The following is a 58,347-nucleotide window of genomic DNA, read 5'->3' as shown; positions in this document are numbered from 1 at the left end:
CTTCGGGGAATGCAGGCCGAATGTAGTCGATTTTGTCTCACATTTAAAGAGATACTAACCACTCACCCATCTTTCTATCTCTCATACACACACACCAAGACAGAAGCATATAATTGTATGAAATTGTATTAATTCTCCACGTTCTTATTGTGCTACATGATCTGTCTGTCTGACTGTGAGTGAGAAATGAGTCCTGAAACACACAGATTGTATGCATCATTAGCAGGTAATGAAATTTAAAAGGCAAGATGGAGTGAAAATGATATCTAATAAATATCTAATATTCAATCCCTAATATGTACTTCTATCTAATCCAATTTTTCTGTGGTAACAGAGAATAGCATGTATCTCTGTTACTATTTCCAGCATCATTTGCATATTTATTCAACATTCAGGCATGCAGAGAGGTTCATGGCCAGGTTTACTGTACATTCACTGAATATTAAGCTTTTCATAATTATGCAATGCTTTCATTCTAATAAGGAGATGGTTTGTGTGTCCTTATCTTTAAATTAGATGATTAGATTTTTTTTTTTACATCTTTAATGGGAACTGTGTTGCACACTTGGGAATATGTGGGTCTGATAGTCCTGCAGGTCTGAAACAGAATAGCACAGAGCTGTGGAGATGGTGGAAAGTGATTCCATGGTGTGATGCTGCTTTGACAATTTTTAGACTGTTTGACAACTCTGCATTTTCAATGTGCCATTAGTGCCTTATTGGCTGCACTGCCAGCAGCACATGTCACACATCTGGCTGCGTTATTACTGAAGTCTTGTAGGATAAAAACTATCCCCACAATAGCTGTGCCTAGTCATTGTAGGCATACAATATTGTATATTAATTAAATGTTATAAGATGATAATTATTGTTAATATGATATTCGTATGTTGTTGATACAAACCCTTTAAAGGGAGTGGATAGATACAACCCGGTGATCATTCTGCATCCATTATTTTTAATTAGAAACAAACCGAGCTGAGCAAAATTAAAGACCGGAAGACACACCAATCAACTTTAGTACTATTTGCCAACTGTATGCAACTTTGCTTTGCTCAGTAAATTCACTCTCAATTTTACATTGCACTCATGTGTGACAGGAATCACTAACTTCCCAAGTTCTTACGGCTAATAGCAGAGTATGCTACTGTGTATGCCTTTGCATTTAATTCTCAAAGAGAAATGTATGTCTTTGTTTTGTCCTTTACAAGTACGGTAAGTTGAATAATTATTGGCCTGGCTATGTGAGACCACATAATTACCCCCAGCTAACAGCAGATTAATAGCTGGGAGAAGCTGAGCTCAGCATTATATTCCTTTCTTTGTCTCTCATCAGGCTAAGCAAGTCACAAAAGCTGGTGAGAAACTGAGACTTTTTGTCTTAGCTCAGCAACAAAGCTGAGGGATATTAAGTTGATACCCGGGGGCTGAGTGCAGGAGTGATTGTATCACTTAACAGCAGATAGTGGAGAGCTCTTTTGTTAAGGACACGGTGTAAGTGGGGTTATGCTGTATCCTTGTAAAGCAACATCATAACACAGCTTTTATCTCAAAGAAATATCTTTAATTCAAATATGATTATTATACTTTGGCCTAAGCCGGTGCATATTCTCATTTGCCCAGGTCATAGTATTTCAAAGGAGGTTAAATCGAAAGCAACTGGACTTAGTTATTTGTCTAGGAAGACGTTTCACCTCTCATCCAAGAGGCTTCATCAGTTCATGTATGCAACTGACCAGGCTGGGACTGGTCCAGTCCCAGCCTGGTCAGTTGCGTACAACTTTTTCCACAAACTGTCTTTACCCCTGTTAGTTAAAAAGAGAGAAGACTCTTTCCAAGAATGTCTTAGCCTCGGTCAAAAGTTTATCAGGGGAGCAATCAGTGAGACTGAGTGGACTGTTCACAGGCAAAGGAAAATGGCTTGAGGCAATTATAACAGTTCAAGCTGAGGTGTGACTGAGTTCGTGTATTAGCTTTTGCAGAATAAGCTGTCTCAGCTTCATGAAAAAGCACAAATTATGTGCAGTCAACACGTTGTTCTTAGTCATGTCTGTATAGTAAACATGAAGCCACAACAAGCAGCAGGTTATCTTAGCTTGACTAGATCTAAAGGTAACCTAACTGTCTAAGCTCCCCAGTGGCCATGTGCCGCGGCCCTGTTAACACTCATGAGTTGAAAGTGGAGGTGTGATCACATTGCCCTGTTAAAGGTGCCATAAAGGCTGTTAATAGGCAGGTTAGTGAATTATTAACCTTAGCAAGTCAGTGACAGGGATAACCAGAGGTCATGGCCATCGCTTACTCAAGGTCCAAAGTGGTGAAATTCAAATTATTGTAAACTGACAAGACTCAGTTTACTACAGTTCCTGGGGATTTCTGTTTCCATCACAGCTGGACTGTCTGCTCTTTACTTTTCCCTCCGGATAACCGTGATAATTATAAAGCATTTGAGAGCTCACCTGGGATGCTTCCTGCTCTTCTCCTAATGCGGTATCCATTTTTTACTTGTCACTTCAGCATTGTCTTTTATTTTGCATGGATAATTGAAAACAATGCATCTTCAGGAACAACAATGCTATTCAGCTAAGGCTTAAAACATCTATACGTATATACAGGAGTGCACATAACTGGTATGCAGGTACGCATGTGCGAAAATGCGTAACGTGAACGTCACGTGAGTCACCACTTGTCAACAATCAGCAGGTGTCCGTGAGGGAAGTGGGGGAAGGAATGCAAAAGTGTCTCACTGCAGCGTTCTCCTGGGAAAAGTTGTTCCAGCAGCGGCCTTAGCCGAGGCCAGTGCCGGTTAAGGGGGCCGAAAGCAGATAAGATTGGGGTTGTTTGGGCGAGTAGTCGCATTCCAATTTACTCGATTACCCTGTTTGTCCATGCTGGTCTCCGAATCGATCCATTTTCCTTGCAAAGCCGAAAGCTTCTCCCTGTTATCCATATTATTAGGGGTCCATAGCCACAGTCTGAGTGCCGACAGCTCTGCCCACTGCTTCAGTCATGTCGGGCAGCTTTATGGGGTTTTGGACAGCTGTCACCATTTTCTGATTTCCTCGATAAACCAGGGCAATGCCTAATCCAATCAGCAAAAGACCTGTAATCACGGTTCCGAATAGGTAGATGTCTTCAATGTCCTCCACGGAGAGACTCGCCAGGCACACGACCCGCTACCTCTCCCACGCGTCCATCGTGTAGCCAGCTGCGAACGTTCCGGCAGGGCAGGCTGGTTCCCCCGAACCCAGGTGTAGCTCTGAGCGGCGCGGTTCTAAAAATAGATCACACCGACCAATAAAGGTAACGAACCTACTCCTAAAACTATAGGGATTCTGGCAATGGGCCAATTTGCCAAAATGTTGAACTATCCCTTTAAGGCTTTAAAAACGAGCAGTAAAATCTTAAAGTCAATTCTTAAACACAGCTAACAAGTGAAGGGCAGCAAGGATTTGCGTGATGCTGTCGCTTCTCTTACAAGAGATGTGGGGTCACGCTCCATATGGGGTGAGTAACACTATCTCCTCCTCATCTGGAGTAGTGCACTACAAAAGTTATATTATATATTGTTTTTTGGTTGTTCTTCACCTAGCGACATACACCCATGTGGAATGTTTTTCCTGTACCTGCACACCTGCTCCCCCCCTGCTACCTTTCTGCACAGCTGTCCCTCACTGTCACTATGTTACCTGTTTCTATATACAGGTGTCTCACTCCACAGGGACTCGTCACATCACCTAAGCTGCCTAAGTGTTTGGGACACTTTAATTGCCCCACATGTTATTATCTTATGTGATTGCATCTTGTCTATAGCTTTCATGAGCTATGTTTCTCTGGTACTGCCCACCCATCGCTTGAAAACCTGCCATAAACCTGACTAACAGTCTCGTAAAGAACCGCTTATCTGTCTAGTCTCACAAATCTGCCTTTGGTTCCAAATGCTTCTTTCCTTAATTGTGTAAACATAACTGCATTTTAACATTAAACTGCCTTAAAAGCTCTAAAATAGGTTAAGTATACATGTGAAAATGCACTATGTTTGTCAGATTTCTGTGTTCTCATTGTGTTGTACGGTATATGTTGGAAGGCAGATTAAATCACAGAGAGTTCAACAAAGCAGCAACACAATGTTGTGCTGGAAGGTGAGGCCACCTCCTCTGTCAGTCTGCCCTAGATGCTGCATGTCATTCCCTCTCTCTTCCTGACTTTCCTGTCCATCTCTCACTGTGCTATCAGAATAAAAGGGAAAACAGGAGGCTGCTGAACCTGAGGGGCCAGGGCACCTGTAGTGACAAATCTGGATTTAGGAGTCTTCAGTAGGGTTATGCCAAAGGATGTCAAGCAGGGATCAGGCTCATAGGGAGTCCAGATATAGGCAGGAGCCAGACCACTGAAAGCTTTAAACAACAAGCAGTAAAATCTTAAAATCAATCTTAAAATCAATCCTAAAACTCACAAGAGGCCAGTGAAGGTCACGCAAGGATGAGTATAATGTGCTCGTTTTTCTTAGTGGGTACTACTACTAACAGTCTGGTGACAGCGTTTTGTATCAGCTGCATCCTTTGGGTGTTTCACCTGCTGATAGCTGAATACGGAGCATTGAAATAGCAGAATCTTGAAAACTACACTTCTGGCAATTCTGAATAAAAAGCAGCACTTGTAGGCCACTTTTCAAACATTATTGGATAAAGCACCCAGACTAGAGGCAGAATAACTAATGCTGCTTCTGCTGGCACCACAGTGGGTAACAATAATTACCTCTGATGTGGAGTTATTCAGTAGTCTGAAGTTTTTAGACAAATTTTCATTCAAAATTGTTACTTACCAGTCATAGATATTTTGGTTTTAGTGAAGCAGAACACAATACAAGATGCATCTGTGCTATTTCAGCGTTCCTGGGACAGATGGATGTCATCTGCATGTAACGATGGAAAGCAATGTCATGGCTATGTAAGACTTGCCCCGGGGATAGCACATATATATGTTAAATAAAAGGGGACCTGAAAACAACCCCTGGGGGATTCCACAAAATAGAAGCGCATGACTGAGTGGTGTGGAGAACAAAAACCAGAAGAGGAGGATTTCTTTGTTAATCAGAAAGGAAATTCTTTGGGTTGAGTATTTGATAAAACATTTTTTTTTAAAAAGAGACTTTTTAAAGCAATACATCAAACTTAAAGCAGAAGTAAGCGGAATTTTTGTGTTAATGTAAGTCTTAAATAGTTATATCTTCCGACGGCAATCACTTTTATAGAGTGTTTGGTCTGAAACACGGGTCTGTCAGTCACTCTGCTCTGCTGTAAGCCGAGGAGAAAACTTTCCTTGTATCCTACAACCTTTATCCAATGAGGAGAGAGAACGGCATAAAGGGGCGGTCCTCTCTGTGTGTGCAGCCAAGGGATGCGCGTGAATGTGGTGACGTAGGGACGAGGGCGGGGACTGCTAACTCCATCTGCTGACAGGAAGCTAGCCGACCGGATCACTTACTTCTGCTTTAATATGTATTTACCGCTTGGATTCTGCAATGGCTTATTTGGCAAGGTTAGAATAATTCATTATATGTTGCTTAGTAGTTGATATCAGACTAATAAATTTATGTAAATACTGTAAACTGTACTGAAAACACGAATATGCATTGCATCCAAATTTAAGAGTTTTATTAATGAAATTTCAAGTTCTGGAGCAGTGTTGTTATCCATGGACGATTAATGTAGCACACACATCCTAGCCTGAGAAACCTCTGTTGGCTTTATAGTGAATATGTCTCTCTGTATTGCCTGAGTGTGTTTTTCTTCTCTTACTTACAGTTTTTCCTTCTGTTCCCCTCCCCCACACGCTAACACCCTACATTACTCTGTTTTTCATATACACTCTCACGCTCTCTCACACACATACTGAAATATCTTGGCTTTGTCTTTGTGTCTTTGTTTTTTGAGACCCATTGCTCAAACCCTCAAGGCCTCTCTTTTAACCGTAGAGAAAAATAGAGGCAGAGAAAGAGCAATTGAGATGAGAGACAGTTCCATCCCGTCTTCCTCTCTGCACAGTTCCACTACGAGCCACGTTTTGTTTGATTCAAAGAATGCAGAGAGGTTTGGGTTGCAGATGTGAGATTTCGTGGAAAATAACTAGTACTCAATCTCTTCAGGACTCATCTAGTCAGGTATATGCTGTTCCTCCCTGTTTGTAGTTTATGGATCCATTTGTCAAAGCAGTGCTTCTTTTCTCCCCCCCCTTATGTCTGCACTTAAAAAGCCAATTCAAGAAAGTAAATCCTTGCATTTTACTGTTGTAATCCAGTATTCCTCATTTTTAAACAGCTATCGACTTTGTATTCTGAAATTAATTCTACACACTTTCCCTAATAAACCTGTGATTACAATGGAAGTGGGAGATTTCTTTTGTTTTGGTGATCCTTTTTATGTTGAACATACTGGAACCAAAGTACATTTTTTAATATCTCCATCTAAGGGGGTCACTCAGTGTGAAACACATGTTCAGAAGATCATTACCACCAAAGCCTCAAAGCCCTGAAACAAATAAAAATTTGCAGCAACAGAAGCCATATTGTTTTATTGAGATAATCTGCTCTGCATCGCAGAGCCAGAGGTAGAACCTCTCACCATGGCCACAGGAAATATGGGATGAAAGACAGATCCATAAAACAATAAATACCCCTCATTACAGAAGATCCCCAACCCAAAAATAAATCAATTAGAATTTATGCAGGGATAAACCAAGGGAACTGGCCATTTGCATTTAAAGCAAATACCGGACCCTATTAAATCTAAGTGTTAGGTTAAATCACACACAGACACACAAACGCATAAGCATGGACTCGGCTTGCACTCCACACACACACAAACACACATCCATATATTGTATTTATTATTGGCAATTTTACATTACAAACTGCAGGATCTGTCTTTTGTACCACATATTGAGACTACATTATCAAGGGTCCATCCCAGTCCAAGTTCAAAACAGCACAGTCACTGCCATTCACTGAGGTACTCCTCTCCTAGAATTGCTGACACACAGGACAAAGAGATTTTCCTATCTGTTCTGGCAGAATTGGGTATCACCATGGCACTGACATCAATCCTCTATCTCTCGTTGCTTGCGACAAGTGATGAGGAAAGAAAAATCCACTGGCATCCCACAGAGCTCAGCCCCGGGAGTCCTCGTTTTTCTGGTACGTCAGATCTCTTGGTGATGTAATCTTGGCACATGGTTTTCAATTCCACCTTTATATTCTTGTTGCAGATTCAGCTTCAGCACACTTCCTGTATGAGATAAAAAATAATCTCTCATAGTGATCAGGTGGGATTTTGGTCTCTCATCTCATCTCTCAACACAGACAGTTATATCTTGAAAATTCTTGGGGCCTTGCTGGTGAATCCTGATCTTGATCCACCTGTGTCTCGTCCTCATCATACTGGTGGTTTCATCCAGTAGTTTCTTCTCAAGAATTTTCCAGCACATGGCACCCTTTATCTCACCTTTAGAAGTTTGGAATCCACTGATACCATGTGAAGAAAAACAACCCTATACAATAATGCTTCCACCTCCAAATGTCTCTATAGGTATTTTAGGAACAAATGCAGAGCCTTTCCTCCTCCAAACATTTTGTATTGTTGCACAAAAGCATGATTTTTGTCAGGGCCGACCAGACTACTTACTTTCTAACTCCCCAGTCAGAAATATTGCAAGGAGCTCCTGTAATCATGACCCAGTGGTGCTACAGGAACATTTAGGGGTTGAGAAATCTGTCAATGATGAGTACCATTACTATGCTGTTCAACTACCTCCTTGCAAAGATTTTGGGAGAGCTCTTTGCCTCTAATTTAAAGGGAACTGATGAGATGTTTCTTACAGTTTTCTTGCACTTAGAGGTGGGAAATCTTATTATCCACCAACATGTCTAACCATGTTCTAAAAATCAGAGAACTGAGTAGTTGAATAAGCTGTTTCAATGCTTTTTTCCCCTTACTGTTTGTTCAATACTTTTTCCCTGTGTCATTCCACTTTGTTGCATATAACCGTATACTGTAGATTGGAGTGTTACCATTTCTTTAGCTGTGTAGTTTTACTGAGTTGATACCAAAGTCTGGTCTAAATTTCATGTGAATAGATGCACTGGAAATACGTTGAATTCAACTCCACTCACAAAACTCCCACCTGTTCAAAGAAGGCCAAAGTATTTTACATGAATTGCATTGCTAACCAAAGTCACTTCTGCTACGTAGAGATAAAGTCTTTCAGGATGCCTGCCAGGCATCACATTATTACAAGGCAAGAGAGTACACACCATTTCTAAGACAGCAGTGAAACACAAGATAAATGCAAATGGGTAACAGCTCATTAGAAGTTGTGTTCATCTTTGATGGGAGATGACTGCTGGGGTCTTTGTTCTTGGTGAAACAAGCATGAAAATCACCAAATCACAGCAGGCCCATTTATCTGCCCCCACCCCACCCATCCTCCCCCATGCTGAACCCCTCTTCTGTTTCTCATAGTATCTTCTGTCTTGTTCAATTTTCCAGTGCATGTAAAATCTTAAAACTCTTAAATATTGATACATTTTATATAAATTCAACTGAACAATTGGCTGACATCCTCTTTGAACTGACTTTTACCTTGAGCAAGTGCCTCTATAAATCCCCTCATATCATACATGAGATTATTTATCAGTCATAGGCTGTGGTTAAACCTACAGCACATGTCCTTGTATGATGCATGCCACATACTGGTTTCACTTGTGATGTGATACACACACTCGGGCTATTACTTCTTCCACTCAAGTGTAATGGTATGCACCCTGCAACCACATAGAATCTATGGCATAATTACTGAGCCTGTCGATCACTGAAATGGACTCAGAGAAGATGAAATTGACTGTGTGCCGTCAGAAAGACTACTTAATAACAGGAATGACAGCACTACAACGCAGTCTTTGAGATATTGACATTGATTGTCCCATGAGAAATATATTGCTGTTGATGATAATTATGCCCTGAGCGCCCCAGAAACGATTAGGAACAATAAAAAAAAATAGCGACAAGAAGATAAATAAACCCTCTCTCTGCATGCACGTGCCTGTTGCTAATTTCTAATTAGTTCAGTGTGTGACAAGACAGATCATGGGTGTCACTGCAGATTAATCTATAGCTGCATATGTCTGCTAAAACCACGACGTGAAAAACTAAACAAACAAACCAACAAAATCAGCTGATTTCGACTTTAATGTTGCGGTTCCTTTAAATTAATTTCACCACACTTATATTAGGCTATTCATCTTTTATTTTTTGTTTTTACGTTATGCTTTTGTGGTATATCCAGTGATATGTCACGCTGTAAGAAAGATAAGAAAAAGGAAAAATAAATAAATAATCATGTCATCCTCTGATTGGCCACGTGCAGGCACGTAAAACCACACCAGGCTCATCTCAGCAGAGAAGTGATCGGCGTTTGCTACAGGTAGCTGGGCTGTAGTGCTGCTCTCACGTCCTGCTATTTCTCCCTGAAGTAAAAATCACGCTCAACTTTTTCCTCAGCTTGTTGCCGCTCGAAGGCGTAAAGACATTAGACGACGGCGGTCCACGTGGTGCGAAGGATTCACTGTAGCGTGAGTCCGGCACTGGAGCGCGCACACATCTCAGCACCTTGGACAGCGCACGGCGCCGCAGTGGCGATGCGCGGATTCAACCGGTGGCTTTCAAGCAGAGCAGCAGCGTGAAGGGACCGCTCGACTGAATGCTTCATAAAAACTCTGTTTTCCGCATGTGGGGAAGGCTTCTTTCGTTCTGGATAACTTGGACTAGTGCTTTCCCCCCTTTTTTCCAACACAAAGCGTCTTCAGCGATTGCATCGTGTGGGTAGGCGTGCCGCTGGATGAGTGGTTGACTGAACCGTCCTGAGCAGCGTGGACTAGGTGACTGTCAGGCGGGCGGAGTAGTGCGGTGGTGCCTAAGAGACCCTCCATTTATAAGGATGCTGGTGGGAAATGCCTGGAGACAGAGATGACGAGATTTGTCAAAAGGCACTTGAACTCCTGTCAGATCTTTGTTCGAAAGGGGAAGTGCAGAATGAGAACTGCCTGGATTTTATCTACTATTTCCGAGACCTGGCCAGGCCACGCTACACGGACTCAGGTGAGGCATCTTTCACAGACTTGATTCAAGGATTGTACTGGACCGAACTGAAGTGAACGCACATGTGACTTTTTTCATTGAACATTCTGCACCTAAAACTTAATGGGTGGTCTGAGCTGTTGGCGTGAGAGCTTTCACAGCCAATGTTCATTCTGCACCATTGTCCCTCACAGTAATGTGCTCACTAATTATCCAGTTTGGGTTTCCTTCTTCTCTTGCAGAAGAAATGCACTCACAGCCACTTGTTTTCACAGAAAGCCAAATGTGATTTGCAACATTTGAAATCTATTGTGCAAGATTCAAGTGTGGTGCAAGTCTAGTTCATTCTTGACATCCGTGCACAGATGCCGGCAATGATATCCTGTAGTCACGGAATGACACATCATAAAATTGGATGCATTCTTCCACAGATGTGTGCTTGTACTGTACCTGCGCTGACAGTGACCATGGTGGCACACCTATTACAGTACACCCACTGAATCCCACTTCTATCAAAGTTTAAGATGATAATACTTAGTCTTACTTAAAACCATTTTAGGCAGCCTGAAAAATTCAAATGCATACTGAACTTTCTATACTGTGCAGAAGAGTGCAGAAAATGACATGGGCATTAAGTCAGATTAAGCTACACCAACCACCTAGCTGTAAAGCATCTTCATCTGAATGACATGCCTACATGAGTGTGTGGGCTGTGTGAGTGTTTGTGCGCAGAGATTAGAGAAAAAACGAGGGAAAACATATGAAAAAGCGAGAAAACACTGAAACTGCCCATTCCACACTCAATTCACTCTGCTTCCATTAGCCACTATTAATAATCACTATCCATCACATGAAAGCCATTCGTGAATTCCCACTTCTTCCCTCTCCAACCTTCTTCTCTTTATTTCTTCGTCATTTCCACCTATTCCCTAATCTCACAGCTCTCTGCTCTCTCCCTCATTCATCACACAGGCCGATCTTGTCTTTTCCACTGCGCTCTGTCAGTTTCAAAAGTGGAATTGCCACAGTACAGTGGTGAGGTTAGCTATCAGAATGGCATGCCTGCAAGGTTTAATTTCAGTTCTTGCTGGCATGTTGGCTATCACCCAGTATGATGGCTGCACCCATGACAGATTGACAAATGTAAAACTGAGAGAGAGAGCAGGTCCAACACCATGTGACCCAGAGTTCAGGGTGAGTGGGGTGGGATTCACTGTCTTTCTTAAGGGTATACCTCACAACCATTTATTTATGTGCTTTCCCAGATATGTTGGACATACAACATAATGTTCATTTGGCAGCTGAGCCTTTAAACTGGTTTAATTTATTCATAATAGAGATAGAGATGTATGTGTCATATATACTGTCAGAGGAAGGATGCTCATTTAAGTCATGTAACTGGAGCGCATATAAATTATAAATCATTGTGTCTCTCCCCTCATTTGATGATTAAAAATGTAGGCTAATGATATGTAACATTTAAAGGAATAGTTAGACATTTTGTGAACTGTGGCCATTACCTCCCTGAATATTAATCATAATATGAAGCCACAGCTATTTATCTTATAGTTTAACAATGAGAAACAACTCGTCTCACACTGTTAGAGGTGTGAAAACAGATTGTGGTTTTACTTGAGGTTATGTGCTGGACTATTTTTGGCAGGGCTGCCACAGTGATGCTAGTCTTATAATTGTGCATATCCCAGACTGACTGACTAGATTGTGTGGTATTTGATTTAAGCCCTTGATCCGGTAGCCTATAGGCCCAGGTCAGGCCTGGTCGTTTGCTGTGTCATCCACTTTGTCTCCCATTAGCTTTCTCATCGCTTTCTGACAATGACTCAAAAATTAATTTATAAAAAGAACATAGTCTGACTCTTCTAACTTTCTCTCTGACCAATCATTTTATAGGTAAATGTGGCCAAAATCTTAGTCTTTGTCTTTCCTTTATTTGTTTGGTGATTTTGTCAGATCAAATGACAAAAGAAAATCAGGCTTTGACCACAAGTGGTCCAGCCACATACACACATAGTTTTGACCTCATCCTGTTTTTACATTTTATGTGGTTTTCCCCACTCCTAAATCCAAAATCTGTGTTGTGAACATATCAACGCTTATATCCTTTAAAAAATCTGGATTAGACCTTGAGCCCCACACATCACTGCTAGGTTGACAGTTAAAACAGTACTGCCTTTCGAGATGGTGTTAGTAGCTGTGCTTATGCAAACTTTCACTCTCATAATGACAAGGTTTCATTGACAGGTCAAAGAGCAGCGTGTTGTTAGAACAGGAATCATCAGAGACACTGGGCTACAAAGACAAGCAGTTGTATCATTAACACTTAACATAGTTAGCATCTTAATTGCTGCTTGTTAGCTTGCCACTGGCAGCTGCTGACACAGTGTAAGTGGTTGTAGTATTATGTTGACACAGTGTGTTTTGCATGATTAAAAAAACATTCTAAGAACATGTTAACGATTTTAATTTATTTGGAGGGGTTAATATTGGTTCCTAGAGTAGAAATGGGTAGAATCCAATGAAGAGTGAAACCCAGCAGTAATAAGGGCCATGAACACCACCAATCAAATGTTATGTGCTCTGTAAATTGATCAATTTTTAAGGATCATATGAAAACAGTCTACACTTGCAGAGGTATGTTTAAGGTGAAAAGCAACACAGGTAGTTGGTAGAAGTAGGTAGAAGTTCCATATAGTATTGCCTTCTCAGCACTTACTTGCCTCCTACACTATTGCACCTTTGAAGGTCCTGTGGTCTAAATTTGGTCCAGCCTATTTGTTGTGATGCAGTCTCTGAATCCTTCCAGATGTCTATAGATTCCTCTCTGCCAGGCAGTACTTGGGAGGACTGCCAAGCCGACTGTGGGCTCAGTGTCCTCAGATGGCAAGTTCCTCAATTTCCTCCAAATTGTTCTCCCCAAATCACACTTTGGTATTCACAAATTCTCAGAGTGCAGAGAGGACAGTTTGTCTGAGTTACTATGTATGGTCTTCTGACAGCGCCACACACAGAGCCGGTCCAGTATCAGGCAGTACTGTTGGATCTGGAGGATGGGATATCTTACCTTTGGCATAATAATGAATAATGAAATATAGAATTAACTTTTCAGTTTTGTTTTGACTGAAACCTTAAATCTGCTCTGACAGACTGTACTGTCTCATTTACTTTTAACTAATGTGCCTGTGAATGGCGTAACAACATTTGTTTTACAGTTTTACAGAATTTCAGATTTCAGACAGTGTTAACTTTGCATTGGATGAGTGGCAGAGCTTGCCAGGATTGATTCGATTCAAGATGGTTCCTGGTTGCATAAGATGTTCAGTGATTTTAGATACTCTTTTAAAAAAATGTGTTTTCCTCTTGGTGAGAGATTCTGTGTCTGTCAAGTAGATCAAGCATCAGATCTCAGGAGGACAACAGTGTGCAGCTGTCAAATTCTAAATCAAAACTACTCTGGGCACTGCCAGAAAAAATCACACAACACTGAGATAATCACATCAAACTGGTTTTAGCAACTACCTGGTGTTTTGTGCACAATTTTAAAAATTAGCATACACATATGTGAAATTGGTCCTGTAATACCTGTACCTTTGTTATTTCTCTTAGCTTTTTACTGAAAAAGCTTGTCGGGTCATGAAAAATACAGAAAGAATAAAACATTATTGTTATCATCTAATGCACATTTTCTGTTCTGGAAATCACAGGGGGTTATCAAACTTTTTAGATGATATGGTGAAATGATTATGATAAGGATTATGATTATTATCTCCTTTAATCCATATTGTATTGCATTTTTTAAATCCTAAATTTTTTGGCTAACAAAGCAATAATAGATTAGTTACTTAGGAAAACTAATTCATACTGTCTCTAATAACTGATATGACACAATTTTACTCATTATTGTAATTAGAGCAATTATACAGTAGACTTATTTTTTATAAAAATCAAATCCAAAATTGATCAACTCTGACTACACACTGATAGCAGACACAAAACCTGAACTGTTGCTTTATTACAATAGGCAACTAATAGCCTGTTGCATTGACAGCACTTAAACAGGGTAAATCGTGTGATTGTCCTCACACAGTCAAAAATTGACATGATTGAGGCCGCAGCAGACTGATGCTATTAAAAACACACAGACACAGAGGAGTTAACAGAGGGTTATAGTGCAAAAAACACACTGTCTCAAACTACATAGAATCAATAACTTATATGTATGATAATAGAAAAGGGAGGTTTAGTAGATCAACAATGCATAAACCATCATTGGACAACTAGGCCTACAAAAAAAAAGAAAACAGGATGATCTTCCCCTCCTAGAATGTCTGTCCTCCTACCCTTAATTCATTTTCTCCAACAACAGTTGTTGCTGGGCAACCGTACATATTAATGCATATTAACATTATAGTAAAGCAATATTCACTTGTGTAGTGTGTTAATAGAACATTAACAAAATCACGAAACAGTCAATCAAATGTGACAATATTTGGTAGGCCAAATCTTAGTGAGGAGACTGATGAGAATTCACGTCAATCAAGTCAATCCCCAGCCAGCTCTCACATGCCCATATGCACAGTGCAAAGAATTATTGGCCATTGGGATCTTTCTTCCTGTCAATATTAATTGTGATGTGACTGCAACTCCGCTCCCCTCCTCCATAAAAACTGCACTGAATACTTCAGACAAAACAAATGTGTTTGCTAATTTGACTCAAGAATCTGCTGTCCAAAGTTATAGAAAAAAAACTCAGAGAAGAACCCCAAAGACATTTTTTTACACAAAAATACTGTAATTTGATATAGTTTTGGGTAAAGTTGAGCTTTCAAACGCATTATTGTGCAGAAAGATTACTGTAACTCTACCATTCTTATCAATGTTGCCTAGTTAAAGAAAATGGATCACATCATATAGTTCAGCAGGGACCAGTAAGGAATACCGGTAATGAGCTGGTCTGGTCCTTTAAAGTCCAGAACAATATTTATAATGCTTGTTATTATTCTACCACATTATCATTATCTGCTAATTGCAAGGCTACAAGTTGTTGCAGTATTCCCTGCAGTCATTTTAGATACATGTGAATGGTACAGTACAGTTTAAGATTAGATTTAATTAAGATGCAGTGGTAAGACACCATATCGCTCATGTGCCCACTTTGTTATGACAAAGATAACAGTTTGTCACGTTGTGAACTGAATTCATTTTGCCCTTTATCTCATTGTTTGAGTGATTAATCATCATTTAATAATTTATCTTTTTTTGCCTCATAAAACGTGTATATGTGAGAGCACAAGGACTAAGGGGGCACAGCATGTAACAGGTGAATGCCTTTAATAATTACATAATTAAAAGAGTGAGAGATAGTGCTAAAACTAATCTCACGTATACACTCAATACTTATTATAATTTGACCTTTATGTTAACCTAACCCCCACGGATGAGGTCTATCAGCTGGTGTGAGTGGTTCATGAGTAGACTATTCTGAAGAGTGTATGAAACATTAAACAATATTTTAATTTTTCACCTTTTTGCATTGCACTAATCAAAAACCCATTTCTTTGTTTCACACAATAAATCCTGTTCAGGCTGTGCCACTGAATGCATAAATCAAAACTGGCTCATGGTTGAATGTGACACAGAAACATATAATTTAATTGTAAGTAAGTCTGATATATTGTACCTTTTATGCAATGGACAAAATACATTATTAGTATTAAGTTTGTTTGTTTAAGGCCATTGCTCATAAACATGATTTGAAACTGTTGATATGTCAAACAAGCACAAAAAAAAGACACATTACGTATTTTTGGGGTCTCAGAGACCCCAGCTATAAAATATTGTTAAAATATTGTCTGTGTTTGGTGGCAACAGTAGTTTTTACGCAGCTCAACTCTTCATCAGCAGGAGGTATAATAGGGAGTTGCACCTCTCTGGGAACTCTTTGACCTCACACTACAACTAACATCACTTTTTGTATTATGCAAGCAATTTTGTTTCAATGGTGAAAGTTTACATCTCAAAACTTTCTTTCATATTGTGTGTTGACACTGTTTCAAAGTTGGGAGAAAGAGAGGGAAAAAAGTCAGGTGAAAAGAAAAAAGAAATCATTTAAAGATTTAAAGTTCACAAAACTCATGTTATTATTGCATCGAGTCAGAGACTCAGTGCTGCTGAGGTTCAGTGCATTCGGGGAAAGTCACCCACTTCTTGAGAGTAGAGATGATTCAGAAAGCCCTTGATGCCTCCCATGGTCCGCACCTTTCCTCCCTGCCCATGGTGACTTGCAAACCCTCTGCTGGTGTAAACAAACACATGGCAGGAATATTCAGTGTTGTGCTTTGAAACCATGAACTTTTAACTGAAAGTCTAAGGCCTGCTGTGCAATACTCCTGCAAAACTTTTATACTCCCACAGCCACTGCTGCTGCTCTTGCCCACAGGGGCATTAACAGAAATGTATGTTGTATTTATGAAAGTTACCACAGCAGTTTTACTGGAGAATGTCTAGTTAAACTAGTATTACAGAGGAGTTTTATAACATGATTAAAGGAGAATTACGGTCATTTTTGACCCCTAAATCGTTGTCCTGATGGTCACCCAGTGTTGGAGGGAGCAAAAAACCAGAGTTATACCATCGAGTTACAATCCTTACAAGACACCACGTAAGGATTTGAGTCATGTACCATAGATATTTGATTGTTTTTTGAGTGTTTGTTGTGGTTGAAAAAAATGCCCCCATAGGTTAGCGTTGTCGCTATCCCTAGCGCCGTCTAGCCATGGTGTAACTCCGGTTTGCCTGCATCAATTTTAGTTGCGTTTTTTGCTCCCCCCAACACTGGGTGGCCATCAGGAAAACAATTTAGAGGTCAAAAATGACCGGAATTCTCCTTTTAATAATAAGAACCTTAATGTTACCAAAGTTTACCCAGACACCTTCAGTTTGCTGCACTGTGCTTTGTACAGTATCTGTTCTGAGTCTGAGAACTTTTAAGGTAACTTCAGGATGAATATTCCTCTTTGTCCATTTATTCTCACAATAAAACTGTTTCAAACATGGATTTATCTATTGTATATTCTGCAAATACCTCTGAAATTCTTGTGAATAAAATAACAGTTAAACCTCTTGACAGGACAACAGCATGTGTATGTGAACAGGAATGTAATGCTGCTTTTGTTTTAACGCACTGTTACTCTGCTGTTATCTGCAAAGGACTGAAAATTACAGCATAGGGCACACTGCACTTGGGCGACAGATATGACGCTCCAGAGGATAATTAAATATATGTAGTTAATCCCAATTAATCTTGTTGGGGATTTTTCAATAAAGAAAAAGAGAAAATCTTTCAGAACTGCTCAGTTATATATTTTTTGCTGGGTAGTGCAAAGGAGCATGATTTGGCCTAACACATTCTTATAATGTGACCACAGCTGAATGTAAAAACAGCCAAACCAGATCACACATCACAGTTATTAATTGGGTTTTCAGACTTCTTAATATATAAAAGTAGTAGTGGTGATGGGAAACAGGGTAAAGGTAAAGCTTTGTAATAAATTAGAAAAGCAAACTGGATTCACTGCCAGATTCTGACTTCCTATGTCTCTTGTCATCTCCTCAGACATATCAGTGAGTCTGCTGTCACTAGTCGTGACTGCCTGTGGCCTGGCACTGTTTGGAGTCTCCCTCTTCGTCTCCTGGAAGCTCTGCTGGATACCATGGAGGGAGCGTGGGCTGTCCCCCACCACCAAGGAGGCCCACGGGCACCTCAACCCCACCATGAGCCCTCTGCCCTCACAGCCCGTAGCCAGACAGCCTGTTTACACAGCTGTGGACCCCCCGTCGCACAACCGCCGTGAATCCTCACAATGCTCCATCACCAGAGAGCCCACTCTGGTGGCGTCAGTCGTGTCAGTCGAGGCCCCGGTGACTCCAGTCTCACCACCACCTGTGGTCCTGGCCACGCCTGAGGCAGCTATGAAGATCAGTCACACGTCTCCAGATATCCCACTGGACGCCCAGAGTAAAAGTCGGGAAAATGGAGTTCACACTAACCCTCGTATGCAGAGACAGACCACTGAGCCACCACCATCTGGTCGCTCAATGTCTGAAATTGGGTCAGTATAAGATTTTGATTCTGCAAGAGTCTCGACACTGTGGTCAGACCAAAATATCAATGTTAAGAGATTCTGCAATCCCTTGTTAAATGTCAACATTTTAAATTGTTGCTTTCCGTAGTATCTCTGCCGGTCAACTACCACAGTATGGCATGTTTGCAGTTTGGGCAAGGTTGTGGTTTAGAGCAATGAAATTATGGTTACATTATGTTTAGAGTGAAGCAGCCAGTACGCTTTAGGTTCATGAAACAACCATTAGTTACAGGTCAAAGACAGAGCACCAGCTGTGGGTTCCTGCATTACAACTACTCGCACTCCTCACACCAGTTTTACTTTCTGCCTGGTAACGTAGAGGGGGGTCTGGCTCAAGGTGTTGGCACTGGGTCTGCTGTGAGAGTTTGTCCAGAATTGTCTAAGATGGAAATAAATGTCTGTCTGTCTTTCCTGACACACCCTCTTGATGTTGTTTTCCTCTGCCCACAGACAAGGGTCCATTCGCAGACATATGAATCTGTCTAACCCAGACTTCAATGTGGCCCAGTTCCAGAGGCAGGACTCCCTCACTGGAATGGGGCTAGGCCTTGGCCGCCTCAAACCTGAGCTCTACAAACAGCGCTCCCTTGAAGGAGATGAAGGCAATCGCAGAGGTGGAGGCTGTGGATGCCTCCACTTCATTCTTAAATTTGACTGTGACCAGGAACAGCTAATAGTTAAGATCCACAAAGCAGAGGACCTCCCAGCCAAGGACTTCTCTGGTACCTCTGACCCTTACGTTAAGATCTACCTGCTGCCTGATCGTATGACCAAGCACCAGACCAAGGTGCATCGCAAGACACTGAACCCCGTGTTCGATGAGGTCTTCCTGTTTCCTGTGGCGTACTCTGAGCTTCCCACACGTAAGCTGCACTTCAGTGTCTATGACTTCGACCGCTTTTCACGCCATGACATTATTGGCCAAGTGGTTGTGGACAACTTCCTGGACCTGGCAGATTTCCCCAGAGAGACCAGGCTCTGTCGGGACATCCAGTATGTCTCCACGGTGAGTCAATAATTTAGTTCCTAAGTGCTAAATGTGCTATGTTTAATTTAATCATGATTTTTTTTTTACCACAAAAGACAAGAGGTTCTATTAAATCTGACAAATTTGCTGCAACTTCACTGAGCGCTACAAATCCCATCCATGTTTGAGTCCTTTGTTTCAGCAGTGTCTGACAGTGGCAGTATAAAGTATGAAATCAAAATGTCTCCTTTTTAAACACACTGAGCTGTCAGCTCTGAACAAACAAGAGAAAAATTAGATAGAAGGTAGGGTGAATAGGCCTCACTTTGAAAAAGAGGATTCCTCTTGATGCTGTGTCTCTCTCTGCTGTGAGAGGGAGAGTCTTGTAGCATTGAGTGAAGTGTCTGATAAATACCAGGCAAACTACCCCACTGCAGTATGTTACAGAGCAGCCGCTATACAGATAACGTTTCGCAGGCATCTGTACTAACATATAATACCCTTTGTACACGCACTGTATTGTTATCATTGATCTTTGTAGTGCCATTTGCAACATTTTTATGAAATGTGCCCTGGAGTCAAGAAACATTGTGGGAGGAGCAATGATTTATAAAATGAAAAGCTGCATTTGTAGATACTCCTTTTATTTGACATGGCTGTTTAACGCAATCCCTTTCTTTTGTGACAAACGTAATTACCGTACACATTAGAGAGGGATGCCGGGAGACACATTTGCCATATCTAATGTTAAATTCAGTGCCTTCTCCTGGAGCCACACATTGTTTTTAAATATATGTAAATGAAATCCATGGTATGACTAGGGTCAACAGGATTTAAAGCCCTTTGCCATGTCACCTTATCGACATTGTGTGTGTGTGTGTCTGACAAAAGGATGATAGTTGTACTTCGAGTTCAGCAATACTAAAGTCATTAGTCAATTCTAAACCCTCCCTCATGTTTTTTTTTTTTTTGGGGGGGGAGGGGGGAGCTGTATGGGATACTGTGTCAAGGAATAGGTATGCAAATATTTATGGGTTTATGCTTCTAGTGATTGTTTTATTGACATGCATCTCAGTATGTGAGCATTACTATAGCTGTAATGTGCAATTGATCCCATTCTTTGTGGCATGCTTAAGTGGCATTAATAAGACTCCACACTATTGATTTCTACCAACAATTTATTTCATCGCAGGGAGGTCAGTGAAGCAAGATCAATGAGGCAGAGCGCTTTAAAGGAAAACTGTGCCGTTTTTACACCACAGATTCAATTTTCATAGCTCTGATGACATGATCACATTTTACTTCTAAAAGAAATAATTTAGATCCTAGTGGAAACATGCCAGCACAGCTAAAAATAGATCAACAACCACTGTCAGATAGTCAGTAAATGATGCATGTTTGCTGTGAACAGCCTGGATTATAATTCAACTTTTTCTTTCTTCTTCTAAACAAGTTTCACTAACATGTGAGGTTAGTTTACTACTGCCCAGTGTTCTGCCTATTTTTAGCTGCCGTCACAATGTTGAGAAATCTCATTAATATCCTTTGTGAGTACAGTCTTGCGACCAATAGAACTGAATGTCTGGAGGCATGGAAATACAACCCAGGCTGACAAATCTTTGACACATCTTTGACATTTGCTGAAATGTAAGAGCAACTACCTGGCACACTTTAGTAAAACACAGTACAGAGAGCAGCATGGGGGCTGAGCAGCTGTATGTGTGTTGTGTCTCTCTTTCTGTTGTGTATCTAATAAGCACTCTGCCTCTGTTAGTGTCCAGGCTTGTCTCCTGCAGCTTTATTCTGTGCAGCATATGCAAATGATTTGCCTGCACGGCAGCCATTTCAGTTTAATGAGCTTTGCACCTTGGTAACCTGACTTTACTGTATGTGCTTCACTGATCCACCTGTCAACCCGGGCCAAATATAACCACTGTAGTAATATGATGGGTGTAATTTACCAGGACGACAAAACTTGAAAACTTGTTAACATGGTTTCCTGCTTTGCTTTCTCATTAAGGAGAGCTGCAGCACTTAATTGTCATATTCATTTTCATGGTCATTCATCCTTTTATTCAGAATAACAGCTCCATTGTGTATGTAATTTAAGATACAGTAGAAGTCCTGTTAGACACATAAAGAAAGAAAGAAAGAAAGAAAGAAAGAAAGAAAGAAAGAAAGAAAGAAAGAAAGAAAGAAAGAAAGAAAGAAAAACCAAACCAAACCAGGAATGTGTGTGTCTGTGTTGATCTGTCTGTTTTTGAGTTGCATTAATGTCATTAATATGTTGCATAATCATACAAGTTGACCATCACAATTTTGGTTCCTTGAAGGTGCAAATGTATGCAGAGAGAAAAGTCAGAGTAGTTAGCAATATTCCTCATATAGTATAAAAGCTCAGACATGACTGGATATATTAGTGTGTTAAATGCCATTTTGATCACACTCCCACTGATGATGTATAATGTTCAGTAGGCTTGTATGCAGATGTCCACCCATCTATTAGGTAGATGGCCTTTTCTTTGAGGCTAGTGGGTGGGGATGTGGCCAATTGCAGCTGACACTGGTGGGATACACCGTGGAAAGGTCGCCAGTCTATCACTGGGCTGACACATAGAGACAAACAAGAATTCACTTCTGCATTCACCTACAGGCAGTGTAGAGTTGGCAATTAACCCAACCCTAATCACTGCACCACCGCGTCACGTTCCATTGTGCAGTTTGCTTGATTGGATTTGCGACATGGTGTGTACCAATCTTTTCTGTAGTCTAGTGTTTGCAGCAGACATCACCTTGCCAGCCAGTGGTTTAATGCACAAAGTCTTACAGTGTGCTGGAGACCATTAACAGCTTCCTACTCATGGTCTCTAAAAATACAGGTGGCCAGAAGCTTTCAGCTTCTCTCCATCTGTTTCTGTATTTCTCTCTTTCTATCTCACATACACACTCTACCTGCTTTCACCAGCTGCTATATTTGTGCAGCCTGTGAATCGTGAAAGCAAAGGGAAGTTTTGTGGATAATTTCAGCTGTTAATCAGTTGGACCACACTTACTGCACTCAAATGGGCATGTAGTTTTTTGGTCAACTAGGCCAAGCTTGTCACAGTACACAGTACAAGTCATATATATCGCCATCAAAATCCCACTTGGCATCTGTGAAGTCAACAGCTGTGTCCCATTTCCTTGGTACATACAAATTCTAAGTGGGTTTTGAGAACGAAACTGTTACAAAAATAAGTGTCATGTTTAAAAGCCTTTATATGTGAAGTGTATTCACTTCAGTGTGGTATTCATGACCTGCTGCCTTACAGTTAAAGCAGATATCAGTGGAATGTTTTTGTTAATATAAGTCCTAAATAGTCCTATTTTCCGTCAGCAATCACTTACATGAAGTATTTCAGCCTAAACACGAGTCTCTCCGTCACTCTGCTCTGCTGTAACCCGAGGAGAAAATTTTCCTTGTGGGATACAAGTGTTATCCAATGAGGAGAGAGAACGGCATGAAGGGCTGTGTGTGCAGCCAAGGGATGCGCGTGAATGTGGTGACGTAGCACGAGGACCAATTGATGCCTGACAAGGGCGGGGGCTGCTAACTCATGGTGCGTTCAAAGAAACTCGTACTTTGTGTTTTTCCTTCCTGTGAAGTCATACCAGTTCGATCTGGTACGAGTTCACGGGTCGGAAGTTACGAGTGGCCGTTATAGGGAACTTTCACAGACAACAGGATGGTAAAAACACGAGCTACGGGTTACCTGGAACGCTACCAAGTCGTAGTTGTGACTTGAAGCTGTAACTTACGGTTTCAAAAGCCTGCCTTGAACGCAGCATTAGCCGAAACGGCCGTGAAGCTGATATCTGCTTTAAGTACACATTTAAAAGAAGATGGAGCTTTATTTAAAAAAAACATTATGACTATAATTAAAAAAAAAAAAAAAAAAATTTGGTGCATACTGATTCATGTATCATTTCCAAATTCAAGTTGGCTCACTTGACTTTAACATAGCTTGGGTCATCTTTATCTACAGCATGGATGTTTATATATTCAAGTGCTCAAGAGGGAAGCACATCAACTTACTGTACTGTACCCCCAACATGGCCGATTAATAGACACATAAATTATCATACATGAGGACTGCTAATATGCAGTTTAATTGCCCTTTTATACACCAAAATCCAGCAATAACACTGCTCCCCATATAATGAGGGTGATGCCCCAGCCTCCTATTGTTCATGTCTGACTACAAGTACTGTTGTGATCCTGACCTACACTGTGTGCAGTCAGGGCAGTGGCCAGTAGATTGGCTGAGCAAGTACATGCATATTTCAGTGTGCTGCTCTCTGCAGTTAGAGTGACCATGCCAACTGCGGTGGTCACAGGGCAAAGCCTGTGTGAAGTTAATCTCAGGGATGTACGCTGGCATTTTGCATTTATCTTGAAAGCTTCAGGCTGTGTCTTTGAAATACAAATACCATTAACACTGTATTTCATGCTGACAGTGACAAAGACTTACAAAACCAACTAACCAAAAGCCATAACAATGTCTTGTCTACCTAATATGTGCCTGGCTACAACGACCAGTTCTTGCAAGACAAATACCAATATTGTGTTGATATTTTTGTGTAAACTTTAAAGTTGTGGTTGTTTTGTGATACTGGAATACCTCTGCTCTTAATCAGTGATTGCTAATTTTGCTTATCAATGTTAGCCTGTAAGGACAGAACATTACTATTGTATATGACAGGTGGTTATGGGATCGGAGATTCACAGTATTCAGAGTGTGCCATTATCACACTCTTCAGTGTTTTTATTTCGCACTACTCAGCTCTCTCTCTCTCTCACACACACACACACACACACACACACACACACACACACACACACACACACACACACACACACACACACAGACGTATGGCATTTTGTAATCAGTGCAGTAGAGCCCATTTGTCACAATCACTGTACAGATTCATTTACTTAATTGATAGAAATGACAGGATTATCATTAAGACATGATTGCCAGTGGGATTGACCATATGGGATGCGTCATTGCCAGATTTAGCTGTTTTTTTCCTCAGCAATAGAGGCAGATTGTAAATTGATGGAGGAGCGTATGCTGTTTTTATGATAATGAGAAAAGCTATTCAAAGAAAGAAATATAATTAAAATTTGTTTTATTTTGTTTTGTTTGGTATTGTTTATCATTTTGTTTTATGTTTTGACTTGTAATCCCCTGGGACCTGCTCAGGTGCTGTATGTGTCACATGTGAAATATGGGCTAGGGCCTTATCTGAGACTTGGAGTGCAGAGCAACATACGACCTGCAGGTAGTAAATGTCATTTGTTGCCAAGAGGAATTCTCGAGCTCATGAAACACAGCACTAATCTCTCTCTTCCCACCTGTATCTCGAATCTGTACAACGACCATGTACAGTACCATGAAGCATGTAAAGCCCCCAGCTTTCTTGGGAAATCACATCCTGGGATGTGAAATGCATTTTTTGAAACACATGTCATGCAAATTTGAAAGCTTTACACCATAGCCTTGTTGAATACTTGACTCTGATTGTAACAAAAGACCCACACCACGATCCAAGGCAATTTACTGTAGCTCTCAGGTGGGGAAATGTTGAACTCTTTTTCCTCTATCTTAATATCTACCAATCCCTCCCTGTCACCTTTGCTTCCTCCTACAGTCACACACTTACACACATTTACAGATAGAGATCATAAGTGGCATATCACAGAAGAGGACATTCAGGTTTTAATAATTCTGACATGTGGTAGAAAATGCATGCTTTTTAAAAGTGAAAACGAGAAAAGTGTGTGGAAGCACTAGAAGGACACACCATTTTCCTTTTTGTCCAGATCTATTTTCAGAATAAATATATATATTATGCATATGTAGGGTTTCTTTTTTTTATGAAGCTCTTTTCAATCTAATCTAACCTACCAATATATCCCAATATATTGAAGAAAATAGGTTCCATCACCTCAACCACAGTTAATTAAGCAGCCCTGTGAAATCAATTCAATACGACTGATAACTAGTTCTCAAGGTTTAGGCTCCTGCACTGATTAGACTCACTGAGTTTCTATCTACAAATGATCACACTGAAGGTTAGAGGCAGATGACACCTGGTTGAAAATTCCAGCACAAATCATCCAGAAGATCAGCAAGAGATTGTACAGTAGAAGCTGTTGTCTTCACCAGACACGTCTGTGTGCTTTCCTGCTTCTCACTTCTTTTGTGGAGTTATTTTAAGAGCAAGTGATAAGTGAGCTTCTGCTGCTCTGCAGCTGAACAGAAGTCTCTGTGTTGGCTGAAATGTGGGAGGCTTTTATTAGAGCCATGTGACAGAGGACAATATTCCTCAACAGAAACAGGTTTCATCTCTGTAACCAAATGTCAGAGGGCCACATCATTACGCTTCACTTTCACCTGCTGATGTGCAGTAATGAAAAGCAGCAATGCTAGAAATAATACCATTAATATTGTTTACAGCTGTCAAGGGTCTTTTATCGATATACAGTAAAAGCAATACATGCTTGCATGACAAAAACCATAATGTATCATGAAGATGAAGCTTATGAAAGAGTGTTTTCTGTTGTCTTACAGGATAACGTGGACCTCGGGGATCTGATGTTGTCACTCTGTTACTTGCCTACTGCAGGCAGATTGACTATTACCATGATAAAGGCTCGCAATCTCAAGGCCATGGATATCACTGGTGCATCTGGTAATTAAAAAGTGATACTATCAACACCAAGGTCCCACTGGTAATCTGGATGAAAATGAATGTCTCCTTCTGTTTCTGTCCCTCTCACTGTCATAGATCCATACGTGAAGGTTTCACTAATGTGTGATGGTCGCAGACTGAAGAAGAGGAAGACGTCGACGAAGAGGAACACTCTGAATCCAGTCTACAACGAGGCCATTGTCTTTGATGTCCCTCCAGAAAACATAGAGCAAATCAGCCTTTTGATTGCAGTGATGGACTATGACCGGTATTCATTCATTTAAGAACCACAATGTTTTGCAGCTCTTGCAAGAAATTTTTTTAATTTGTACTTACGACAGGATAAAATGGATGAAATACTCTTTAAGTTGATGAATGATTCTGTAAACTTTGTCTCAAACTCCCTTTGTAACACAAACAGTAGTACTTATTTTGTAGATGTATTGCCTCATTATTATTGGAATGCACGGTTGGTGGTGATTTCCTTCTCTCTCTCTCTTTCTCTCCTGCACCTACAGTGTAGGCCATAATGAAGTCATTGGTGTGTGTCGAGTGGGCAACGATGCAGACAACCTTGGCCGAGACCACTGGAGCGAAATGCTCACGTATCCTCGAAAACCTGTCGCCCACTGGCATCCTCTAGTTGAGGTGAGGTGACGTTATGGTGGTAATTGTGACATATTTCCATGCATGTATGGAGAATCACCAGACTTTAAAATGAAACATGGAGTTACAATGATGATTGTGACATTTTTGGTCAGCAGTGATGAACCTATGGTTGTAAGATATTGCAAAGACAAAAAGAAAAAAACAGTATGACATCTGATAGAAGCTGTTTTTAGAGGTCAGAGTTGACAAAAAGACTGAAGCAGACTGAATCATTTCCAGCAAAAAAGAAAGCGTTTTCCACCAAAAAATCCACAGGGGGGTGATGCTGTTTCTCTGAAAGTGCACATCTGAATCTGATTGTGGAAACATGTCTTCTCTTTGTAACCATGGCGATGCACACAAGTCCTCCATAGGTCGTTGTCCCTGCCTTCTGATATGACCCCTAGGAGCATAACAAACACTATATCGACTCTGAGTTTCACACAAGAAAGGAAGAGCAGTGAAAGTTCAACATTTTGTTGACCTGTTCATCCACCGTAACACCGGTGTTATCACTGTTTACACTAGGTCACCTAATGTCCTTCCCTGCTCTAATATGGGTTGAAAAAAGTTGCTTGCGCGATAACCAATGTTGTTTTTCATGGTACAATTTTGCTACACAGTACCATGGTGTAATTTTTTTTATTTTTTGACATTGTGAAAACAGTTTAACCAGTTATCTTGGTGATTTGTTGAGATGACAAATGTCTGTACATGACAGGCCTCTTTGAGCGTGCCAGTTCACTCATTCTTATTCTGTATCTCCTCTCTCATTTTTTACAGTAGATAGTGCAATGATAAACTAGTGAAGGAGACAAAGTAGACAATGCGCTGATGTGATTCAGCCTCAGGCATTTTCGGGTGTATGTGGTTCCAGATGAAAAGCAACTGAAGCTCTCTCTCTGGGCATTTTTTGTTTTTAATATTATAAGTAAAATAAATGCAATTAGCCGCATATTAGACCCCGGAAGCATATTAGATTTATTTGTGAAAACAGAGAGTGGATAAGCCGCTATAAAGCCAGACAGATCATTGAACTGAGATTCTGACAGCAGAGAAAAGGAAGTTAGGCTGAGAAGCTGAAGGATGGCATCTCTGACCTGTGCACTCAGCCTGGAAAAATGGCTTTATTGTGTGTATTTGTGTGTACATCAAAGATCTACGCCTGAAAAATACAAAGAGACAGTGGGAGTCAGCGAAAACTGAGCTTGTTATATTTCTTTTGGAGCTGCTGCAATTGGTGGTGCTTTGAAATCTTCATTGGAGCCTCACGAACCACTTCTATTATTTACTTCCTCCCTAATAATTTCAGTCAAACAAGTTCTGTCCTCACAAACCCATCATCCTCGAGCTACTTCCCAAACTAAACTCTAAAGCACTGTAGTCCTTACATGCTGATGGGTTTCAAATGCGGAGCTGTTTACATGCTTGTTTGCCAAGTAAGCCACTTTAACTGTAAAACACTTTTATCCTTTTTGCCTTCAGCTGGCAAATAAAACAGTCAAGGTACTGCTGTCTATTCCAAAAAAACAAAAAACAAAACTGTGAGAATATATAAATAAACTGACTTCACAAAACTCAAAAAATGAAATGGGAAACATTCACTGTTTGTTTTACTGCCCAATTCATAACTCTGTGGGTGGTCCGTACATTTATTTGGATGCTCCGGGATAAAAAGCTGCGATAAAAAAAATGGCTGTTTTTATTTTATATGACTTTACATCTGTTAATGTGACTGTGTGAGAGAAAATCTTTCTGCGTGCATGGTAAAATTCGCTTACACTGCTTCTACTTTATTCTTTTGCACAGTACCAGGGGACCACAGGTAGTAGCCAGGGAGGATCCTGTAATTCTCTGAAGACACCTCCTTCTCCGTAGCCTTGAGCAACAATTCACATAAGAGCAGCAGTCAACCTGCAGCCTTGGCTGTACCCTTGGAGTGTGGAGCTGCTGAGTGCTGCACACATATGGTCCTAAAAGAAGAACGCACACATCCATAAACTACTATGGAAAAGAGAGACAAACTGTCTTGAGCTCTGTTGAATTGGATTAGTTGCATGTTGAATGACCGCAAAGATGGATGTTTTCTTTTCTATAATGTCCCATAAGAGAAACAGCAGGCATATGCAGACATTTTAAGTCTGCATTATTCCTGGGTTTATACAGTAGTTACTGTTTTTTACATAGTCTTGTTACTTTGTTTTAATGAGGTGAGTCTGTATTTGCACAATGTACTTACGACCAGTTAAACTGCCATACTGTTTTATAATTTGGTGGTGAATTGGTGCATGAGGCCATGGTTCGATGGGATATCTTCTCCTTGTTTGTTTCTGTTTCTATTTTGGGAATACAGCGTGTTGTTCTGTCAGTTGATGTGAAGTGACAGTTTATTTCTAGACAAAGTATCTGTAAGTAAAACATGTTAAATGTTATCAATAAATATTATTCCGTTAAAAAATAAGAAAGAAAGAGAAAAAGGACCAGTTATCTTTGCCTGTTCCATTTTTGTGTGCAATACGATTCATTGTGCAATAATTTTTTGGTAGTTAATTGTGCGTTGTTTAACTTTATTTGATATATGAAAAAAGCCCTTTCTGAGAGAGAGCATCTGTGAAACAATAAAATATGGACAACAAGTTTTTAAAACAATGACATTATAAGAATTATAATTATGATTTATTTTGTAGCATGTCAATTCTATTACTGTTTAAGATTAGTGTATCTGAATAACAATCCACCAAAACGCAGCCAAGTGGATTTTTAAATTTGAAAGAAACACTGCTTGTGTTAGCAGATTATGAATGCCTGTGGGCACAGCTCCGAAATAAACACTTGCCAAATTAGAAACTACAATGAAGCTTAGGAAATATAAAACTAACTTGGAAGACTTGAAATACATAATACATGGAAATACATTAGCACGGCACACATTTGCAGTAGTCCCCCTTGAGGTGAGCATTTGATTTAATTTTAGACTATGCACCCAGTTGGACACAGTCCAATGTGTTGCTCACATTTTGGCAGGTTGTTGGTAAACGATAAACTGTGGGATTGAGACCCTTCAAATAACCATGGATGAAAACAGGAAGTGAGTGTTAAGTTTGACCTAATTGTTTTGCATCCAGCAGTCTGTCGGACAAACATGTTTAAATATTTTTCCTTTTGTTTTCTTCCACAAGTTCACTTCTCCCCATGCTCCTTTCTCATTTAATTTGCTTGAATGGCCTACAGCCAGCACTTGTCTCTACTGCATTTAAGCTTCTGCTGTTTTCCTTTCCTTGGTTGTTGGTGAGAGGCTAGCCCTGGCAGCAAGTTACAATAAAATTTTCTAACTGAAACAAAATATCTTTCATTTGTTATTATATGCGCACAGTATATCCCTTTGGCTATGTACAGTTTAGTGTTTGCAGTTTTTAAAAGCAGCACAATCCTCAAAACAGTCATAGGTCAGAACAGCCAGTAGGAAAAAAAAATACTGAAATCCAATTGGCATTTACATTGCCCTTCCATCAAAACATTATAGCCATATAAACAAATATGGTCTATGCTTTATATTTTGTTTGAGCTTGTGAAAGCAGGTCAAAGCCAATTTGTGTCAGAACAAGATTTCCCCCTTCCCTTATCGAATTGTATTGTTGCACTAACACAGAATTTAAAACCCTTTAAAAAGGGCAACTGTAAAATAATAAAGGCACAGTACAATATTTATAGGCTGTATGGAGAGATACCAAGGACAGAAATGTCAGAAGAGATAAACTGTAACTGGAGAGGCTCACTGAGATAGTTAGGTTCTTCCAGGTTTTTTAGACTTTCGCTTGAAGACATCAAACATCCTCATAATATGCAAGATAAGTCATAGGAAATTAAAGGAGAGGCTCACATGTGTATCACGGGCCTGTAGGTGCTTAGAAATTCATGATGGAGCCCGATGACTGACTGGTACATAATGAATGAAGTCTGATAGGAAACCTGTTTGGGAGGCCCACATTTTGGAGGTGTTTTTTGTTCTCTTTTCCTTACCTTTTTAAAGTGGACCTGCTCAGTTTTTTGAGGAAGAAACTAACCACAGCCCAATCACTGAGAAAGGAAGACATGGATGGACCTGTTCCAAATCTGGAGAAGATTAAAACTATTTATTGCATATATTCAATTTTTTTTTTTTTCTAAATTAAGATAAGAACAAAATCAGTCTTGCTTTCTTTTAACTGAAAGTTGTATAATTTCCTATTTTAAATGTATCCCTCGGGAGGGGAAGAGGAGCGGAAGCTGATAAACAGTTGGATCTGATAATGACTTGTACCTAATTGATATTCAACTCATGTGCAGACCAATTTCATCATATGCTTTATCATTTTAAACCACTATATCTATGCATGAACATCATGTGCCATATGACTTCCACATACTTAAAACATTTGTGAAGAATTGCTCTAAGTCACTTCAAAGAACCTGTAATTGGTCCAGTGGTTTTGCTACGGTTTACAAGCTGAGGCTGAAGTATTTGAAGCTTGCAGATATTTGTGATATCTGGAGGGCATTAGATGAACCTGTGATGATCTTGAAAAGTAAAAACAGATCATTAAAAACATTGAAAACAAAAGTAACTTCTGTCATTGCTTCTTTTCCTTACCAGATGTATTGTGAGTGTGCACTGCATATGTATACACTAAGTACTGCACCTTATTGACCACTGAAGGCTCCACCTGACACTTTTACACTAGATAACTTATCTGACCCTGGTTTCCATTAGAGCTGCTTCTTATGGACTATTTGATGTTGTGGGGCCAGTAATGAATAATGCAGGTTTCCGTTATAAGCATCAGGGCTGTCCTAGTGCTTTCAGTAGCAGCAACTTCTGCCATCTGGTTAATAACCATGACCTTCCCATGGCATGCCTGTGCCCTGACTATAACTCACACTGAGTGTATATCGTGATGATGTATCATCTAAAAGGGAGAAAAAGAAAGGATGGGTGTGGGTTGTCATTGCAGAGACAGAGGTGTGTGGGTAGCTTGTTAAGGTCTTGTTAGTGGGTGCTGTATATGACACATTTCTGGTAGGCTGTACCAGTGTGATCCTGCCAGACTGATGGTGAAAAGGAAGGGGAGAGCACCCTTTTCACAAATCATCTTACTTGGTGATATAATTATCTGTTTGACATTTACTCTTCAGTACAGTACATCGGCAAAGACCATTAGAACTGAAAGGTCTAGTGCCGTCTTAAGCACAGCATTTATTAGCAATTTCAGAATTAAATGTGTTTAGTCCCACTCTGATTCTCACTTTTCAAAACCTTTTTTTTTTTCCTTAGAGGGGGCTCTCACTTTGCACTGGAATGACACTGATGCATAACTCTACTTCTGTGAAGCCATCTAAAGGGGCTTAACAGGCTTAGCCACTAATCTCTGGATGTTTGTGTACTAAATAGTATGTGATCAGCAAATTAGGATAAGCCTAATCACCCCTATGGGCAGCCACAATGGCACTTCCCATCCATCAAGAGACGACACCAGCTGACTTGAGAAACTTGTTTCATAACTACAGTATGTTGTAAACAAGTCTCAATTATTTGTTACTGTCAATGTTTTCAATCTACTGTACACAATATAAGAAAAATGTACCACCTCTCTACCACCACCACTCTATAGCAATGCAGTTGTCGGTCATACAAAAATAGAGCTGTATAAATAATATCTTGTGGTATTTCAGGGGGATTATGTGCTGGACTATATCTAGGCCTGATGTATCAAGGTTAGAGTATTGAACAAATTTACATATCAAACTGAGTACTTTACAGTTCATGGTTGCCATCTCGACCTCTGTGCACAAAAATACAAACTATGACACAAGAGACATTACAATAATCACATTACAACCAGCTATTCAGCTATTCCAATGATACAGTGTTGGTTAGGTTATTCATGATTTGGAAATTCTGATCAGGGATTCACGGCTGAATAAGAACATTGATTACTGAGTGACAGACTGTGACTTTGTATTTGAATCTCATTAAGACCTGTCTTTAACATGACCGATCACTTTTACTTGATCTCAACATGGGAAATGGTTAATAATATTTTGAATTATCTACCGAGATGTGGTTGGGATTTTTTGTCTCTCATCAGTGACTCTAGGTACATATATACTTTCTTTAAAATATACAGAGACATTGCAAACAGTGAAAATGATGCCTCTAATGACTCAGCACTGTTAATGCAGACAGCTGTTTCTTTCCTTGTGCATGCAATTAGATCCATTTCGACTGGAAATACAGTATAAACTTTCAGGGATTTTGAGACAGATGTAGATGGATTCTTATATACAGTAGAACCTAATCTTCATGGATAAAATACACTTATTAAAATACATCACTTTAAAAAGAGGGTGTAGATCTGAAGAGGTAATCAGTATCAATGTTCAGTGTCTGTACTCAAAACCCTGAGCCTGAATCTACCTTAGGTGAGAACACAGGTCTAAAACTTTGATGTGCACGTCCAAACCACTGCATGCATGTCCATGCCCGGTCTACTCTGGACACAGGGCTCTTGTAGCAAACAACATTAATATTACTGTAAGATGCAACAGTCTCTCTGCATCTCTTTGTCTTGTGTTTGCTTTTAAAGTGGATACTGAACCCACGTGGTTAATGCAACTGTAGCCACTGCTGTTAATTCTTTTGTTTGCAGACTATGAAAACAGGGAGAATACATGAATAAAGCAGTGTCTTATGAGTAAAACAAATATATTACAGAATTTAATTGTCTCCCTTTATTGAATTATGCAGAATGCTTGCCTGTGAAATAGATAAGCTGTTTTGCACATACATAAGAAATAAAAATGAGATTGAGAGAGCAGAGGTTCGAGGTCACCTCATTTCAATGATATGATTAACTATTAACTGCAAATAACATCTGTAATAGAGGTGGCATCGCACCACAATTTGAGCTGTGTGATAGCGTGGCCTCTTCCACTTACTCGCTCTCATTTTGATGAGGTTTTGAGTTTCTTCTTATCCACACTTACAGTGTTTAGCATCTTAATTCAGTGTGCTGTGGTGTGCTGGTCTGATTATGCCAGTACAATTACTTGAGACTGTGGATACATACTTAAACTGGTGGATTTGGTTTACAAGGCATGTGAGAATCAATATCATACATGTAACATATATCACATATCTATGTGGAGCTAGCTTGTGATTTGATTTTAGGAGAGATGACAACCAGCTGAAAAACAATAAGCGATGAATGTTGAAAAAGAGGGGGTGCACTGTTACACATGTATGGCTCCTGAGGCAGCACATCTCATTATCCTGCATGTGTGTATGGTGATAGCCTTATAGAGTGCATATATGTGCTCTAAACGGCCATTTGCGGTCGATGTTCATGAGCTGATGTTCAGGCTCAATTCCCTGTAATGCAAATTGTAAATCTGCTTGACTGGTTGTGGCCATTAGGAAACTATATGGTGAGGTTAGGGGTACAGGGTAGGAAAAAAACACAGTTACCATTAACTCTGACACAGTATGAGAAGGTCTGTGTCAGCACAGATTGTTTTCTAAAGATATGCATAAATTAGTGCATGCTTCAATTAATCTCTGCACACCTTAATAGATTTAATGCTCAGCCATGTGTATTTTGATGTTAGAAAACTACAGTGGACTGAACCTCACATTAAAATTCCATATAATGGAGCGAAGCCTGCGAGCTAGTTCAGGCAGCCAACTCGAGCTGTGCTGCGTCACTCTCATGACATCATACACACACCCTCTCAATTTGGCGGTCTATTTAAGATGGGCGACCCATCGTCCTCTTTGCTCGTCTATGACACAGCAGCATCTCAGCTCTACCCTATTTTCTGCCCCACCACCACCCCAGCTTCCACCTGTAGGCTCCGGGTTAAGATAGTCGCTCATCACTCCCATATACTTTAATGAAATCCTATTCACAGGGAGTGATGAAGTCGGAGCCTTGACGCCAAACTCAAATGTATAATGAAGCTGCAATAAACATTTTTAATCTTGAGTTGTCTGACTGAATTGTTTTTTGTATCAAGATCAACAACACATCACAACCCCAATAAGGAAAAAATCACCAGAAAATTATGAGAATGACAAAATGACAAATTTTATGACGAATTTACGACAGATTCTAATCTTTATCTTTTAACTACAATTCACTACATACAAGTAAAAAAATGGGAACAGAAAAGCGCCTAGAACAGAAAGATTGAGAAGAGAGATGGTGGTGACGAAGAGAAAATGTCTTGATGTATGTCTTTCCCATTATCTTGTGTCTTGCAGGGATGTTGCTGAGTGTGACAGATATAAACAAGGAACAAGTGTAACCTCTCCTACTGTCTCCCCCCCCTCACTCTCTGTGCAATAATTGCTCCCTTCAGCTGGGACAGGATCTGCTCAGAGCAGTCCTTAAAGTGACCATGCCTAGGTAGCTCATCTTTTAGACGATCGATTCTCCACTCTGAAGAGACTATATTAGTCTGAACATACTCTGAGACCAAGGTCAGTGTCTCTCATCTGACTGGTGTCAGATCCACAATACACAGCACACCAGCAATTTCTGTTATTACACCTTAAGTTTAAAGTGATGAGAACAGATATCACTCTTGTTTTAGATTACAGTTTGTCCATTTGAATCTTGATGCCATAGTTTGACTGGTAAAATAAGTCACAGCTCCAAGTGAAACAAACACTGAAAGCTCAAAACACTGCCATTTATAAGGCTAATAAACACACCTGACCACACTGGCTCAGGTATCTATCTCTCACTGTCTCTTTTTTTCACATGCACTGGAGCACAACTTTTGCTTCATTGGCTGAACATAAATACATTTTAACTTCCAACTATAAAATCTGTTACCAACTATAAAGTCTGACAGTTACTGTAGGAAAAAAACAAGATAAAGAATGAGGTGTGATAAAATAGGTGTTTGAATGAAATTATATAAATTGCGGCAATGCCATCCTTTTTGTTATTTCTTTAGCCTATTATCTCATACACATACCGCTGACAAAGCTTAAATCACATAATAACTGAGGAAATGAAAAAAAAAAAGATACAGAGATAAAGAAGGCAATTTCTCACTTATTGTCTTACTATGACAGGATCAGACTTATTTCAAAGCTCACCAAGTCACACTCTTAAAGTCACACTCTTATCCTCAATCAATAGAAAACAAAGCTTTTGGCAAGGCCATGAAGCATTTGTATTCTTTCATTTATTTTAACTTTAAAGTCTGTGTATTCAGAGCAGGCTTACACAGAATCTCTGTCCAGTAATCATGATGACAAGGTGCTAATATGTTCCCAGACTACGTGATTTAAAAAAAAAAAAACTATTTCACCAATTTTTATTCTCACTTTGTCGCTGTCTCCTCTTTGGATTTGGTTAAAGCAGATATCAGTGGAATGTTTTTGTTAATATAAGTCCTAAATAGTCCTATTTTCCGTCAGCAATCACTTACATGAAGTATTTCAGCCTAAACACGAGTCTCTCCGTCACTCTGCTCTGCTGTAACCCGAGGAGAAAATTTTCCTTGTGGGATACAAGTGTTATCCAATGAGGAGAGAGAACGGCATGAAGGGCTGTGTGTGCAGCCAAGGGATGCGCGTGAATGTGGTGACGTAGCACGAGGACCAATTGATGCCTGACAAGGGCGGGGGCTGCTAACTCATGGTGCGTTCAAAGAAACGCACCATGAGTACTTTGTGTTTTTACTTTTGAGTACTTTGTGTTTTTCCTTCCTGTGAAGTCATACCAGTTCGATCTGGTACGAGTTCACGGGTCGGAAGTTACGAGTGGCCGTTATAGGGAACTTTCACAGACAACAGGATGGTAAAAACACGAGCTACGGGTTACCTGGAACGCTACCAAGTCGTAGTTGTGACTTGAAGCTGTAACTTACGGTTTCAAAAGCCTGCCTTGAACGCAGCATTAGCCGAAACGGCCGTGAAGCTGATATCTGCTTTAAGGATACTGTCCAGGATTTGTTCAGGTTCATAAACTATAAGCCAGGACTCTGACTTCATCATATTTACTTCAGGCAAGAAGACTTCAAGAGAACGTCACGATTACCAATGTTGTGTTTCTGCACAAACTGCAAATAACATTTCCTCTTGCATTTTTCTCATTTGAAATATGCTATACTCTTATTTACATACGTACATGCCAAAAAACCTAAAGTAACTATCTTTCCCAAACCTCGATAACACTTCAGGAGCATATAGTGATTTTTTCCCCTTGTTTCAGTTGTAAACTTACAGTATGACAGAAGAATCTGTATGAAGATGTCTTTTTTTTTTTCTTGACCAGTGATGCACCCTGTTGGCCATACTGTATATGACAGCAAACAAAATATGAAACGTAATTTAATCACACCAGTTTAACCAGTTAAATACATCACTCATAATGACAAACTGAACAATAAACTCCAGTATACACTATAGGCTACTCTTACTGCAGTTGTGTAGTTACAATCCAAAAGAGTGTGGATGAGCACATACAAGATGTAATAACTGATCCAGATTTTCAACACACATGAAATAAAACACAACCAGATGGGTAACACGTTAGTAGGTTTCTAAAGCAAATGTTCTTTCAGTCTCATAGGTCACATCCAAGCATATTATTATTATTATTATTATCATTAGGTCTAATGTGATTGTGTGACTAATGTAGCCCCATGATATAGAAAAACCTGTGAGTTTCACACAAACCAGTCAAATTAAATTCACAAATTATGCCAGAAGTGGGGAAATACATACAAACAATAAAGAAAACAAACAAACTATTCTAAATATGAGTTTTAGCCTCATGTGAATCACAGCTCTGACAATGGGTAAGGCTCTGGCCGCAAAATGAGAGGAGACTTTAAACCCAAAAACCACATTCAGGAGGTTATTTACTTCCAAGTCACTCAGATGTCAGGACAGCTGTTGGAGTTTGCCTGTGGAAGGATCTAAGTGCGACAAGGAAGAGGAGCAGTCTGCAACGGTCTGTCTTTCTGTCGTACGTCTCTGCCTCTCATTCCACCAGCTAACAATCTGTCCTCTACAGACCTGTGAATGAGGATCTACTAGTGCTGCTTTATTAGACAGTGTGTTGCCATGGCGTCAAATGCCAGCCACATGTTGGAGGCTGCCTTGGAGCAAATGGACGACATTATTGCTGGTAAGAGTTTCTGTTTGATTATCAGAATTTCAATACACTGCCCAGTTTGTAATTGCAGGCTTAGTTTGTAATTGCAGGCCTTCATAAAACTGGCATTCCCCACATGAGTTCCCTTTGGGAGATTATTCTATGTATATACAGCACACATGTGTACATATGGAATAAAAGTCTTTCTCAGGAGGACTGAAACTGGACAAGCTATGAACAAGAGCTAGAAAAGAAAGGAGTTTCTGTTGTACCACGAGCCCTTGTTGACGATGAGACACCACTTTGATTTCATCTGGAGAGGTTTTACTGAGATGGAAGTAAGCTTTTGATTAGATGAGAGCTCTGAACTCACTCAATTGTGATTTTTTCTGCTTTTATTACTTCTCATTACGCACACTGATTACAGAACCTTAAGTTACCTTCCAGTATCTGTACCCTCTGTATTTTCTAACAGAGGTGATACATTTTAGCCAGCAGTGTTTTTGCACAAGGTCAGAAGGGAAAGTTCTATTTATAGAGGTGAAAGCTCACCCATTAGCACACTTCACTGAGAAACTACATCACAGACAACAGCAAATAATCACACACTGCTCGTGAATGATTTACATTCGACCACAAAATATGCATCTGTCCACATGTCCACATGTCCACTTTGTGTTCTGACTGCATTACTGATCTTTTGATTTAACTCAAGACAGCATATTATAAAGGAACTCTCAGTAACTTGGACACAATGATTATAGTAACCTATGAGCTGAAACTCTAATTTGTGGATTTCAGAGACCACAGTGTACAGCACTGGGCCATTTGATGCTATTTATAACCAGTAAGCCACGCTGGAACACAATAGTGCCCTCAAGAGGTTATTTCAGGAACTTTTCTGATAATACAGCTGCCTGCCAGTCACCTTTCGGTCAGTGGTATTCTCAGTACTGATGTCCAAGAAGAAAGGATGCTAATCATGATAAATTATTTCCTATTGTTCTTTTCTCAAGGTAAAATTGGTGAAGGGCTGTTCAGTGCTCTTACACAATTAGATGGCCAGGGTTTCCAGTCCTCACAAAGTACCCAACAGCAGCCCCCTCCCCCACCCGCGGACCCTGCCCTCAAGACTCTGCAGCTGACTGAGGCCCTCAGGGCAGTGCTGGAGGACAAGGGAAGTGAGGAGGAACAGGACTCTCTCAGGAGACAGGTTTCCACGGATACAGCAAATGTTATACTAAAATGGCTGGAGAGAGACAAGGTGAGTCCTGTCTCACACAACTCTGATGGCCTTGATCAGTAAGGAATAGATGATTGACCATAACAGCATTATATAATGCTGGAAAGATCCAAAATCCAACCCATGATAAAGGATCGTCTTAGTTTACTCTTACTACTCTTACTTTACTCCTCTACAGTCTACAACTAGAGTCCATTTTTTTAACTTGCGTGATATGGTGCTCTTTGATCCCGGCCATCAACATCTGGAGGGCTTTTTCCTGTCTGGTACAAAGCAGAGAGCTGGAAGCTGGATCTTTGCACCGGTAATGAGATCCAGAGCTCCTGTTAAAGCAGAAGCAGTACAACCACTTTTTTCTGTCCTACTCTCTGTGATTTCCTTCAGTCTTAAACCCCATTAATCCTGCCCTCTGTTTTCTGCAACAATAACTTATACCACATGTCCAGGTTTCTCACCAACAATATTTACCTTCTTCTAGTCTTCCACTACTTAAATATGAGATTGTCAACTTTACACTCAGGTTCCCCCTCAGTCTGCTCCACTGTCTCCTCCTCTCACGCTGCAGCGTCTTGACTAACTTCTTGCTCGGCACCACATCTGACAAGCATGTGCTGCAGAAAGTTTCCTCTCCCCTGTGCCCCTTTACGAAGCCCCACAAAATCAGCTTGACTGAGAAGTACTTCAGACACAGCCAGGGAACAGACTAGACAGACAGAGAAAGGTACAGGAGACAGAAAGGGAGGACAGAAAAAGGTGAAAGATCACGAGGTGCAGCAACATTGCAGAGATGTAGTAAATGCTAAAGCATTTTGAGTATGCTTGAAAGAGGAAGCAGGAGAAAGAGAGAAAACGGGGGGAGGTAGAAAAAAAGTGAAGAGAAGAAAGAAAGGGAGTACAGCCAACTGGCATAGTTTAAGTTATTCAGCTCAGCTCTAAAAGTCTCAGGCGGCCCAGACTCCAAACCACACGGACTGAGTCCTCTCTGTATGCTCTACAGCTGTAATATTGTGGGTCTGTAAAACGGAGCGAGTTGGATTCGTGGAGAAAGAGAGTGCAGCACAGTTTAGAGCTACTGTTTTGTCTTGTTGTGGAATCTGGTTGCTGTTCATCCTCTTTGGTACTTTGTTGCACGGGCTAAATTGTTTTGGTATACGAGCCAGACCTGCAGCACAATGGGCCTGCAAAATGGAGTATGATATTGATTTCTACAAACATTTTGCCTGGCTCAGAAAGGTAAGACACTTTCCACTTGCATGTCTGTTTTTCGTATACTTTCATCCTGCACCATAATTGTGTGAAAAGATCTTGTTTGTTTACTTCGCTCCTGCGATGTTGTTGCTTTTACTGCATAATTACAGCGGCCATGCCGATGATTTGGGAAGCAGACTTGTTTTGTTTGTGAGTTGAGGAGGTGCGCTGCAGAGTGTGCAACACATGCACTACAAGTTACAAGTTTATGTAAGATAATAAAGAGCTACTGTAATTAATTAACATGAGTATTTGAGCTGTTATAGAGATGCTAAACTTTGTATTTCAGGGTAGATGTCAAATTAAGATTCTGTTGAAAAGGCAGTACTCTCCAACTTGACTGAACAAAGCAACAAGTTGGTGAATGTCTCTGTATTAAATATAAAATAACATAGCTCAATTTTATCAATTTAATCATTTCTGGTCTGGCCAGTGCATCAGATTACACGGTGGACTGGGGGCGACACGTGGGTGAAGTGTTGAATGCACAACAAGTCTGCCAAACTGGTCATAAGGTTAAAGTGTTAAAGGAGAAAGATAAATGGACACACATGTCAGCTGAGATCATTTCCTGCCACTTGAACCTATAGGGAATCTTTGGACAGCACATACCATCTTGCTGCCATTAAGAAATCATTAGGCCTGACTGCCTCCATTAGGGTTTCACTCTAACTGACTCTGATGCACAGAGGAAGGTTTTGCATGCACATACGTGTCAACTATTGTTATAACAATGAATGAAAATGTGTATACTGTACTAGGTATCAATTTAGAATCTACATGTGGAAAACTGTAGATTTAGAAATCTTCTCCATACCAGATGTCAAACATATCTTCATGACATTGTTTGGCAATAAACATTCTCTTTGTTAAATAGTAGAAAAGTACAGTAATGCAGTAGGTATTTGTGTATAAAGCATCTTTAAATCCAAATACACAAGTGGCTTTCCTGAAATAGTTGAGCGCACACTAAGAACTAAGTAAACATCAACTAAGCCAAGACTTGAACTAATAAAGCTTTCAAGCGAATTGGAGGAGGGATTTGTGTTGGAGACTATTTCTTCTGATCATTACAGTTTAAAGAAATGTTTGTAATAACACCTTAATTATGCAATCAAATATCTTGATTTTAAAACACATGGCTTATGTGTTTTAAAAGTCTGATGCAAAGAGGCTTAATGGTATTTGAAAATTATTTCTAACCACATGAGCTGGCTGGCGCAGGATGACGGACGCTGGGCTACACAATGTTTCCATGATTGTGGTTGAAAGCCTGGATTTCTAAGAAATTTGAGCTCATTTGGTTGCACTTTACTTCCCTTGCACACTGATGGCTCTGAAATATCCCCGACTGCACAGGCAGCCCTCAGTTCAGGCTTCATTTTTTCCCAGTAATCAGTCGGTATAAAATGTTGTGCACAACTTTTAATGCTGGATTAGGACCTGTAAAGCTCTTACAGACTGACAGAAAATGAAGTTTGAGCCTAAAGGGTAAGTTGTTTTTGTGTGTGTGTGTGTGTGTGCATGCACGTGTACTGTATGAGTCAGAGGCTGTAATCGTACCGAAGGTAACTAAATTCGACCCACTGGGCAACTGTTTTGCATTAAGAGTGCACCTACTGAACTTAATGGATGACCTTTATTCTGAAGGTAAACCTCCATTCAAACGGCAACGGTGAGTCCTACCAGGAGCGGTTATCACGTCTGGAGGAAGACAAAGAGTCATTAATTCTTCAGGTGAGATTAGTCATAGCTATAGAAAACTGTTCTTTTGTTGGGGTGAATCAGTGTTATCTCTGTGTGTCTGTGTATAAGATTTTTATGACCTTTTGGATGGTTATTGAAATGGTAAAACATTTAAGGCAAAGGACGCCTCGGCATCCATCTAAAAAAGGTGAATCAGTTCCACTAGATATGAGTCTACTCAGATAAAGGAGGACATGTGACACCTTACTGCTGGTGGGAACTGATTCCAAACAGTGCTTGTATTAAATTACAGTGTTAGAGGAAAGAGATGAGGTGAAAGGGCAAAGGTAGACTAGAGTACTGTGTTATAAATGTTGCGTAATTGTGTGCTTCATGGCATGAGTGAAGCAAGAGTTATCAAGTGGGTTTGGTGCTGTTACAACACAAGAATGTCTTGTTTTGTGTGATGTGTTTGTGTATTTGCACAGGAGTGTAGGTGTGTGCAACTCTCTGCACTGCTGAACAAGTGCTTATCTCAGACAGGTTGAGGCTAGCACCACCCAGCGCTGTAGCATGTAGGAGTGGGTGAGAGCAGGTGCCCTGTTTGTTTCCTCAGGCCTCAGATAAAACATTCCTTCAGAAAATCTGCTCCAGTTGGCTGCTTGAACCCACATGTGATTAGTCATTATGTAGACTTAATAGTTTTTCTTCAGATTTACATTGAACCTGTATTCTGCTGACACTGCTGGAGCCACTGAAGTGTTGCAAGCACCTAACAAAGTAGAAAGAAACATTCAACTCTTCTCAAAGGAAATATTTGCACTACTTGACCAGGCACAGACATAAAAATGTCAACATAAATGAGTAGCAGCGATCAAATGGAAAATAGCTGATATTAAGAAAAGGCCACTGTGAGATACTCTGGCCTTAAGAGTTTTGCTCGACCGAGGCTGTAATTATGTGAGGAAATGTGGAACTGAATGATTAAACAGTTTTATTGTTCAGTTTAGTGTAAACTTATCTCTTTTATTGTTCTGTTCCCACGCACAAATTCAACACAGGTGAGTGTGCTGACAGACCAGGTGGAAGCGCAGGGGGCGAAGATCAGCGATCTACAGAGTTCCTTGGTGGAGCATCAGCACAAACTCAACTCCACGGAGGAGATGCTACAGCAGGTACACAGCTTTACTGACCTCGCTGGTTTCAGTCTTGCATTGGCTTTTTTCCACAGCTACCAAACGCTTAATGTATTACTGGACCATATTCAGGAAACTCTGACTTTCACCAGGCTTTTGTATCAATATTTCTCTTCCAGTTAATGAGATGTGACAGGGCCCCAGACTGTCCATCTATCTTTTAAATGTGATTCTTCTGCGGATCCAATCATCTCATAAGCTCTCGTATGTAACCCAGGATGGGTTCGGCTGCCTGGGAAGAAATTCCTTGCAAAGATTCCAGTGAATCTGGCTGCACATAACCTTGGTAACCAAAATATTTAGGATGTTCAGACTCATTCCAGGATACTGTCTCAAAGTTTGTGCCTGGTTTATGCAGGGCCAGACTGGTCTGTTTGGGCAGGTGATTAAAGCACCATAAGCCACACCCCCAACCTGTAACCACTGGGTCTTAGTTCCTGCATGCTCTCACACTCAAACAAACACAGAAAAGGAGAGAGAAGATAACCAAGGGAAGGAGAGAGGGACTAACGAGGAAGGGAGGAACAACTGAAAAAGGTGGAGAGATGGGAGGGAATAGAAAGAATAGGGGTGGTGCTCCTTTAAGAGAAGTTAGAAGTGTATGTCTACAACTTTCAGCTGTTTTCTTTTGACTACAAATCAACTACGGAGCCTTTGTTGAACTGAACTACGGAAAACAAATGAAATGGATGTATGAAACTTTCATCTGCTGAGACTTCCAGACATGCGCATCCATCCATGAGGGAAATACACTTATGCTTCATTTACTACAAGCCGATACTGAAGTAAGATGAACCAGGTATTACACAGAATAAATACAACTCATTCTTATAATGCTGTGCCTGAAGTTTCCCTTCAGAGTGGACTGCTTTAGCTTTTTCTGACAAAGTTCATGAGTTCTAAGTCTTTCAGCTATCCTTTGAGTTGTGAATTAATTCTTGGTGTATACATTGGACGTGCAAAGTTGGACGTGTGCAATGTATCAAAGGGCAGGCAGGACTGGTTTCTAGAAGCCGAGGTCATAATGAGGCTTTGGATCTGAGCCGTAAATCTCTTCCTGGTGACAAAGCTCTAATATTTTCCAGAGTGCTCACAAGCCCAGATATTTTCCAAAGCTAGCGTTTTAAATGGATATATCCATACAGTATGTATCATTTCCCTGCCCCAGACTCTCACTTGTGGACTTTTAAGTGATTTACCACCTGCTTGACATCAGCCAAATTAGTAATGCATCTGCCTGCATAGCCTGACTTAACTCTCAAGGCTGACACCTAAAGAAGAGAGGTAGTCACGGAACAGTATATAGGAAACCCATAGTTTCCCTCTGTAGCAGGTTTGATTGAACGGTTCACACAGTGACAGGGAAATGCACCTGTCACAGTCATTTTTTGTTCTTTCTCTGAATGTTTTAGCATGGCTTCTGTAGCCCTCTCTCTCACACACTCTCTCTCCTCCTCTCTGCTGTGTGCTTTGAGTGAGCTGTGAAATAGGCATTATAAATAGTGGTCATGGGTTGTGTATATTTAGCCACTCAAACAGCGTTTTAAACCACTGGGTTTGTCTGAGGGGACTGTCATTACAGAACTGGTGGCTTGCTGTGCCTCACTCTTAATGTTGCCTTTGTTCAGTAAGTACTGTCTGTTGTGTGTCACTAAAGGGATAAAGTCTTTATGTATGTTTATGTTTACCTGTGTGTCTACTTGTGTTGCTTCATGCTGTTGCCGTATGTTGTTGATGACAGGAACTCGTGCATAGGACGTCACTCGAGAACCAGAAGCTGAGTCTTATGGGGGAGGTGTCCTACCTGAAACTAAAGCTGGCAGACATGGAGGGAAAACAGGTCCATGGTGTGGAGAGGCAGCACAAAGCAGAGGTAGGGCATTTAACAGACCTGAATGTGACAAGTTCTTGTGCTCATTAAGTTTTTATTTACACTATGTGGTATGGTTGTTTAGTTTGTCAGAACTAATTTGACTATGTATCACTCAGACTTGATTCACTTGCATTGAGCTATCACTGATTTCCCTATTTATATAATTTTGTCATCAAACTTCATATTCTTGTTTTAGCAGATTTATTTGTATATGAACATGGCAGGCTCACGGCCAAATTGCCATATAGTCTGTTTCATTGAGAACTGCCTGCAAGGAGGAATTAGTTTGGGCAAAATCATCAGGAAGGAACACGTCTGTTTTCCTTCAGTCTGGAAATTTGAACCTAACTCTGCCAGGAATGACGAGGGTACACACAAAAATCTGCCTTGTGTTCTGAAGGATCTAACCTTGAAGTCAGCTGCTGATTTTATGGAAGACCATAAACACTTTCTGGATGAATGTAGGGGAACATTCACCAAAATCCTGGCTCTGTTGTTCCTGGCCAAAGTCTATAGGAAAAAAAAGTCTCCAAGGGGTTTCATTTTTTTGTCAGTTTAAACTGAATCATGTATTTGCTTAAGACCAATGTGTTAGATTACCAGCAGACATCCTGGGCATTTAGTGACCATATGAACTAGAAAAAGGGAAGGCAGGGAAAGCTGCAGCTATTACTAAAGAGGATACAGTAATGTATGTAGTTTCTGTCAAAACACTGCTGGTCAAAGAGCCTTTGTGTTCACAGGTTATGAGAGTTCAGGCATAGCGGAGCTGGCATGATGGATGGTGGGCCAAATATGAGTGTGTGTAGGCTTCAGCCCAGAGAATTTAGTTCTTGCTGGTGGGTTAAGGTTGAGTAGGCTATTCTGAAAAAAATGACCCCCTCCCTACCTGAAGCCATATCCCTGAAAACATCTGACGTTTTTACAACAACAAAAACAGAAAAGTCAACTGAATGTACTTGAATTTTTAAGGAATTTAATATGTATTTCTCAGCCAGGAGAAAGTAGCTATGAGTTTCAACACTTCTCAATTATATCTTCTTTATGTATACAAACTCAACTTTCCTCTCAAAAGCTGCTTGGACTTAAGGATAATAGGAAAAATTCTCTTTCAACACTTTGCTGGCTTTCCACGTGCTTCCTTTACTACACAAACGTGTCCACACAAATGCCTGTTTGCACTCACATACACACTCTCCAAACATGTGCAAGCCTTCTTGCTGTGGAGCCTGTAAGCTCATAGTTAAATTTAGCCATGGAGGCACTTCATATCATCTGTCATATCCGCTGTACCAGACCCCGAGTGAGACTTCCTCTGTCCACAGTCCGAACATAACTTGGCTGCTGTTTACACTTTTTCTGAAGGAACATGATCACCTCTAAAAGATGGCAAACCTATTCACCTCTCTCGCTGTTTCTCAACACAAACTACCCCTTGCATGGGGGTGCATGTTATGGTAGTTAAGGTTCATATACAAAATCAAAACAATGTGTGTTTTTGGACTAGGCATGGGACGACGTAAGAATTTCATGTCACTATTTTCCTTGCCAAAATAACTAGGACTCACAATATTATCATGATAATTACCAAAATATCCTTTAAACTCTTCAACTGGCACTAGAACAACAAAAATCTCTTTGTTTTTCTTTTTTCACTGTTTTTTCCCCCCACAAAGTCCTATGTGAATATTTGCGTTGCTGCTTAGAGCAGCAGAACAGACTTGCAGTGGGATTACTGTATGCCTGTGGTGATGCACGTCAATGTTAAATATATGCAACAAGATTTTGTCATATTAGATTCTAATTAGGTTGATCTGTTTCTTATGGGCTTTCGCCAAATTAATATTACAGTTGATGTTAGAAAGAAAACTTTAGAGCTAAAAGGTGACACTAATTAGCTATTTAGCTACATAGCTAACATTACCTCGACGACATGAGCTTAATTTGGTGTCTAAATGTTATATATTGTTTGCAAAGCACAGTAATGAAACATAATAAATATGTAGATGGACATCAACACTGTATTACATTAAAAAGTAGCAAAATGTTGGTTGATTTTACTGGGACTTCAGTGAACAGAGCTGAATAGTTGCAGTAGAGATGACAGATGACAGATGGTCCATGTTTTGGAATCCATAATATTTTCACACATCCAGTTTAACTTTCTGTTCATCCCTACCTTGGTCCTGTGTGGCTATAGAGGGGCCAAGCCAAGGGTCTATATTTCTAATGCAGGTTCAATATCATATTTACATGTTCAGATTATATTCAGGCTAGAATATGAGATTACCTAGAAATAATGTAGCAGGAAAAAGTGTATTGAAATGCACTTTCTGCAATCATGCATTTACACACAAATACAGATGTATACACCTACTCTACAGTGTTTCCACTTCTCTTTCTAAGCATTTTTCTCAATTCTCTCTCCCTCACTGCATCTGTCAGACTGTAGTGAATTTCATTAGCGAGCTGCAAGAACAGATGTGTAGGTTTCAGAAGGAGATCAATAGCAAGATTCAGGAGAAAAAAGCCTTGGAGATCCCGGCAGACAGCAGTTCTTTGGTGGCGTGCCACACCGAGCCCACCATGGGCGAGGGCGCGTACCACGGTCCGTCCTGTGACAGAACCTCAGAGGTGATGCACAACTTAGAAGATGTTCCAGATGTGTCCGATGGCGACACACCCAGCTCGGATGACTGTGGACCAGATGCAGAGCAGGAGTGCCACTGTACAGGAGAAAGTGTAGGCACAGCTTGCCTGCGTGACATGTAACATTGTGTACAGCATGGGTCGTCTTAACATTGGTGTGTGCAACCCTTTGGCTCAGATACAAAGGAAACAAGGATTTTTTAAAATATCCTCAGCAATGCTTCATGTCCCTGTACAACCCGGTCAATCTGTTGTGCATCAGTGTGAGACACAGCTAATATATAATAGTGTGTGTGCTCTATTGTGCAGACTTACTAACATCACCTGACTATTCATTCCTGTTTTTGATGTGAAGTGATGCAGTTTTCCATTAAGGCTTGCAGCTGAGATTAAGAGGCATATTTTCCTCATGTTTGGTTTCAGGGCTTACTTAAGGAGCTCAGGATTCTTAAGGACAAAGTGGAGCACCTTGAGGATCAGAAGCTACAGTATGAGAAGAAACTAAAAGCAACAAAGGTAAAAGAAAGTTCTGATTTCCGCGGTGTCTAGACTTTGAAATGCACCACACCAGTGCCCAAATTCCACTACTAACTGTCCACTTAACTTTCCGAAATGCTGTCCAATGCAATGTTCCAGCCAGTTAAGTGAGTCATATTCTTTGCACACACTCTCATTCATGGACACCTATGTTGTCTTTATAAGTCTGAGAGCTATTTAGCTTCTATTTCAAAGCACTGAAATAGAGTTAATAATGGCTTAGTCCTTTTTTTTAATGTCCCTCTTGTATTTTTTGGCATGATCCTTCTTAGCTCTGTCCTCTTTTAGGATATTATTATTATTCCCTCATCCCTTTCAGTCTTTCTTACTCCTTTCCTCCCAGTACACTAGTTGTATCTGTGTATTAGATTATATTAGATAATATAATATAATATTTTCTTGTGCTGTTATTCTTCTACCATTTCAAAAGACGCATCTGCTTATTCACTTTTAACAAACTAGCCCCTGTGTGTGCCTGTTCAACTTACAGACGCAACCTCTGTTATTTTGGTAGGTCTTACAGTAGATGAGGTCCACCTGCTTTGTTGGGCAGTATATGTGAATACCGTAGAATTCATACCATACATACAACCAGTAGAATACCACAGAAGTCATTACTGGCTTAAGTTTTTAGTTTTAGCTTTGAATTCATAAAATACCCCATTGGCATTGCTCTATTAAATAGATTTTACTTTCTTTCTTCTTTTTTTTTTACCCAAGATTTAAAATAATATGGTACATTACACTGAAATATCTTCCTTGTTATTCTCAGTTTGGTAGATGATGGTTTGACTGATATTCTTTAAAATCAAAGAAAGTCTTAACAGTAGAAAATCTGCTTTATAAAAAAGATTTTATGTGTGAGCTCATGTATCTTATTCTACCTTTTTAAACAAACCAGCAGGGAATAATGATTTGAAGTAGAGCAACACAGGGGTATTATGTGGTTTATAAGGCAAGAAGTTTTCATCCACAGACTGGTGAATAGATCAGCCTGAACTTTATAACCATCTGTTTTTTCCGTGACTTACTTCAAAACAAACTATAAAGTCACGGACATGTGCTGGAACTTTAAATGAAGTTGCATTTACACGCCCTGTTTATTTCTGTTTGCTTTTTTTTTTGTTTTTTTGTGAATGTGAAAAGTGCTTTTAGGTATAGCTGTGCATGTTAAACACAATTGGCACATGCAGCACCTTTGTGTAGAACTGCATGTCCTGTCTGCTAAGATTCCTCATGTGTGGCACCAACAGGCAGAGATCAGCAGCCTTCAGCAGCTTTTGCTCAGTAAGAACGCTGAGATCGAGAGCTTGCACACTCAGCTGCTGGCCAGACCCTCTCTATCCACCGAGAACTCAGAGAGAGGTAAGCACAGCACCTCGCTTCACAGCCTCCACCAATCTGCCACCTACAGCCTCTCACTGTCTGAGTTAGCCACGCTCATAGGTGACACAGTTAATGACTCCTATTTGCATTCATTAACTTGTACAGTAACAACTGTAGGAAAACTCTGTCTTGGCCCTGAATAAACTGTCTCATCATGGGTCTCTGTGCGTCTCTCTCTCAGAGGAGATGTACAGGAAGAGGCCAAATGCCAAATGTAAGCCTGAACAGTATTTCATGAAAATTATTTTGAACCCATGGGCCATGTCTACTTGTGGTTTTTCATTTTATTTCCTTTCTCCAGACGTCTCTTTATCCTATTTTCCGTTTCCTTCTGCTCTTAGGGGTGGATTTGACCAACACCACCTGGTTTACTTACTTGATGCACTATCTCTCTTCCCTCTGGGTTCTTTGTTGTCTTTATGGACATCCCCAAGAGCACGATCTCTTGTTTGTTCTTAATTTTGTCTGTCACAGATAAACATTTATCTGGGGTACTTAAGTAAATCACTGTCATTCACTGGCCTTGCTCAGCACTTTTTACAAAGGTGTATTTATGGACCGTTCGCCCAAATATGTTAAAGCTGACATGGCCAAAGCTGTGACTGGTGGATAAAAAAGACTTTCTAAAAATACATGGTTTAGATGTAACTCTAGTAAGGAATAAATATTACAACATGTCATTTATTTTTGCTTTTCCATTCGTTTTCCAACGTGCAGTTAAATATGTCCATACAAAATGATAACTTCTATGACAAGCAGCTGCCTATTAATAATCAGTATGGGGTTTCTCTTTATAGATCAGGAACTGCAGAGGCTTAAGACTGGAATGAAATCACTGGTTGCTGCCAACGACGAAAAGGTAAGCGACCGGGAATCTGGAAACCTTTTCTTTCACTTTCTGGGGAGCACAGCTGTGTGTGATTAAGTACAAGGCAGCATATGTATTGTTTACTACAATGTTAAGTGTCTTACTGGCATGTATACACAAGTGCTATCATCACTGCTGTTTGCAAGGTCAGAAGGTAACTGTTTTTAGATGTTGTCATTTCTTAGAGGCGCCACCCTCCAACCATTTATAGTACAGAGGGGCTTTTGTATTCTTCCACCCAGAGAATCATGGACTTTAAAGACTTACAGACACAGCCCTACATGTGGCACACTAGTGAAGACACACACATACACACACCCCAAGGCGAGCCATTTCAGGCAAAGCCACACTTAAGTAGGCCTTGATCTGCCAAGCCTAATTTTGGAGTGAGCTGCATTAAGAGAACCATGGCGAAACCAGGCACGGGCACCACTTAAAAAAACACACACTCTGCGCAGCTGGTCACCACAACTAAGATTTCCAGCCAGGCCCATGTCAATCCCCTCCCTATCCACTACACTGATGTAAAGGCCATATGGTGAGAGATGGATACTTGTGTGGCATATTAGCTAGTAGCGTGGCTAGGCAGATAGTCTATACGTGTTTCCTAACCTTAGATAAACATCTTAATTGGGTTTTGTGGTCCTTAAACCTCCCCCATTCTTTTTTCTGTAGGACCGGCGTATTGAAGAGCTCACTCTACTTCTGAATCAGTGCAGGCAATTCAGAGAGGTCACTCACACCACAAGGCAAGGTAATCGGCTTTTTCACTCCTTGGGCACTTGAAACGTTTGTATTTTCTTAGCAATAACATTTGAGCTTAATGAAAGCCATCACACTTCCTTCCCGAATAGAAGTGTGTGCCACAGCTTGAGTTCAGGGAACAAAAATATTTCCTCTCTTTGTTGCTGTAGCACCACCTGCTGTTCATTCATTACCAAATGGAAGGACTTCCTCAAGCAGCAGTGAGGAGGAAGAGCAGGGGCTGATGAAGAATAGCGACTCTGCCAGTGCGAAATCTGAGGATGTTAAATCAGAAGTGGGTTCAAAAAATGTTATGTTGACTATCTCAAATTCAAGTTTGCTGTTTCCATGAACATGATTTTAAATAGTATTTTAGTTCCTCTAACTTTAATTTTTACCCATCACAGGTTTCTACAAACAGTTCTTCCTCCCAAAACACGTCACTTTCATCAGTCCAGAAGGACAGTGATTCCAGGTACAGTAGCAAAGAAGCTGGCGATCAATGACATCATGACAAAGTCTGTTAGTTGGATTTGACTGAGATGATTGTGCTTTTTTTTCTCAGAACAGAACCACAGATTCTATCAAGTAGCATGAATGACCTAACAAATGGATCTTCACAAAAGGTACTTTTTAATCATCAAATAAATCTAAAATGGCAATGGCAACAGTACGTGTAAGTTACTATATATATGCTGTCGTGTCTCATATGATGGATTTACGACTGAATTGAAAATTTGTGTCACTTCTACACAATTTTCTAATTCCCTTGTCTTTCACATTAATGTCTCTGTGGGTTATCCAGAGTGCTTCGCTTGACACCAGGAGTCAGACGTTGCCCATGAATTCCTCTCTGTCGGAGGAAAACGGGATCGGTGACTGCAGCAGTGAAATTCAGAGCCAAAGGTCTCCAGATGGGAGCGAAGATGGAGACTCCAGCCAAAGTAAATCCAGACACATTAACTCAGGCTGTAATTTATGACATGATTGATAGTGCTCAGTAATAATCCTACATCTAGGATCAGACCTCCTTTTTCTGAGGAGTGGTCAGGGGGGTAGTAATTCCCATGGGCAAAGGCAGGATTTGTATCTAAAGCAAACCACTCTGCTTTGACCAGACGACCATTACACCTTTGATCACAACTAATTGCAGAGTCTTCTGACAGAGCTGATGGATCATGGGATAGTATTTCTCACCAAACACACCCTCTCGCTCGCTCTGATTGACCACATTCATCCCAGCTCCACCCTTCCTCAGCCACACTGACCAGTTTTAACTCGAGCCCCACCCTGATTTCTCTCTGCCAAGTTCTCCTGCACAGTACTTACTGAGTGCAGCCTATATCATAAAGATCGCACCTTGTAAATTTGATCCTAAACCCATTCTTTTTCACGGGACATTAACTGATGACTTATTTGCTGAGCTCAATGGTCTGTAACCTGCATTCTCTCTCCTGAATAGAGCATTGTGAAAAAGCAGACCACCACACATGTACCACTTAGCTCCTAATGTGCTGTTGAGTTTTTGGCTGCTTTTTACTCAGTCATCAAGATTGTGCCTCCAACAATTCACAACTTCTAAAAACTACAAAAATAAAGACAGACCAGATCCTTTCAAAGGCATCATTACTGAAATTATTATTTGGCAACATTATCTTGGGGTGTGTATCTGCTCAAGTTATTATGAGTACACTTCCATTTTTAACTACTCAACTGTGTCTAAAATGTTGCAATACTATGTGCGTAGCCCTAAATGATTTGAATCACATTTGTACTTAGTATTACACTGACTATGTTTTCTGTAACCTCTAACAGAAAAGCTGGAGAAATCTGATGACAGCACGTCAAGCGATAATTCCCCTGTTCATTCTGGGGCAAATACACAGGCTGGCCAACGAGCTGTGGGCTCACCAGAATACATGAAGAATAACAGGAGCTTCAAGAGACTCTGGGGAAAGTGAGTGTTGTAAAATAGATTAATACCTCAACAGTATGTCAGCACAGATTATCAGCACCAAGGCAAGAAGAAAACACCAGCCAGTAGTCTGACTTTGAATGGTGTTTTTTTTTTATAATAGAGATGTATTTAAATAACAAATTATGCATATTGTTTAACATATGTTAAATTGTAAATATCTACAATTATCATCTTTATTATTATTTATTCTTTAAAAAGAAATGTTTTTCATGATTATTGTACTATGAGAATCAAAGTTTCTCCTTATCTATTCAGGCTGCGAAGAACCCAGTCTGGAGGACTTCAGGCAGCAGATCCAGATGGCGGTCAGTTTAGAAGAGGGGGGCTACGGGCTACAGCAGGACCCAGACTAACCAGGACCCCTGAATCATATGACCCTGCACGGTAAAACTGTGTGCCTTCCTTGAGCCTGTAACACTCGTCACATGTCTATTTTAAGGATTTTGTATTGTTTTTTTTGTTTTTTTTTTACTTCACTACCTTATAATAATCTGCTTTAGTTCTCTCACCTCATTCTCCACTCCTCAATTTCCTAAATGGCGACAATGAAAAGATGCTGTACTGTATTATGTTATAAAAGTATTGTATGCAAGTATGTACTGTATGTAGTTTACAGAGAATATGATCATTTTAAACAAATCAACTAATCCAGTGTCTAATATCTCTCTTTTTTCCTGTCAGTGATTTGAATATTCCATTCAGCCAGTGGACCAAGGAGCAGGTGTGTGGCTGGCTAGAGGACTATGGACTGGGCCAGTACGTCAGTCTCTCCAGACAGTGGGTAGAAAATGGACAGACGCTGCTGTCTGCTACACCTCAGGACTTTGAGAAGGTCAGAGAATAAAAGAGGTTTATGTGCCTTTAAACTCCACTCATTAATAATGCATATGATACACCAGAAATGATAATATTTCAATACTCTAGGTCAGACATACTAAAAAAGTATTTATCAGGGTGAAATAAATTGCCTGGTGTTTGTGTAATACCAATGATTTACCCTAATGTTTAGTTTGTATCATGACATACACTCCTTTCTGACCTCAGGAGATGGGTATGAAGAACCCCCTGCACAGGAAGAAGTTGCAGCTCGCTCTGAGGGCATTCACCACTAAAGTTACAGAGAAATCGTCAGAGCTGGACTACATCTGGGTCACCCGTAAGACTCTTCTCTACATGCAATATTTTGAACTTCCAATGCAGTTTGCTCTCATTTGAAGCAGATATTTGAATAGACAGTTGGAGATCTTATGTCACAAAGCAAACAAAGAAATGTTATGAGTGAGACGTAGATATGAAAAAAAAAAAAAATGCAAATTCTGATTGCCAATCAGAACCAGGAACTGTATTTCAATGGAGCTGTTACAGGGGTAGTGTTTTGACAGCTGACTGCTGGAGCTTGTATCAGCATTGAAATGATTAGTGAGTGAAGTGAATTAATGCCCGACTTTCACCTGTTTAGGCTGGTTGGATGATATTGGTTTGCCTCAGTATAAAGACCAGTTCCATGAGGCCCGAGTGGATGGTCGAATGATACAATACCTCACAGTGGTAAGACTTTACTGTTGTACTGTATGTACATGTCAGATAGATGCCTGGGAATACATTTAGTTCAACTTCAAACATAAATAAATGTTATGAATTATGTTCACTGATGTTCCGCTGCTCTTCACACAGAATGACCTCTTGACTCTAAAGGTCACCAGCCAGCTTCATCATCTCAGTATTAAATGTGCCATTCATGTCCTTCACGTCAACAAGTTCAACCCCCACTGTCTTCGACGCAGACCAGGGGAGGAGGTAAGCCAGGATAGAGGGTAGCAGTCAGAAGCTGAAGTTGTGTATTGCTCTACTTAGACACTGCTCTTAGAATGGTGAACAGATGTAATAACATCTGGTGGCCACAAGATGGTGATAGACAAACGTTAATGAATAGAAGAAAAGAAAATCTTCATTTCCTACATGCTGTTTAAGAGTCAGTTGGTTATGAATGAGATGGAAAGGCATATAATGTCAAATGATATTCTTTTTTTTTTTAACTCTCTGCAGAAACATCCAACTCCCTCAGAGGTGGTGCAGTGGTCTAACCATCGTGTGATGGAATGGCTTAGAGCCGTTGACTTGGCAGAATACGCTCCTAATCTTCGGGGCAGCGGGGTTCATGGTGGGCTGATTGTAAGTCCTGAGAATTTTCACAACTCTTTCACAAATTTATCAGGACACAGTGGCATTGCATGCTTACATCAACATGCCTGGGGACCTAAACTTGCTGTCATTTTCTGCTCTTCTGTAGATCCTGGAGCCACGCTTCAGTTCAGAAACTTTGGCCCTGCTGTTAAATATTCCTCCACAGAAAACTCTTCTCCGGCGCCACCTTGCCACAGCCTTTTCTGCCCTTGTAGGGCCTCAGGCTACACAGGAGAAGCGCGAGTATGGCAATGCCACAGGCCACGTTCCCCTCACTACCACTGCTAAAGTGAAGGTAAGAACAGAGTCTAAGCTTCCTTGGTTTTGTTTTTATAGCACAATATTAAAATGATTTATTCACGTGTTGGACATTTATGTGTTTTCAGCCAAAGAAGCTGGGCTTCACCCAATTCAGTCACCTGAGAAAGAGAAAACCTGATGACTCTGCGGACTACATATGCCCAGTAGACAGCGGAGCGCTGACAGTGAATGGGGTTTCCCGGTTGCCCTCCGCAGCACTCAGGGGCCTCAGCCCCAGCATGGTCAGACCAACTGAGAGGCTGGAGCAGCTTGGGATAAAAGCTGAGGCTAATGGCCCTAAACAATAATTTAAAAAGTACCACAGATGCACCACGCTTCCCTCTCAATCACTAAGTGACTATTGTGAATCAGTGGAACTTCTAATGCAGAAATGCAACCAAGATGCATCGACGTGGTTTTTACTGGATAGACTGCAAAGATACTGTGTGTAGCAGATTATATTATTGTTGTTAATGTATTTTTCACCAGATGTCACTTATTACAATGTTCACCTAAAAATGGTGATGAATGATGGCATTGTGTGGAACGTTTTCTGAAAGCTGCTCTCTGCATTCCTTATACAGTCAGATTCCAAAGCTTATATTGTGCTTTTAAACAACTCATTTTACCGACCATTTTATATAAGAACTTCTATAGATTTAGGTAGAATTGATGTCTTTTTCTTATATATGTGCACCCACCGCCATTATCACAACTGATACCAGTTACTGTAAGCATTCATGTTTCTCAGTCATTTTCTGAGAAAAAAAGAAAATTAAACAATTTTGATTGTTGATGGCTAATGACACTGTCCTGCACCTTCAAATACAGATTTAAGTCCAAACGTTGTCTTGTTTCATAAAATCATTGTGAATATGCTGTAATATAATAAACATCTGTCAGATGGTTTGTCTTGCTTCTTTTTCTTCTATTTTTTTGAAAGTGAAATGGTAAAAATCAAAAGCAGTTAGATCATACAACTGTTTGAGTGAATTACTGTATATCATACTACACAGGGAGTGAAATAAAGTATAATGAGACAAACAGATGTTTTTAAGTTTACGATAGGAGTTTAGTATTATTGCAGTAGTCATTGTGAGGGAGACAATTCTGTGTGGTTTAAGGTCTTAAAATATTTTAGGAGGATGAGTATTTGTGTCTTAAGTGGGTTGTTGATCCAAGGATGCCCACTAGTGATACTAAAAACGTGAGAACTTTGATTGTTGCAATTGTGGCTTTGTTCCAGCCTGTAAAGTCTGAGAACCGGATTAACTAGTTTAATGTTGACAAGACTGGTGGAGAATCTGCTGTGATTTGGTTGGCAAGTTCACCGAATGAATATATCAAACAATCAATTATCCTCTTGTTGGTGATCATTAACAGCTTCAAATTTTTCTCGTTTCAGTACAGTTTGTGTGTAGTAACAAGAAGAGAAAAATAATCTAACCCTACATTGTCTGTACTTCTCTTACGTAAACAGAATTTAGGTTTAGCACTTTTTCTATGTAGAATTAGTCAGTCATGATACTATAAACAAAGGATGTAATAATTAAAACCACTGATGATCACACAAAATGGACCATGATGATACAAAGTATCCATGATGTGTTGAAAGATTTCACAGGGTAAATTGGTGGTGATAATATGGCGTCTCTTAAAATACTTTAGCTTAAAGGGTAAATAAAACATACAATTGTTTTTAACAGGGTTAGACTTGCTAGCTATTTGCATGCTTTTAACGAATGTCCACTTCATCTAATGTCGCTGTATTGTAATTGTTATGCAGTTGCTATATTTGCTAAATGAGACAGAACTGCTAATGATAAGAGTATTTCATTTTACACAGACTGAACACTGTAATGAAACAGTCTTAATAATGACACTATGTTGGGCTGTTTTCCATCAGTTGCAGCCTTAGTGAATGTACTAGGATTTTGCTGGCGTGTCTGGGAGTGTGGCAGACAGAGCAGCAGTCAGATCCCCTCTGAACCCTCCTGCAGGAGTGCACAGCCTCAATTATACCAAACACAATAATTAGGGAATCTTTTACCTCTGCATATCATTAGTTCCCTAACGGAGGACATCCTGATCAATGATTACAAATGACAGGTTCATAAATAAATTAGTCCTGCTGATAAGTGTGTAACGCTACTCAATTGATCAATGTTTAATGGAAATTAGAGGGATGCAGGGGCACATATTGTGAGTCGTATATACAAAGTGGTTGACAATACAACAAATATTGGTGTTTTATCAATGTAAATATGGAAATTTATTTTAATAATATATTTATTTATTTACTCTGTGATTTATTTTTTATTTTAGCAGTTCTGCACCTCCAAATATAAAATATGAGTCTTCATAACCAGCAGGTGTCAGTGTTGCCTTTGGATGTTTCATGTGCAATAAGGATGGCCAGTGTTGAACCTTCGTAGTTGACTCCTCATGAAGTGGTCTAAGTATTTAAAAAGGGAAAAAAAGGCTTGTTTGCCTTGCATGTATTTTGCTTAATTTCCCTAGTATGTGTTTGTCACTCAGGGTTAGCGCATTGGCCCTTAGTTTGCTATGAAAGAGTGTGGCATGTTGGACTGCATTGCTACATTTGTAATTACACTTTAAGCCGGACAGATTGGAACATGGGTATCATGCCAGCA

At 40.2% G+C, this 58,347-nt stretch overlaps 2 protein-coding genes across 2 annotated transcripts; both read left to right on the top strand.

Moving 5' to 3' along the window:
* Positions 1–9,997: 9,997 nt before the first annotated feature.
* On the top strand, positions 9,998–28,526 carry syt9a (synaptotagmin IXa; the record flags this gene model as incomplete). Its single annotated transcript, XM_083993271.1, has 7 exons — positions 9,998–10,154; positions 17,767–18,262; positions 18,746–19,301; positions 25,880–26,000; positions 26,097–26,268; positions 26,519–26,648; positions 28,458–28,526. Exons 1-7 carry the CDS (start codon positions 10,007–10,009, stop codon positions 28,524–28,526), a joined length of 1,692 nt encoding a protein of 563 aa, XP_083849397.1. The 5' UTR covers positions 9,998–10,006.
* Positions 28,527–44,711: 16,185 nt separating this feature from the next.
* ppfibp2a (PPFIA binding protein 2a) lies at positions 44,712–56,563 on the top strand. Its single transcript, XM_083995574.1, has 20 exons — positions 44,712–44,801; positions 44,916–45,047; positions 47,493–47,789; positions 48,120–48,212; positions 49,487–49,598; positions 50,417–50,478; positions 51,163–51,241; positions 51,402–51,526; positions 51,639–51,706; positions 51,797–51,857; positions 52,037–52,175; positions 53,047–53,188; positions 53,465–53,593; positions 53,891–54,041; positions 54,254–54,365; positions 54,669–54,757; positions 54,884–55,006; positions 55,256–55,381; positions 55,500–55,688; positions 55,780–56,563. Exons 2-20 carry the CDS (start codon positions 44,961–44,963, stop codon positions 55,999–56,001), a joined length of 2,406 nt encoding a protein of 801 aa, XP_083851700.1. The 5' UTR covers positions 44,712–44,801; positions 44,916–44,960; the 3' UTR covers positions 56,002–56,563.
* Positions 56,564–58,347: the final 1,784 nt, after the last annotated feature.

The sequence above is a fragment of the Trachurus trachurus genome (assembly GCF_905171665.1).
Source record: "Trachurus trachurus genome assembly, chromosome: 3".
NCBI lineage: Eukaryota > Metazoa > Chordata > Actinopteri > Carangiformes > Carangidae > Trachurus > Trachurus trachurus.
This window is presented reverse-complemented; position numbering and strand designations above follow the sequence as displayed.

Coding starts and splice junctions, on each gene's coding strand:
- ppfibp2a (XM_083995574.1), top strand. CDS start 44,961: ATGGGGGAGGTGTCCTACCTGAAACTAAAGCTGGCAGACATGGAGGGA. Junction 51,242..51,401: donor CACTCACACCACAAGGCAAG/GTAATCGGCTTT, acceptor TTGTTGCTGTAG/CACCACCTGCTGTTCATTCA. Junction 52,176..53,046: donor AGATGGAGACTCCAGCCAAA/GTAAATCCAGAC, acceptor AACCTCTAACAG/AAAAGCTGGAGAAATCTGAT.